The 66,135-nt window shown below is 39.6% G+C and overlaps 2 protein-coding genes and 2 pseudogenes across 2 annotated transcripts; 2 read left to right on the top strand and 2 right to left on the bottom strand.

The window, feature by feature from the left end:
* The first annotated feature begins 24,552 nt into the window (after nt 1-24,552).
* Nucleotides 24,553-24,891, top strand: LOC124975009 (uncharacterized protein C4orf46 homolog). The gene has a single exon (XM_047537917.1). The coding sequence runs from the start codon at nt 24,553-24,555 to the stop codon at nt 24,889-24,891; it is 339 nt and encodes a 112-aa protein (XP_047393873.1).
* A 1,713-nt stretch (nt 24,892-26,604) lies between these two features.
* On the bottom strand, nt 26,605-36,543 carry LOC124975005 (DNA-directed RNA polymerase II subunit RPB2-like; annotated as a pseudogene).
* Nucleotides 36,544-37,147: 604 nt separating this feature from the next.
* On the top strand, nt 37,148-37,582 carry LOC124975001 (transmembrane protein 18-like; annotated as a pseudogene).
* A 3,805-nt stretch (nt 37,583-41,387) lies between these two features.
* LOC124975004 (26S proteasome non-ATPase regulatory subunit 4-like) lies at nt 41,388-42,542 on the bottom strand. The gene is given in 1 exon segment (XM_047537916.1): nt 41,388-42,542. A coding segment is annotated over 1 exon segment (1,155 nt).
* Nucleotides 42,543-66,135: the final 23,593 nt, after the last annotated feature.

Raw genomic sequence — 66,135 nt, 5'->3', positions numbered from 1 at the left:
AAAAAATTCTAACAGACTCAAAAGTTTTTTCTTGGAAACAAATCTTTTTGAATATATCCAGTAGATTAACTCTTTATTTTTGTAATTAAAGGAAAATTAAATATAATTTTATAAAATAGCTGACCTACTTAGGCCAGATGACCTTGTGGCATCACAATTTCACATTTGGAGAAATTGTATTAAATTAGTCAACAGTTGTTCAGTTTTTTTGTGTTTGTTTACCTTTATTCAGGTTACTCTCAAAATAAATTCTTACTCAAGTTGAGTAAACAATCCAATTTCTACTACTGATTTCTATGAAAACACTAAAGTAAGTTTACTAACAAAGTTTTAGTAGATCAGAAATGCAAATTTTTGATATCTGACTGAAGCATATTTATTTGCTTTGTATAGTCCCTATTTAAATGGAAATCTAGTACCTGGTATTTGTCACTTAAAGGAATAGATCAAAATGGAGTAAGTATTTATTGGGCTTTTTTATTATTATTATTTTGATTCATTGTACACAAAGGGGGTACAACTTTCATTTCTCTGGTTCTATGCAAAGTAGAGTCACACTGTTTGTGTAAACATACATGTACATAGGATAATGATGTCTCATTGTATTATCTTTCCTTCCCCCTGTCCCCTCCTCATTCCTTATTTTGTCTACACAATCCATCCTTCCTCCATTCTTCCCTTATCTCCTCCCACCCCCCCATTATGTATCATCATCCACTTATCAGAGAAATTCTTTGGTCTTTGGGTGTTTGGGATTGGTTTATTTCACCTAGCATGATATTCTCCAACTCCATCCATTTACCTGCAAATGCCACAATTTTATTCTTCTTTATGGCTGAATAATATTCCATTATGTATATATGGCACAGATTCTTTATCCATGCACCTGTTGAAGGACATCTAGGTTGGTTCCACAATCTAGCTATTGTGAATTGAGCTACTATAAACATTGATGTGTCTGCATCACTGTAGTATGCTGATTTTAAGTCCTTTGGGTATAGGCCAAGGAGTGGGATAGCTGGGTCAAATGGTGGTTCTTTTCCAAGTTTTCTAAGAAATCTCCAAACTGCTTTTCAGAGTGGTTGCACCAATTTGCAACCCCACCAGCAATGTATGAGTGTACCTTTTCCCCCACATCCTTGCCAACACCTATTGTTGCTTGTATTCTTGATAGAGTTTTAAGTGAGATAAAATCTTAGGGTGGTTTTGATCTCTTATTACTAGAGATGTTGAACAATTTTTTGTGTATTTGTTGATTGCTTGTAGACCTTCTGTGAAGTATCTTCTTATTTCCTTAGACCATTTATTGATTGGGTTTTTGTATTCTTCGTGTCAAGTTTTTTGAGTTCTTTAAAAATTCTGGAGATTAGTGCTCTATCTGAAGTGCATGTGGCAAAGATTTTCTCCCACTCTGTAAGCTCTCTCTTCACTTTGTTGATTGTTTCCTTTGCTGAGAAAAAGTTTTTTAGTTTGAATCTATTTCATTTATTGACTCCTGATTTTATTTCTTGTGCTTTGGGAGACTTGTTAAGGAAGTTTCATACTAAAACAACATGGTGAAGATTTGGACCTACTTTTTCTTCTATTTGGTGCAGGGTATCTGATCTAATTCCTAGGACCTTGATCCAATTTCAGTTGAGTTTTGTGCAGGGCAAGAGGTAGGGGTTTATTTTCAGTTTGCTGCCTATGAATTTTCAGTTGGACAATTGCTTTTTTCAATTTTGTTTTGTTTTTCTAGGTTTGGGATTGAAAACTGTTTTCACTTTGCATAATTTTCACATGCTATTTTAATTAAGATTATAGAGAAAGAAAAGTTGTGGGAAAAGAAATCTCAGTGGAATTTATTTGGAGATGAGTGATGTTGTCTAACTAGTGAGCAGTGGGTATCAGCTGTGAGTGTCATGTTGGCAGTGCTCCACCCCTGCACCCACCAGGAAGAGAAATCAGTGAACTGGAGCTGCAGTTTCTGCAGTACAGAAACTGAAGGTTTTGGGAAATGTGGAGTAATTTGAAAATAATTTCTCTCTCTATCATATCATAATAATTAAACATATAAGCTTGTGTTTTCTATTCCATTTTTTAATTTTCTAATAGTTTTTGAATGACATGTTGTGTAAATGTGATATCTGTGTTGAACTGGAAATGTAAAAAGACTGATCATTCACCACACTAGAAGAAGTAGGCTCTTTTTAATTGTTGATGGACATTTATTTTATTTATTTATCTGGTGCTGAGAATTGAACTCAGTGTCTCACACATGCTAGGCAAGTGCTCTGCCCAGCTCAGCAGAAGGCTTTGAGTTAATCTTATTAGTGGTCCTTCAGAGTGACATTTTTCTCTTCTCTTGTGTCCCTCTCCCAGATGCATCTATTTAGTTATGAGAAATGTCATCAACTGTATAATTTTTGATTTTCAAAAGGTGCTAAAAAACATTTTTGTGGAATATAAATTAAAATTTGCACCTTGATTTATCCAGCTATATATATTATGATCACTTTTTTTTTTTAAGGCTGAAGGCTTCTGATTTTGTCTACTTTTAGTATGGGTGTATAACTTGTAATAACTTTGTGGTGTTGCTTTTGAAAAATTACTTTGTTGTTTCTATTTATTGTCACTGTTTGAAAATTATTATTTACTTTCCTAGGTTTAGCTGTATAAGAATTTGAGTCATTTTGTTACAAATAATACTTTCCTTTTCTTCTCAGTCTTAGTTCAAACAAAGGGGTTTAATTTGTATTTAGTTTATTCTCTTCTGTGGCCTAGAAATTTCTTTGTCTAGATAACAATGCTACTCGTAAATGGTAACCACATATTTGAGTATATTTTGCAGGCTTTTTTAAAAAGTGAAGTTTATTTTTACTATAAAAGTAATAGAAATTTGGAAAACTGCAAATATGCAAAAAATATTCTTGGTGGGAATTAGGGAGATGTTGGTCAAAAGATACAAAATTTTAGTTAGGAATAAATTCATTTCTGTTGCATAATGTGATGAATATAGTACTTACATGTACTGTGTACTTGAAAATTGCTAAGATAGTAAATTTTATCTGCTCTCACCACACTGCCCAAAAATGTATGTGGCATATATGTTAGTGAGCTTGATTTATGCAGTCTGGGGATATAACTCAATGGTAAGAGTATATGTCTAGTTTGTGTGAGGTCCACACCATCTCCAGAGAGGGTCCTTGATTTAGCCATTCCATATTGTATATATATTCCAAAACATCATGTTGTACAACATAAATAATACAATTTTATTTGCTAAATTTTTAAAATTTCAGAAAAAAATACTCAAAAATATGCACATTTACTTCCTGTGAACTTTGACTTTCTATTATTTTCATATGAATGGTTTTTGTGATGTTGGTTACCCTTCTCTTTTCTTTTTCTTTCTTTTCATTTCTTTCTTTGTTTTTCACATGGTTGGATCCTAGGGTCTGTTACCAGAGATTTAGGCCATAGGGGTCCTAACTTTAAGGAATTCCAAAAAATTAGATCTGGTCACTCACTCCAGAAGTCAAATGGGAAACAGTAACAGAGAAAGACAATTTAATCAGTAGAGCTAAATCAGAAAGGCAAGGGGAATCAAAGACCAGCCTGCCTTTGAGGATATTGATGTGAGCTTTAGGTTCAAATAGAAGAAGAATTGGGGCAGAAAGCAGGAGGTATGCACAATTGGACAGTGTTGGTCATATTGGTGTGGTTGGTTATTATCTCAGAATTGGTTCTATGAAGCTCAAAAAGTAATCAGCCTCATCATTGGGTGATTTGTCTGCTTTTGGAACATTAAGGACAATGACTGGAGACTCTTCAGTACCATTCTGAGGGACTGGGACAGGATGGCACAGAAATTGGCAGTTAACAGGCTGTTCATGTTACCTTAGTTCTCTTATTGATCTCCCCAGTTTTGGAAGAGATGGGATAGGGTAGGTAAGCTGAGGGTTAATCAAAATTGTTTTACCAGTTTTCAAACACTCCTTAAGTGTATAGCATGCCTGTTTGCAAAGCTGATCCACAGTTTAAGATAATAAAAGAGACAATGGAGGCAGAGATGCCAAGATGTTTTATCCTGTTTTTAGTTACCTATTGTGCAAAAGCAGCCTGTTAAGTTCTTGTTTCCTACATACTGTTGTGTATTTGGACACATGTGTATTTCAGGCAACGTGTATTTGTTTAAAATATCAAAATGCAAGAAAATCTTTGGAGATGTTACAAAGAAATGTTTTTATTTCTTCTGTGTAAATTCTGTTTGGGAATATAGATAAAAAAAAGTAATAAATTTAAAATTGCCAAAGAATCATCAAATATTTTGAACTCTGAAGCTTGCATTAAATGTGTTCTGTAGATCAAGAATTTATTTCTAAAACATATCTTTATTTCTTAGTTGATGTAACTAACATTTTTCATTGACAGTTAATGTTCCTTGATTTGGGTAGCATTGTTTCTTCCCTTCTTGCCATTTTTAGTATACTCTCTTTCTGTGATCTTTTTATTAAGGAAATTGAAACAAGAATAATCTAATAAAATTATACATATGATATCTTCAAAAAAGCACCAATCTAATGCACATTCACCTGTTTCTAGTCATTACAGTTTCTAGTCCATGTAAATACATCATGTTTTCTCAGTATAAAGTTTTCATGTGGGGATATTCCCTTATAAGAAAACAGAGTAAGATTTATTTTTAATAAATAAAGAATATACTCTATTTTTTTAAAGTTTTAAAAAAGCTAAGAGGGCAGCATATTTGGGAACTATACATTTTAGCTTCCCTGTTGCTCAGAATTGAAGTAGCTGAAGAACAGCTACACAACCACACAAGTGTCTGAGGGAGTTCACTGCTAGACACAGAGACTTGAAGAGACCCAGATAGTCTGGTCTTTGTCATAGAGGGCAAGAAAGTATACATCAGCACTCTGCCTGATGGCAGTGACAGTACCAAAGCCTGGCAGGCAGGCATTGTGGGAAAAGAAAAAGAGAGAAACATAGTGGTCATATTTGGAAAAAAAAAAAAAAGCTATAGAGCAGAATGTCAATCTTCTCTTGTGAGTCAAGCTCACAAGTGATCCACATTTCTCAACTTGTGAGCAGAGGCCTGTGGCAGAGAGCCATCTTGTGGAGGTTGCAATTGAATTCACTGCTGTGAAAATTCTAGAGTGCCTACCATGTCGCCCAGGGTGACCCTGGTGGAATGTTATTGAAGTAGGCACAGAGAAGATAATACACAATGAGATACAGAAGGGTGTGCAGTCTGCTTTCCTTTTGAGTCTGGTAGTGAGGACAACCAGTTGAAGAGGTTGGGAGATTGAATGGGAACAAGTGATTGCTTGTGAGAACTGGAACTTGGAAGACCATACTTGTGTGAGTGGACTGTGCAGGTTCTGATGTACCCCCCACCCCCACCAACTGAGATGTTTGGTTACTCTATCCTATAAGTAGAAATCTTGGTAAGTTCCCAAGATCCAGACACACAGCAGTGACAGACATCTGCCAGGCCCTAGTGGTATATCTATCTGATCTGTCTAGAGTAGACTTCAGCCAAGGAAATACCCCATGCAGAGCTTGGTGTCTGATGCTCAAACTTTCCACTTAGAACTCCAAAAATCAGCAGCACTCTAGGGGTGCCTCAATCTAATCTGTCAAGAGCAAACTCAAGAGGATAGTACTTTTCTCATTCCATGCTACCAAGTACTGATGAGCTAGAAAGCTGAGAACCATTTAAGTCAGTTTCAGTCCCTGACCACTCCAGTTGATGGCTTGGCAACTGACCCAAAAGGAGAAGGGAGTTAATGAATCTCAGTCCATCGTCTTTCCATTGGGTGAATAACCCAAGAAGACAAGGTAAGAAGTGTAGATTGGCAGAGATAGTGAGTCTGCTTTTATGCACAGTTTTGATGGCCTTCATACTAACAACCTGAGCATATTCTAATTACCACATATGCCCGCCTTTTCCCTGACCCTGGCCTCCATGCTCACTGACATCATTTCCTGCTCACTGATCAGCTACAACTCTTTTCCTCCTTCAATAGATAGGGATAAACCTTTCCCCTCATGACACACCCCTAGATTGTGGGTAATGATGTGCACAAAATGTTTCTTGCAGGATTGCTGTGAAAAGGAAAATGAAGGATGCATTAGAAATTTGTCAGCTTTGTCTGGGACTGGTTTTTCACCATAGAATTTGAGAGGCTCAGCCCATAGAGGATCTAGAGGGTACCTAAAAGGTGTTCCTCTGGTGCTAAAGAAATAGGTAATTTTTTAGAGCATTCACCTAGCATGTGCAAGGACTAGGTTTTGAGTCCCCCATGGCTCAGGGAAAAAGAAATAAAAATAAAAAACTCTTTTGAATATACTAACCCTCCCTGGCCTCAACTATTTCTCCTTATTCATCAACAGAATCAGCACAGTTGAAAAAGTACCAGTTGGACACACAAGCCTTTTCCAATCAAACTTTCAGCATGGAGCTGTGCTGAAAGTTAGCAGTGCTTCACCACTCACCTGTGTTTCTTAAGAGGAGGTGTTCCTTGAGATAAGTCAACTCCCAGGAACTGAGAGGTCAGATCATTCTCACAAGTATGCTCTTGGGGTTACATCATCAGCAAGTTCTTGACAAAGATGATGTTCACCAGGTTGCAATGGCAGGAATGAACTACTCAGTTGCTAAGATCCAGTACATCTGTGCTATAGTGTTTTTGTTTTGGTCATACCCAAAAGCTTTATACAAGTGTTTGTTTTGGCAGCACATATACTAAAATTGGAATGCTACAGAGATTACCGTAGCCCTGTGCAAGAATGAATACATGAATACACAAATTCATGAAGCATTCCATATTTTTAATCAGTTAATAAAAAGATGAAAATGCATGCTTTTTATCTTCACTTCCCAAAGCATTAAAACAAAGATATTTCTCAAAAGCAAATCCACCCCTAAAAATCTATACAATTCTGGGATTTCATAAACATACACCACATATATTACTTTAACCACTGAACCAAATTACTACTTATCCCAAAATATTAAGATCCATTATTTTTCTGTGTGCATGTGCATGTGCATGTTGCATGTACTGGGGGCCACACCTCAGTCCTTGCGCCTGCTAAGCAACCACTCTACCACTGAGCTATACCCTCAGCCCCAAGACCATTTTTAAGTAAGTAATTCAAAAGCTACTAACATACACCATTTCTGCCAGTTACTTGGAGAACTAAAAGAAAAACACAGCAGTTATCCATTTTGTCTTCATAAGCATTCATATGAGAAAAATTGCTAATGGTAGCAATGTGAGAAAATTCCATTTAAAAAAATTAACAATGACTTTGGCATAGAAGAAAATGGAAATTGTAAAATTTACAATTTCTCTGAAATTGTAAATCCTTCCTAATTACAAAGATACTAACAATAAGCACTCACTTGGTTCTTAAAAGACACCTAGGATAGAATGAACAAATATCACTTTCTGTATCTTTTTTTAAACCTTAAAATTTTGTACTCTGTAACTAAGTTGCTAAGGAGTACAGGTGGAGGGACTACAATTTCTTCTGTTTTCAAAAGCTTATATAGTAAACTTTAAGATGAAGGGGAAAGTAAGGATGGTATTCATTTTGGCCTTAAACTAACTGAATTTTCTCTTAACCCATCTTCTGAATCTCCTCATGACATGCACAGAAATGGGCAGCAAGTTTTATCATAAAAGAGCAAGGAGAGCAGCATGTACTTAATAGGACTTTTTCATCTCAGGTCTTCAGTAAATTATTTGATGAATACTTAGCCCTCAGAAAAATGTAATAGAACTACTTTGGACTTGAGCTATATTTATCCATTTCTTAGGTTGTTATAGGAAGAGCCCCAAGCTCACCAAGAATAAAACTAGCACTGGGTTACAGTTTGTCAATCTAACATGTCCTGTTGGGCAGGAAAGGCCAAGCACTGAGGAGAATTTCTAAGGGCCTGGGTGAATGATGGAGCCAGTGGCAGAAAAGGCTGACCTTGTTCATTTCCCAAGCTTGTAGAGAAGTACACTAGTTTTGGTTGAAACATGCTGCTTAGAGGAAAACAGAGGAAATATAAGAGGACCTCTGTTTTGTAAATATTTGGGGAAAAAGAACAAGTAGGTAAAGTGCTGGTTTTAACCCAATGACAATGTCTGATGACCACCATGTGCAATTCTGGCAATGTAGCCATTTTCAAGTTGATGTTTTGATGCAGAGAACTGACTTTCCTTGTGTTTTTGCATGTACAAAGGGATCAGTATGGAGTTCAAAGGACAGAACTCTTGCCTGGGGACTGGGAAAACCTGGCCATTCAGACCCAGTGTAGCCCAGAAAAGCATGAAGTAACTACCTGTGTGTTCGTGAATACCAAGAGCTGGCAAGAATTTTGTTCTTAGGATTAGACACACACAGACCTGTCAAAGGTACCCAATGTCCTGACAGTCTGAAAGTACTTCCTCTTCCACATCTCTTTGGAATGGTCTGACCAAAAATTCACTGGTCCCATTCAAAGGGAACTAAAGGAAGTGTTGAAGTTGGATGTTTCAGAAACAACCAGTGAATTAATGAGAACTCAATTTTTTTCTGAAAAGTTCAAAGCAAAATTCTCATAGGAAACTAAATGACCCAAGTATTATTTTGAGTAGTGATCAATAAATATTTAATTTGACCTTTGATAATCAGATATTACTCAGAAAATATCACCTATCAAGGTTTCCCTCAAACTGGCATGTGCACCTATCCAGTTTTTAATCTCAGCACTATTTCAAAAGTTGACCATAAGAACTGGGGTTGTAGCTTAGTGGTAGAGCACTTGCCTAGCATGTCGTCAGACAATGGGTTTTGATCCTCAGCCGCACATAAAATAAGTAAATAAATAAAATAAAGATATTGTGTCCATTCTAAAATTTAAAAAAAATTGCCAGTGACATTTACTCAGAGTACGAATCCTCTCAGCAGACAGTAAGTCTTCCAGCACAGGATTTGCACTAATTCTATCAGTATCTTTGCTACAAATCCCTTGTTCATCTTAGGAAATTATGATGTCATGGAAAGTACTAGGGGAAAAAAAAGAGTACCAGAGGAAACAAAGATGCTTCTTTGCTCCACAGGTATCTCCCCTAAATAAGAAGATGCTGGAGAATATTGAGTGTCATGCATCCAATTCCCAAGGAAAGTTTCCACTTCAGCAGAAATTACAGTGGTTGATGTTTTTCATAAAATACCAGTGAAAAACTTATGTAATCAATCTCACAGCCACTCAAAAGAATGACTAGTGCTTTTGCTTAATAAACAGAACCAAGAATCAAAGCATCAAACACAACTATTAATAAAAATTCAGTTAGGTCAGGAATCCCCAGAGTATTTAGTATGCTATTAAAATGTAGATTACATGGTTCCAAAAGAGTATTTGGATGACTGACAAAGGCCAATATTATGACTTAGAGGCTTTCAACTTGCATTTCAAGTAGAGTCAAAACTCAAAACTGACTGGAATGGCTTCTATTTCCCATAAGTTCTCCTACACATGTGGAATTTTTTAATGAAAGCTTAACCACAAAAGAAAATTTCTTAGCCTTGCTGGACCTCATCTTGGTGTTTGTGAAATGTCCTCTTCCAGGCCTATAATAAGGTCCACTTTTTTACATAGACCAATACAGCAGAACTACCTTCCATATCTAACATTTTATAGCTAAAATTCCTCAGAGGACTTCAGCATGCCATTTATACTATTTCCCATTTATCCTTTATCCAAATGTTTTTGTTTTGTGTTTCTAAAGAGATGGTGTCTTGCTATGTTTTCCAGGCTGGACTTGAACTCCAGGATTAAAGAGACCCTCCTGTTGCAGCCTCCAAAGTATCTGAGACTGTGTGTGAGTGCACATCACCATGTCCTACCCTTTATTTCTGCATTTTAGCATCTTTATTTGTCTGTAACACTGAACTAATTACTAATCAGAAAGTCAACCATAATCATATATGTAACTGATTTTTATCTTTTAACAGGTGAAGGTGCTGAACTATAAGCCTAAAAAATACATTACTCAACAATAGCTAAAAGTAGTCCCAGATAACTACAATCCTGTTCTTGCCTAGTAACAAGTTTTTGTAATCCAATACACTAATGTTTGTTATATTCACTTGTTTTAACACAGAGAAATACCAATTAAAGACAATACATTAAGACTCTCTAGAAAACTTTATTGTCTATTTACAGAAGAAAAGCATTCATATCATTAAACAAAACAAATAAATTGTTTTCTATTGCAACAGAATACATTGTCATTCTTCTAAAGCTATGTCATAGAAATAAGACACTTTTTTTTGTTATTTTTCCTGGTACTGTGGATAAAACCCAGGGGTGCTCCACCATTGAGCTATATTCCCAGTTCTATTCATTTACTTATCTACAGGAAGAGTCTTGCTAAATTATTGAGGCTGACCTTGAGCTTGCCATCCTCCTGCCTCAGCCTCCCACATGCTGGGATTATGGTCCTGTACCACTGTGCCCAGCAAGACATGGACATTTACAAGAATCTGGTTGAGAATCCTTTAAAGATCTAAAAATTCATCATTCAAGGTGCAGTGTTCAAAGATTTAAGTTCCTGGAACAACAGCTTGCATGCATAAGGCATTCACACCAAAGAAATCTGAAGAGAAAAAATAAGTAGTAATTAGCAGGATTGTATGCAGTGACCCCACTTCTCTAGCCCCAGAAAAAGGAAAGGATTTGATATTATAGCTGACAAGTGAGCAAGCATCACAAAAGTGTTCACCCATCCTGCCACCTTGCTTCAGGGTACTTTTTTCTCCTAGCCAGATTCTGTGATATTTTCTAGCTTTTTTTTTCCAGACACAATTTGCATTCACCCTCCTCAAAACATTTTAGAAAAACTTGCTGTTTAAAATTCCTGTGCAAAGAAGGCCTTATTATTTCAAAACAATGAAAGACCTGGATAAATTATCAAACTTCCACTGACTTGGAAAAATAAGGCTTTTTCCTTGTATAAAACTAGGCATCTCACAGAGGCTATGTTACCAAAATTGGGAAAAGGCCAACCTGTTCCACCACACTCAGTCTGCCTGGATCAATATCCCAACATGATTATACCTTAAAAAATGATCAAGTCTTTACATGCCTGAGTTTTATTGTGACAACCCCTGCAATCATATGTATGGGTCCTGGTGTTAGCAATTGCCATTATTACACAAAGATTGCAAACATGAACCTGATATGGATCTGATGCCTGAAACAAAATTTGTCTTAAAAACTGGGCTGCTCCATGGGCAATCTGACAATCTTGTTCCATTTCTCCAAAATGCAGGCCACCATCACTATTGAGGGGAAAACATGAGATTATTTTGTATTTTTTTAAATTATAAACACCACCTTGACTAACAGCAAAGGTTAAGGATGATATTAGTAAAGAAAGAGAATCCAACCTCAATTTATACATAGTGTTATGGTTATATGTGGTGTCCCCCAAAAGCCCATATGTGAAAAAATACAAGAAGGTTCAGAGGATAAACAATTAGGTTGTAAGAATCTTAACAAAATCAGTGAATTAATCCCCTAATAGCAGTTATCTGAGTGGTAACTGAAGTCGTGGGGTGTGGCTGGAGGAGGTGGGAACTGAGAGCACGGATTTTGGGTATGTATGTGTATTTGACAAGTGGAGTCTCTCTGCTCCCTGCTCACCAAGTAAGCTGCTTCCCCTTCCACTACACTTTTCTGCCATGATATTCTACCTCACCTTGAGCCACCAAGGAATGGAGATGGCCTTGGTGTATAGGCTCATTGTGTTATCATTTAACTTTCTAGAGTTCAGCTCTACAATCAAAAGTAAATTACAAAAGTAAATCTAAACAAAGCAGCTTCTCAATGAATGAGTCTCCCAGGAAGGAATACCTGAAAACATAAATGTAATGTTGGCAAATGCAATAGAAAAACAGGTGAGTTATTATAGGTTTCCTAAAACAGAAATTAAATACATTGTGCCAGAGGATGATAACAATTTTCTTAACATAAAATACATAAAACAAAACAAATGGGTTTACATAGTTACAAAGAAAAAAAAGTTCCCATAATGGGCCTCTGGAATAGAAGTCACCTATGTGTTTCTGAAAAAGAAAAATCATTATTCAGTTTTGAAGAATACTGAACAACAAATTCATTATTTTGAAAACTGGCAAATGAAGGAAAAGAATAAAGCATTTATCCTGGCTTTACCACAGGAACTGCATACCAGGTAACTATTTAAAGAAACAAGAAGCAAAGTTTGAGTAGTTCAGCTAATGAAGGAATGATAAGAATTAGAATCTCATGAGTTTGAAATCCCTTTTTCATCAAGGACTTAAGGCAATGATCATCAGTAACTACTAAAATCATAAAAAAGAAAGGGGACAAGATACTGTAAGTAGATAATACCACCTAAGAGGTATTAGTGTCAAACCTCAAGCCTGAGGTCAGGCATGGTGGCACATGCCTGTAATTCCAGAAATTTGATACCCTGAGACAGAAGATTGAAAGTTCAAGGCCAGTCTCAGCAATTTAGTGAGACCCTGTCTCAATATAAAAAGAGATGCAGGTGTAGCTCAGTGCTACTTCACACTGAGTTCAAAGTCTGATACATTAAAAAAGAAACCTCAAACCCTAAGTATCATCAAATCTTTTGATCAAATTAGCTCTTTATAGAACAACATAGCCATGAGATGTAATTAACAAAACCCAGACTATTTGAAACCTTCCAAAATAAATAGTCCTATTTCTTCCACTATCTACAAGAAGAAAAAGATGGAGGTCAACCTCTGGATTACATTTAGAAAGGACTTAAGAAACATATCAATTGCAAAACATTATTTGCATCCTGATTAAAAACCAAAAATCTTCCAAGTGACATTCCTCATAGAAATAAAAAAAGTAATCATGAAATTCTTTTGGAAAAAATTAGAGACCCAGAGTAGCCAAAGCAATCTTTAGCAAGAAGAGTGAAGCAGGAGGCATCACAGTACTAGAACTTAAACTATACTGCAGAGCTATAGTAACAAAAATGTCATGATACTGGTACCAAAATAGACAGGTAAACAAAGGTACAAAATAGAAGACACAGAGACAATCCCACATAAATACAGTTATCTCATACTAGACAAAGTCACCAAAAGCATACATTGAAGAAAAGATAGCCTCTTCAACAAATGGTGCTTGGAAAACTGGAAACCATATGCAGCAAAATGAAATGAAACCTCTATAACCCTGCACAAAACACAAGTCAAAGTGGATTAAGGACCTAGGAATTAGACCAGAGACTCTGCATATAATAGAAGAAAAGAAGGTCCAAATCTCCCTTATGTTGGCTTAGGATCTGACTTCCATAACAAGACTCCTAAAGCACAAGAAGTAAAATCAAGGATTTATAAATGGGATGGATTCAAACTTAAAAGCTTATTCTCAGTAACGTGAAGAACAAACCTACCAAATGGGAGAAAATCTTTACCACACACCCATCAGATAGAGCACTAATCTCCAGGATATATAAAGAACTCACAAAACTTAACACCAAAAGAAAAAGTCAAATAACCCAAACAATAAATGGACTAAGAAATTGGACAGACACTTCACAGAGAAATGCAATTGATCAACAAACTTGAAAAAATGTACTTCATATCTTGCAATTAGAGAACTGCAAATCAAACTTGCTCTAAGACTTCAACTCACTCCAGTCAGAATGGCAATTATCAAGAATATTAGCAACAATAAGTGTTGTCAAGGATGTGGGAGAAAAGGAACACTCATACATTGCTGGTATGACAGCAAATTCATGCCAGGACTCTGGAAAGCACTATGGAGATTCCTTATAAAACCTGGAATGGATCCACCATTTGACCCAGTCATCCCACTCCATGGTTTAGGTCTATACCCAAAGGACCTAAAATCAGCATATTGCAGGGACACAGTAACATTGATATTTATAGCACCTCAATTCACAATAGCTCTTCAATAGTTGATGAATGATAAAGAAACCATGGCATATATTTATTGCAATGGAATATTGCTCATTATTAAAAAAGATGAAATTATGGCGCTTTCAGGTAAATGGATGGAGCCAGAGAATATCATGCTAAGCAAAATAAGCCAATCCAAAAACACAAAAAGCCAAATGTTTTCTTGTGATATGCGAATAGTGATCAACAATAGGAGTGATAGAACTTTAGATTTGGCAGAGGGGAGTGATGGGAGGAAGGAGGTATGGGAATGGGAAAGATGGTGGAATAATACAGTCATTATTACCCTATGTACATGTATGATTGCATGAGTAGTGTGACTGTGCATTGTGTATAACCAGAGAAATGAAAAGTGCTCAAAAAAAACCTGCTTAAATAATTATGTAATAATTGCAAATCTGAACTAGTGTTTAGTAATACTAAGAAGGTTAAGGTCTTCTTAAAATGTACTAATCATTTAGAATAGAGTCTCTCAAAGTGTGCTCTGTAGATCTCCTGAGAGTCAAAAATGTTTTTATACTAATAAAATGAAGTATTTGCCTATTTCACTGTGTTGACATTTGTACTGATAATGCAAAAGTGAATAAAACTAGTGACACCATAGCATAAATCAAGGCAGTGGAATCAAACTTTACCAGCAGTTCTATTTGTATTCAAGTAAAGGTAAGTTTTACTTAAGAATGTCTTTGTGTGTGTATGTGTGTGTGTGGGGGGGTGCTGAGGATTCAAACAAGGGCATCATGCATGTTAGGCAAGCAATCTACCAACTGAACTACATTTCCAGCACAAGAATGTCTCTAATAAAACAGTAAAAATGATTATCAAACCCTGTTGGGGAATACCCATCTCTTCAATTTTCCAAACAAAAAGAAAGTCCTCAAAAAACGTACCAACTATATGATGAAGATAACTGTCCTGCAGAAAAGCACTTGGACGATTCTGAACAAGTCACTTTTCTCATAAGAACAGAACATCTTTTCTACCTGAAAGTCAGCTGATACCAACCATGTTATCAATAATATTCACAACAATGTTAATTCAAACTTAGATGTCTAACAAAGAAATCAAAGAAAAGTAACAAAGTGAAACTTTCACTCCATGAACAACAATTTTAGCTCTCTCTTCCTCACTCTCACTTACTTTCTCTCCTCACTCTCTCTCACTCACCTTCACTCACTCTTACTCTTACTCTCACTCTCACTCTCTCTCTTATTTCTCTCTCTTTTACTCTGTGGGCAGACACTCTGCTGTTCATTAATAAAATCTCCTGCAAGAAAAAAAGAATAACAATTTTAAGTATCTGCTGAAAATCATTAAAATCATTAAGATCATTAAGAATTGACCTAAAAAGGCTGGTGTAGTGGCTTAGTGGTAAAGTGCTTACCTGGCATGTGTGAGTCACTGTGTTCAATCCTCAGCCCCACATAAAAATAAATAAACAAAATAAAAGTATTGTACACATCTACAACCAAAAAATTTTTTTTTAAATTTTGACTGAAGGAAAAAAATCAGAATTTTAGAAAACCACCCACAACCAAGGGCTTGATACTTCTCCATAAAAGCTTTTATAAATGACATCAGTGGTGATTTTAACAAATACAATTTTTAACACACACACACACATGTGTAATGAAATGTGTCAACATGTGAAATTATGTATACCTCAGTGAATCATTATTTTCCAAATGACCAATTATGATGCTTTGAAACTATGCATTTGAGAAAAAAAAAACTATATTTTTAAAAGATGCATTCGAAGCACACAACAAATCAATGGAGTTTAGATTCTGTGTCATGACTAACTTTTAAGTTACTACAATTTGTAGTGTTGGTGTCACATCAAAAAATAAATGCAATTACCTGAAAAAATCAAAATATCCCTCCCCTTTCTAACCAGGTATCTTCATGAGATCAGATATTCTTCGTGTACTTAAATATTTTTTTCTAAATTACAATACTGTAATGGAATTAATAGAAAAGGACCCAGAAAATTCCAGGTTTTATTTGTGATGCTGGGGATGGCATATCTTTTTATACAGTTGTACTTTTTTGTTTTGTTTTTAAACCAGGTATCTTTTGTTTGTTTGTTTTTTGGTGGTCCTGGGAATTGAGCTCAGGGCCTTGTGCATGCTAGGCAAGCACTCTACCAACTGAGCTATATTCCCAGCCCTAAACCAGGTATCTTTTAAAAAGCCATCTCATTAAAAAATGTATTCAAGATGTTAAGAAATTTTCTGCAGTTTTTCTGTGAGTTGCTGTTTCTACCCTCCTCTCCACCTTGTGCTGTTTCCCAGCTATGCTTCAAGATTCAGCTCAGATGTTACCATCTAAAGACATTTTTCACCCTCTAAAGCTGTGATAAAACCTTTCTCCAGCATTCCAACAGAGCATTTGTGGGGGTCTCTTAGTATGCTTCTGTACCATGTTGTAATTACCTGCTCACATCCATCTACAAGTGTAGGTAGTAAACTACCAAAGATTAGGGATCTTGTTTTATTCATCTTTCCAGCTCTACAATGTAGGAGAGCACCTGACATATCACGAGATCCAATAATAATTCACTGAACTGACTTTGCATTATGGCATCATTTATCATATCAAACCTCAGGGTACAGGAGCTTCATATAAATGAATGTTACTCTGCTAGATGCTGATGAACTCCTTGAGGGTTGGTACAGAGACTTATTCAAGTTGTGAACCCAGCATCAAAACATCAACTATATCACTGAAATTTTTAATGAATTAAAAGGAACTAGAAATTTAACTTTGCTATGTGCAATATCCTAGAATTTCATAGAGCATCTAGAATTTAGGAATATGAATTTGCTGTCTGAATGCCAAATCAATCAGGTAAAGCCAATATACCCCAAAAGGGAGTATATACCCCATAAGCCCATAAAGATAGATAAGTACATTATAGCTTTAAAAATCACACAGGAAAAGAAAATATATATGATATGATGGTGCAGTCTTGTAATTGTGGCAACTTGGGAGGCTGAGACAAGAGGTTCTAAAATTTGATTCCAGTCTTGACAATTTAGCAAGACCCTGTATCAAATTAAAGTAAAAAATGACAATTGGTGTACTGGCACATGCCTGTAATCCCAGGGACTTGGGAGGCTGAGGCGGGAGACCCCAATTTCAAGACCAGCCTATGCAACATAGTAAGGTCCTATATTAAAATAAAAAATACAAATGGACTTGAATATAGTTCGACATCCTGGATTCAATCTACAATTAACAAAAATGAAAAAAGTAAAGCAAATATAAAAATGTATTTAAAAAATGCCTAATGAGCATTTTAAAAACTTTTTCTTAATATTCCAGGTGAGATTAGCAACTGCATTCACTACATTAAAAACTTTGAAGTCACACGCATTTTCCAACAAATGAAGGGGATACCTATTTATTCTTTGGATCAGCTTCTAATATGTAATTTTTAATATTATTCTTTTTGAATTTTTTAAATACACAAAGCTTTACTCCCACAAATTATCTCACCTCCCATGTAGTTACTCTTATTAACTATCTTGAATTTCTAAACTGTAAGTCAAAAACTTGGTTCCTCTTTGTTATGCAAATAGCTAAAGAAAAAATATCAGTTTCATAATTTAAATCCTCTAGTGATTTCATATTGAGAACAAAATAAAAACCAAAATGACTTAGAGTAAATAAATTTAAAAATTACTAGTCCTATAACCTTTTTTCTATGAATCCTATAGTCATAGTTAACACCCTTACCTGAGATACTCCAGCTCTGGCTTGATGAACTTTCTTTTGGCCACCCCAGTTTCCAGTAGCTGAAGACTATTTTAAGCCATCAGATATTATTCTTGTTTTGATTGCCAATTCCAAGTTAAAGTCCTTTCCTCGATCAATAAATTTCCGTGCATAGATTCCCACTTCTTTCAGCAAATGCTTAAACATATTGACAAAATGGTATTGCTTTAAACGTGTTAATATCTACAAAATTCATTTTTTTAATTATAAACAAATGGAACACATTTTGTTTCTCTGTTCATGGAGTAAAGGCATACCATTCGTGTAATCATAAATTTACACAGGGCAATGTTGTTTGATTCATTCTGCCATTTTTCCCATTCCCCCACCCCTCCCACCCCTCTTCTCCCTCTATACAGTCCTTCCTTCATCCATTCTGGCCCCCCTCCCCAACCCAAACCCTAAACCTAATCCTAATCCTAACACTAACTCCTCCCACACCCCATTAATGTCATCATCTGCTTATCAGTAAGATCAATCATTCTTTGGCTTTTTGAGATTGGCTTATCTCACTTAGCATGATATTCTCCAATTTCATCTGTTTGCCTGCAAATGCCATAATTTTATCATTCTTTATGGCTGAATAATATTCCATTGTATATATATGCCATAGTTTCTTTATCCATTCATCAATTGAAGGACATCTAGGTTGGTTCCAATCTGGCTATGGTGAATTGAGCAACAATGAACATTGATGTGGCTGTATCTCTGTAGTATGCTGATTTCAAGTCCTTTGGGTATAGGCCAAGGAGTGGGATAGCTGGGTCAAATGGTGGTTCCATTCCAAGCTTTCTGAGGAATCTCCTTATTGCTTTCAAGAGTGACTGCACTAATTTGCAACCCCACCAAAAATGTATGAGTGTACCTTTTTCCCCACATCCTCACCAACGCCTATTGTTGCTTGTGTTCTTGATAATCACCATTCTAATTGGGGTGAGATGGAATCTTAGGGTAGTTTTGATTTTCAATTCTATTATTACTAGAGATGTTGAACATTTTTCATATACCTGTTGATTGCTTATACATCTTCTTCTGTGAAGTGTCTGTTCATTTCCTTAGCCCATTTGTTGATTGGATTATTTGTATTCTTGGTGTAGAGTTTTTTGAGTTCTTTATACATTCTGGAAGTTAGCTCTCTATCTGTAGTATGAGTGGCAAATATTTTCTCCCACTCTGTAGGCTCTCTCTTCACATTACTTATACTTTCCTTTGTTGAGAGAAAGCTTTTTAGTTTGAATCTATCCCAGGTGTTGTTTCTTTTTTTTATTTCTTGTGCTACGGGAGTCCTGTTAAGGAAGTCTGATCCTAAGCATACATGTTGAAGATTTGGACCTACTTTTGCTTCTATAATATGCAAGGTCTCTGGTCTGATTCTGAGGTCCTTGAATCATTTTGAGCTGAGTTTTGTGCAGGGTGAGATGTAGGGGTTTAATTTTATTTTGTTGCATATGGTTTTCCAGTTTTCCCTGCACCATTTGTTGAAGAGGCTATCTTTTCTTCATTGCATATTTTTGACCCCTTTGACTAGTAAGAGAAAATTGTATTTATTTGGGTTTGTGTCCATGTCCTCTATTCTGTACTATTGATCTACCTGTCTATTTTGGTACCAATACCAGGCCATTTTTGTTACTATTGCTTTGTAATAGAGTTGAAGATCTGGTATTGCAATACCCCCTGCTTCACTCTTTCTACTGAGGATTGCTTTAGCTATTCTGGGTTTTTTATTCTTCCAGATGAATTTCATAATTGCTTGCTCTATTTCTGTAAGGTACATCATTGGGATTTTAATTGGAATTGCCTTGAATCTATATAGCACTTTTCATAGTATGGACATTTTGACAATATTAATTCTTCCTGTCCAAGAACATGGGAGATCTTTCCATCTTCTAAGGCTTTCTTTAATTTCTTCCTTTAGTGTTTTATAGTTCTCATTGTAGAGGTCTTTCACCTCTTTTGTGAGATTGATTTCCAAGTATTTTATTTTTTTTTTGATGCTATTGTGAATGGGGTAGTTTTCCTAACTTCTCTTTCTGAAGATTCATCACTTATCTCTAAAAATCCATTGGATTTATGAGCATTGACCTTGTAACCTGCTACTTTACTGAATTCACTTATGAGTTCTAAAAGTTTTCTGGTGGAATTTCCCGGTTCCTCTAAATATATAATCATGTCATCAGTGAACAGGGATAATTTGAATTCTTTTTTCATATTAATATCCCTTTAATTTCTTTGGTTTGTCTAATTGCTCTGGCTAGATTTCAAAGACAATGTTGAATAAAAGTGGTGAAAGAGGGCATCCCTGCCTTGTTCCAGTTTTAAGGGGCAATACTTTCAGTTTTTCACCATTTAGAATGATATTGGCCATGTGCTTAGCGTAGATGGTCTTTACAATATTAAGGAATGTTCCCACTATCCCTATTTTACCTAGTGTTTTTGACATGAAGGGATGTTGTATTTTATCAAATGCTTTTTCTGCATCTATCAAAATAATCATGTGATTCTTAACTTTAAGTCTGTTGATATGGTGAATGACATTTATTGATTTCTGGATGTTGAACCAACCTTGCATCGCTGGGATAAAATCCACTTGATCATGGTGCACTGTCTTTATAATATATTTTTGTATGTGATTTGCTAAAACGTTGAGAATTTTTGTTTCAATGTTCATTAAGAATATTGGTCTGAAATTTTCTTTCCTCAATGTGTCTCTGTCTGGTTTAGGTATCAGGGTGATATTGGCTTCATAGAATGAGTTTGGGAGTGTTCCCTCCTCTTGTATTTCATGGAATACTTTGAGGAGTATTGGAATGAGCTCTTCTTTAGAGGTGTTGTAGAACTTTGCTGAGAACCCATCTGGTCCCGGACTTTTCTTTGTTGGTAGCCTCTTGATGACTTCTTCTATTTCATTGCTTGAAATTGATTTATTTAAGTTATATATGTCCTCCTCTTCAATTTGGGTAATTCATATGTCTCTAGAAACTTGATGTCTTCAAGGTTTTCTGTTTTGTTGTAATATATAATTTCAAAGTAGCTTATAATTATGTTTTGTATTTTACTCGTGTCTGTTGTACTATTTCTTTGTTCATTCCGAATTTTAGTAATTTGGATTTTCTCCCTCTTTCTTTTTGTTAGTGTGGCTAAGCAATTATCAATTTTGTTCATTTTTTCAAAGAACCAACTATTTATTTTGATAATTTTTCCGATTGTTTCTTTTGTTTCAATTTTGTTGATTTCGGCTTTGATTTTATCTATTTCTTGTCTTCTACTACTTTTGGTGTTGCTGTGCTCTTCTTTTTCTAGGACTTTGAGCTGTAGTGCTAAGTCATTTATTTGTTGATTTTTACTTCTTTTATTGAATGCCCCTCATGATATAAATCTTCCTCTAAGTACTGATTTCATAGTGTCTCAGAGATTTTGTTATGATGTGTCTTTGTTCTTGTTTACTTCTACAATTTTTTTTATTTTTCTCCTGATGTCTTTTGCTATCCATTCATCATATAATAGTGTATTATTTAATCTCCAGGTATTGGTGAAATTTCTGTTTTTTATTCTGTCATTTATTTGTAATTTTAATCCATTATAATCTGATAGAGTGCAAGGTAGTATCTCTATCTTCTTGTATTTGCTAACAGTAGCTTTGTAGCATAAAATATGGTCTATTTTGAGAAGGATCATGTGCTGCTGAGAAGAAAGTGTATTCATTCTTTGTTGGATGGCATATTCTATATATGTTCACTAAGTCTAAATTGTTGATTGTGTTATTGAGATCTATGGTTTCTTTATTCAAGTTTTGTTTGCAAGATCCATCCAGTGGTGAGAGAGGTGTGCTAAAATCACCTAGTATTATGGTTTTGTGGTCACTTTGATTTCTGGATTTGAGAAGGATTTGTTTGATGTACATGGATGAGCCAATGCTCAGGGCAAAGATATTTATGATTGGTATCCCTTAAGCAGTATGTAATGTCCTTCTTTATCCTTTCTGACTAGTTTGTTCTTGAAGTCCACATTATCTGAAATGAGAACGGATACTCCAGCTTCTTTGCTGTGTCCATATGCATTGTATGTTTTCTGCCATTCTTTTACCTTTAGTCTATGGGTATCTCTTTCTATGAGATGAGTCTCTTGCAGGCAGCACCTTGTTGGATTTTTCTTTTTAATCCAATCTACCAGTCTATGTCTTTTGATTGATGAGTTCAGGCCATTAACATTCAGGGTTATTATTGTGATATGATTTGTATTTCCAGTCATTTGACTCATCTTTGTTTTTTGACATGATTTGATTTTTCCTTTATTTGGGTATTCCTTTAGGCTAGTTCCTTCCATTGCTGATTTGCATCATTGTTTTACATCTCTTGCTCATGGAATATTTTGCTGAGAATGTTCTGTAATGCCAGCTTTCTTTTTGTAAGTTCTTTTAGTTTTTGTTTATCATGGAAGGATTTTATTTCATCATCAAACCTGAAAGTAAGTTTTGCTGCATGTAAGATTCTTGGTTGGCATCCATTTTCTTTCAGGGCTTGGTAAATGTTGTTCCAGACCCTTCTAGCTTTTAGGGTCTGGATTGAAAAATCTGCTGATATTCTTATTGGTTTTCCCCTGAATGTAATTTGATTCTTTTCTCTCATGGCTTTAAAAATTCTGTGTTTATTTTTTATGTTAGGTATTTTCATAATAATGTGCCTTGTTGTGGGTCTCTTGTAATTTTGTATATTTGGAGTCCTATAAGCCTCTTGTACTAGGTTTTCCATTTCATTCTTCAGATTTTGGAAATTTTCTGATATTATTTCATTGAGAAGATTGTTCATTCCTTTGGTGTGTTTCTCTAAATCTTCCTCGATCCCAATAATTCTTAAATTTGGCCTTTTCATGATATCCCATAATTCTTGTAGATTCTGTTCATGATTTCTTACCATCTTCTTTGTTTGGTCAACTTTGTTTTCAAGATTAAATATTTTGTCTTCAATGTCTGAGGTTCTGTCTTCCAGGTGTTCTATTCTATTGGTTATTGTTTCTATGGTGTTTTTAACTTGATTTAGTGTTTTCTTCATTTCAAGGATTTTTGTTTGCTTTTTTCAGTATCTCTAACTCTTTATTTAAATGATCTCTTGCTTCCATATTTTGTCTTTTAACTGTTGATTGGTGTGATCATTTAATGCCTGCATTTGCTCTTTCATCTCCTCCTTCAATGCCTGCATTTGCTCTTTCATCTCCTCATTTGCTTCCCTGATTATTTTAATTATATACATTCTGAACTCCCTTTCTGACATTTCCTTTGCTGTGCTGTCTTTGGGTTTTATTGGTATAGTATCTAGGTTTGTTTGGGACATTTTATTCCCTTTTTTTCTCCTATTGGTCAGATATCAATGGGACTCTGAGATATAGCAGATTTCCTCTTTGGCTTATAGTGTCCTTGTTGATTTCCAGTAAATCACCTCCCAGACTTCAGTATCCTTAAGTCGTGGAGGAACTTGATAATTCAGTGCTTCTGAAGAAAGCTGCCCCTACCCTGCTACTAGTTCAAGGGCTGGTTCTGTGTGGAAAAGCTCTCACTGGGTCGCCTGCTCCAAGAAGCTGGCTGTAAGTTGAGCCTGCCACTGGAGGGAGCAGAGCCACTTGGGGAAGTCTCTGGCTGCCCTGCCCTGGTCCCAGAACCTGTCTGCAGGCCAGAGCTCACCACTGTGTCCGGGGCTTGGAGCTGGCTCTGTGCAGAAAAGTTCTCACTGAGTGGCCTGCTTCAAGAAGCTGGCTGTGGAAGGAGCCTGCCACTGGAGGGAGCAGAGACGCTTGTAGAAGTCTCTGGTTGCCCTGCTCTGGTCCCAGAAGCCACCTGTAGGCCAGAGCCAGCCTCTGGCTCCAGGGCTTGGAGCTGGCTCTGTGCAAAAAGCTCTCACTGGGCAGCCTGCTCTGAGAAGCTGACTGTGGAAGGAGCCTGCCACCGGAGGGAGCAGGGCTGCTTGCGGAAGACTCTAGCTGCCCTGCCCTGCTCCAAGAACCTGCCCCTCTCTGGGCCTGATGCCCAGACCAAGCTTCACCTGGTGGGAGAGACTCACCCCATGGCTCTGTTTTAGTCCAAGTCTCTCAATGCCTCCCCTTCTTGAATCCTGGGCTCTGGAGCAACAGGAAATGCAGTCACCCTCAAGTCTGCCATCTTGGATCAAAATTCATTCTTAACAAGGACAATATTACCTACAAGGGAGTGAAAATGGTTGTGGCAGGGCACAAAACCAAACCAAAACAAAACAGAAAAACCACACAGATGTATACTATGTACACCTGTGTGGAAATTAAGAAAATGTGTCAAATGGGTCTCAGTAGAACAATAACATAAAAGGCTGAAAAATACTAATTTATAACAAACCCACAAAACCTGTACAAAATACTAATGTTAATAATTTTTTGTAATGCCTACGTGTTTTGCTGTTAAAAATATTTTTTTCTGAAAGTTCACTATAGAAAATATGGAAAATATAGAAACATCAAGAATAAAACTTAAGGCCAAATTACATTGTTATATTGTGTTCATAAAGAAATATGTAACAACAAATATCATTATGTACAACTGTAATGCACCAACAAAAAATATAGGAATGGCTGGGGTTGTGGCTCAGTGGTAGAGTGCTTGCATAGCTCATGTGAGGCATTGGGTTGTATGCTCAGAATCACATAAGAAAATAAATAAGTTATTTTGTTCATCCACAACTAAAAATATTTTTTTAAATGTGGGGGAAATGTTGTCAGTTCTGCTGTTTAGGTCCAGCTCTGTAGTACCAGCCCTTCCCCATGGTTGACCATGAGGAATTTCATGTATCTTCGCCTCCCCCACCACCTCCCTCCTCTTCTTCTTCAAATGTCTCATCAGAATACTCCCCCAGTGTCCCAGTGAGTTTGGGCTGCCCAATTTCAAGCAGAAGCAGTGACTGGACTGTGGACCCACTGGGGAAAGTGGAGCTGCAGATTGAAGATGCAGCATTTTCTCTAACCAAACTTCTTGAAGCCACATCTGCAGGATCATCTCAAGTGAAAGAATTTGCCCTCAAATGTACAGAAAATTCATGTTTCCTTAAAAATTTGCAGGACCTCTTGAAAGAAGGCTATGATTCTTTAAAACCTAACAACTGATTTGGCCTGATTTGGACAGTGTAACATCCTTTTTAACATAGATTTTTTGCACATGTATTGCAAAATAGGATGATCTCTCCAGCAGTTCTGTATACTCAGAATGAATTTTTTCTGGATTTTATGAAAGAAGAATACTGATATTTTTGATGCAGACCAGAATTCATTTATTCTTAAATACTTTCTGACCTCTAAACTTCTGTAGAATTATTTATGGAAGTTAATTCCATCAGTAGATAATGTTACTAGTGCTACAAGTAGCATACTATACAGATCAAGATGCAAGAATGGTAGAATTTGAAGTTGAGCTTCATTTTATGGTCCAAAGGGGTTAACTAAAGTTGTCATGCTAGATCCAACTCCATTAGGGTAAATTCTCCAAAACCTATGATTGAGTCTTACTTTTATATCCTTAGCACCTGAAACAGTGTCACACAACACTTGCTAAATCCTTGTTGAATAAAAGACTTGACAAACATAATTAAAAACTTTTTTCCTTCATAATTTTAGCATGAAGACTGTAATTGTTTCTCTAAAAATGTATGAATCTGAACTTCATTGACTTGAAGGTAAACATTCTCTTTTTTAATGGGGATTTGAACTTTGTTAGTAGTTTTTAAAAATACAATTTTTTTAACCTATGAAGGTTCTTTTTTTAAAAAGCAAGTCAGAAAATGAAAGCATGTCAAGAGAGAATGCATGTTTTTGCCCTGTTTATTTCTATGGTTAATTGCTCTCATTGTTAATATTTCTTGTATTTTACATTTTTGTATGTTTGACTGCTTGCTTTAAAATACCTTATCAGGGGCTGGGGAGATCGCTCAGTTGGTAGAGTGCTTGCCTTGCATGCACAGGGCCGTGGGTTTGATCCCCAGAGCCACAAAATAAATAAATAAATAAAAAACCTTATCAAATTTTTGACTCAGTACTAAGTTGCAAGTTATTTACATAATAATTCTAAAGAAATTGCTTTGTTTCCAGTGTATCAAATTTAAATGACACATTAATGATTTCAGTGACAGTGTTCTATTTTATGTGTCCTGTATCTTATATTGCTTTTTGGTGGTTTGTGTCATGTGTCAACTATTAAGCCAACTTTGATTATATTGTAATTTTTAAACATATTTAATGTTGCATCTTTATTCTTTGTAGATATGAAGATGTGTCCAGAAGTATATTCCTAAGCTCCAGAGTGGGGACAATTCAAGGGGACATATGAATGGGCAAAGAATAATTTTTTTCAGCATAGTAGGTCATAGATATTCATTATTTTTTTTAGTTCAAGATCACACATATGTTGTGATTTTTATACCAAAGAAATGTACATTTCAGTATCATAAAATATTTTTCTTTTAAATTTATGAAAGTTGCAGTTTTAAAATAGATAAAAATATACTTTTTAAAAAACAAATAATAATAATAATAATAATGAATAAATAAATAACTGTAGGGGAAAATGAAAAGCCAGGTGTGGTGGTGCATACGTATAATCTCAACAAATTTTGAGGCTAAGACAGGAGGATCACAAGTTTGAGGCCAGCCTTAGCCAATTTACCAAAGCTCTGGGCAACTTAGTGAGACTCTGTCTCAAAGAATTAAAAGGGTTGGGGATATAGCTCAGTGGTAAATGTCCCGTCTTAAATTTCCAGTACCAAAAGGAAAAAGAAAAAATATGTAAAATCCCAATGCTCAAAGAAATGATCACTGCTAACATTTTCATGCATTTTCCTCTAGCTCATGTGTGTATACTTTAAGAGAAGATACAAAACAAGACTAATAAAAATTTCTGCATGAGCACTTAGAAAATGAATGCATGGCTGGGAATAAAGCTCAGTGCTACAGTGCATGCCTTGCATGCCAAGGCCCCAGGTTCAATCCTCAGCACTGCAAAGAAGAAAAAAAAAGAAGAAGAAGAAAGAAAATCAAGGCAATGTATTATTTTCTCCAACATTCCTCAAGGTTACCAGAGGAATAAAGAAAATATGCAATTCTGGGCACAGTGTCACATGCCTATAATGCCTGCTCCTTGTAGGCTGAAGGAACAGGATCACAAGATCAAGGCCAGCCTCAGCAGCTAGCAAGATAAACATAAAAAGATCTGGGAATGTAGTTCAGTGGTAAAATGCTCCAGGGTCCAATCCTAGAATTAAAAAATATTAATAAACAAACATAAACAAGAAATATACTGTGCTTACAAACATCATTCCCAGATATGAACACAAACTAAATCTGAGCAAGTAGCAAAGAGAACATATCAAGATTCAGAGGTACGTAATATGGTACCAAGATGGTTTAGCAACTCCACGTGTAATGAAACAATCTATAATCAATCTCCTTATTTCAACAATTTCCTTCTGTAACATCTTACCCTCTAAAAAAGAACTCAAGTAGTGGCCCAGCAAGATCCAATCTTTTGTTTCCATAGTGATCTCTGTTATCTAGTTCTCTTGCACCCAAAGTGACTAGAAGTAACCTATGAACCATACATCTTAAAAAAAAAGAAAAAAAGAAGTGAAAAAAATTTTGTTTTTGTTATCTCCCCCAATAATATTTATCATAAAACATCATTTTTTACTTTTAGCTTTAAGAAAAACACTCTATCTCAGCTATATCTTAGTAGAGAACTTAAAACAATAAAATTTAAAATATCCCAAGAAATATACTTTTTTTGTGTGTGTGTGTGGTGCTGGGGATTGAACCCAGGGCTTTGTGCTTGCAAGGCAAGCACTCTACTGACTGAGCTCTCTCCGCAGCTCAAAATACACTTTTTTGGTCTCAAAAAATCACTAACACCAACATGAGGAAACATTTCTTTTTGTAAGACTTCTTTTGCATATTTAATTCTTTTCTCCTTAGTAATGCCAGGCATTGCCCCTCTTGAACCAATGAAATTTAATGCAACATTCTGTTCTTTAAAGACTAAATCTTCATCAAGAGAAGGTTTTATCTATCAAATAATTTATATTGAATTTTCAAATTCATATTTTCACTTCAAAATGAGTCAGCTCTCATTTAACTTAATAGCATACCAAATATTCCTATAAACCTAATCAAATATGTAAGTGTTTTTAGAAAATCAAGGAATTATAAAAACCTTAGAACCACCTCAATGGGCTGGGGATGTAGATTAGTGGTAAAACACTCCCAGGTTAAATCCCTGGTACCAAAACAAATAAACAAATAAACAAAAAAATGCAATGAATGATTCTGAGTTGGATTCTGAACTAAGAAAAAAATACTATTAAAGATATTGTTGGAGCTGGGTGTGGTGGGGCACTCAGGAGGCTGAGGCAGGAAGATTCCAAGTTCCAGGTCAGCCTAGACAACTTTGCAAGGCTGTCTCAAAATATACAAAAAGATATGGGAGTTGGGGATGTTATTTAGCGGTAGAACACTTGCCTACCATGCTCAAGGCCCTGAGCTTGATCCCCAGCACTGGGCACACTCACTCATTCACTCACACACACACACACAAATGAGAATGTGGCTCAATAGTATAATGCCCCTGAATTCAATCCCCCACACAAGGATGGGAAGAACTAGCAAATACAACTAGCAAATACATGAGTAAGATCTGCATATTCATACTATCACATCTACATTAAATTTCTTGATTTTAGTAATTATACCATGATTATGTAAGTGAATATCTTGGATCTTAGGAAACAAACTAAAGTATTAGCAGTAAAGAGACATAATACCTGAACTTACTCTCAAATGGCCCAGAAAAAAAGTCATGTGTATGTATAGATAGAATAATAAAGCAAATGTAGCCAAGTTAACAACTAAATATGAGTGAAGAATACAGAGTTCTCAACACTACTCTAGCAACTGTTCTCTAAGTTTGAAATTCCTACAAAACAAAAAGGTTTTTCTTTTCCTCAAAATAAAAAGAATTATAGGCATCAATTACTCATTTTCCCTTTTTACTAAATTACACTAGTGTACTTTTATAATTTTTCTTACTGCTTTCTTCATGAGGCTACCATTGAACTTTTGGCTGTCTCTACTTTTCATGTCTATTTTGTATGGAACTGTCAGTAGAGAGGCCTATACAGGGAAGACTTTCACTACACATGAAATTTGTGACAGTCAAATTGCTCTTCTCAGATTTATGCTGTTTTAGGGTTTGTTTGTTTTGGGACCAGGGATTGAACCCAGGAGCACTTAAACACTGAGACACACCTCCAGTCATTTGTTATACTTTGTATAAAGACAGGATCTTGCTGAGTTACTTGGGGTCTCACTGAGTTGTCAAGGCTGGCTTTGAACTTTCCATCCTCTTGCCGCAGTCTCTGGAGCTGCTGGGATTACAGACATGCACCACCACATCCAGCTATTCTATGTTTTAAGGTTAGCAACAATTAGTACCTCTAAATTTCTTTTCAGACACTATGAATATATTGTTTTCATATTACCATTTTCATCTTCCTCTGGATCTTCAAAATCATAAGTAATATGTTCTAGGATATCTCTATCAGACACAAAACCTAATGCTCTGAATACAATAATGATGGAAACTTCTTGTTTGATATATGTGCTGACCAATAGCACTGTTTTTGCACCCTAGAAAAATAAAATACCATGAAAACACAAATATACAAGTGCTCAGAGAAATATAAAAGCACCAAGAAAACCACTTAAATTCCAGCTACTCAGATGAATGAGGCAGGATGTTTATAAGTTTGAGGTCAGCCTTGGCAATGTTCAAACCAGTCTCCACAACTTAGCAAAACCCTGTCTCAAAATAAAAAGTAAAAAGGGAGAGGGGTATAGTTCAGTGGTAAAGTACCTCTAAGTTCAATCCCTAATACACCAAACAAAAAAAATTTCCCCAAAAATGGGAGACAGCAAGCAAACCATTTAAGTTTAAATATTTCATAAAATCATGTCTCCCCATACTCTGAAGAACGTTTTACAACTGCTTTTCAAAACTTTTTAAGCAAGTTAACTAATTTTATAGACAACCTGGTCATTTAAACCATATAGAATTTCCATTCTCATCCATCTGCCTGTCAAGATCCTCTAAGAATTAAACAAATACCACACCTGGAAATGACTTTTCGCTGGCAAAGAATACAAATACAATTGATACCTTTCTATCCCCTCCCCTCTTGGGGTTGAGTGGTCTTGGGAAGAAAAAAATAGATGAGCAGTAAAAGAGCAAGGACATGAATAGACAAATATAGAAAAAGCTAAGTACAGAATAAAAACTAAATATTAAATCAGAGTCAATCTGTGAGTGCTATGGTTTAGATGGGATGTCCCCCAAAATTTCACATGTGAGACAATGCAACGTTTGGAGAAAAAATGATTGAGTTATATCCTTAACCTAATCAGTAAATTAATCCAGATAGGGATTAACTGAGTGGTAACTGAAATGGCAGGGTATGGCTGGAGGAGGCAGAAATTGGGAGCGAGGCCTTGGGTATCTGTGAGTGGAGTCTCTCTCTCTGCTTTCTGATCACCATGTAGGCTGTTTCCCTGGGTCCCACTCTTCTGCCATAAAGTTCTGCCTCACATCAATCCCCAAGGAATGGAGCCAGAATTCTACAGACTAAGATCTCTGAAATCATAAGCCCCCAACCTTTTCCTCCTCTACAATTGTGCTGGTCAGTCCTTTAGTCACAGCAGGAAAAAGCTGACTAAAATAGTGAAGTACTTTCTTGTTTCAAGACCGTTTCAAAACTAACAAAAGCCTCTAACATACAAATTTCTCTTTTCCAATTTCTTCCAAAGGACTGGGGATGCAGTTAGTAGTAGAGCACTCCTGGTTCCATTCCCGAGTACCACAAAGAAAAATAAAAGCTTATGATGGAATCCCTGAGTAAGCTATAAAAGAGTGGTTCCATCTTGCTTATACTCTCTTGCTTTTCTGCCAGCCCCTCTCCCCATACCAGGGATTATGTGGGCCTTTGTGGGCATTCTACCACATCCTTAGCACCAACCTCCCCCCTTTATTATTTTTGAGACAAGGACTTGCTAAGTTTCTCGGCTTACCTCACATTTAAGATCATCCTGCCTCAGTCTCCCAGGTTTCTGGAATTATACATTTGTGTCACTGTGCCTGGCTCTATGGTTCTTTGTGCTTGCTCTCTGTGTAAGCTGAATGGAGAAGAACACATGGCAAGAAACAGAGAGGCTTCCAACCAACAGCCAGTAAAGACCTGAAACAGTCCAATGACCAGTAAGGAACTGAATCCTGTCAACAACCATGTGAATATGCTTTGGATGACTGCAGCCTAGGCAAACACCTTGACTATCACCTTATGGGAGACACTCAGTCAGAGGACCCAGGTAAGCTGCACCCAAAGTCCTGACCCACAGAAACTACAAGATGATAAATGTTGCTGTTGGAGTAATATGTTACATGGTAATAATAATAAAACCTAACTCATAATACCAATTACATGCTCCAGAGAACCTTTTTTTGACTAAGAATACTAAACAAGACACAAAGGAATGAAAAAAAAAAACAACATATCATAACTCAGACCATACCTGCCCTCCTCTTGCCAGCATGCTAACCCATATACTACTGGTAGGTCGGGAAGACTTCTCCAGACATGACCTACACTTTCCTGTGGAGGCATATTTAGAATCCTTTTTGGCAAACACATACTGTTTTTGTTGCCATTTTCTCTTGGGCAATCAGAACCTATATGTGCAATAAGAAAGTTATAGCCATGAAACCAAAATGTCATTGAAGTACAAAGAGTGAAATGTGCACCTTAATTTAACTTGATTATAAAGGTTCACAGAGAAACAGCAATTTTTGAACTTTGAAAAGTCCATTTTGCATTAAATGCTTTGTAAAAATATATAACTCTAATAAATGATGAAATGCAAGTTTATATTATATTCATCTAAATAAAGCTTAAGTTTAGCTGTCACACCATGAATAATTTTAAATCCACTTTCTGGCTACCCTGTATGAAAGTCTACTTTTTCATTTCAAATTTAATAATTTAAATTTTAACTTTCATTTTGTAATGTTTTAAAATAATGTTACTATACCTTTTCAGATCCATTAATGAAAAAATAGCCACCAGGATCCAAGGGACATTCATTTAACTCACAAAGATCATGATCTGTTAAATCATTCAACAGGCAGTAAGCTTAATGCAACATAATTGAAATTTTTCCTGTAAAAGTTTTCTGATCTGAGTCTGAAGTTGTTCTTCACCTTCTTTAATGACTGTTTTTGTTATGTAAACATAAAGTGGAGCAGAATACCTTTGAAAATAGAAGTAGGTCACAGTTGAGCAATAGTAGGGTATTTGCTAAAACATAAATCCTCACCTGGTTAACACATATTTTCTGAATTCTATTTCAGTAACAGCTGATGATAAAAAATATATATTTATTACATGAGATTTCTTAATCTGGTCTCATTTGGCATCATTGGTGAAGGAACGCCATCTCTTTTCCAATGGGTAGATTTGGAGAAGTAAATTGCTCAAGTTTCAACGAATACATTGGCTAAAATTAAACAACAAACAGGAAAAGGGCAAATAAATTTTTCTATAAAAACTTTATTGATTCTGACTTAATAAATGACATTAATATTTTAAGTAAAATTAGTTCTTCAAACTGGCAAAATTAATCTATTATTGATATGAGGACTCTTTAAAGTCAATATACACACTACATATATGTATAGTTTTACACCTAATTGCTTTTTTAGGGCAGAAATAAAATGACTTAATATTCCATAGGTAAATAAAAACTGCATACAGGTTTATATCAGTCAAAACAAATTTTATTAATAATCTGTACAATGTCATACCCCTCTCTCTGGTTAAGGTCAAAAGCACAAAATGACCAGAGAAAAAAAAATAAATTGACATTTAGAAGTTCTCAAATCTAATCAATAGAATATTAGGAAAAATAAACCTAACTCTTCCATTAAACAACCAAAAAATAAAAATAAAAAATAAAAGGGCAGACACAGTGGCACATGCCTATAGCCCCAGTGACTCAGGAAGCTGAGACAAGAGGATGGTAAGTTCAAGTACAGCCTCAGTAACTTAGCAAACTCCTTAGCAACTTAGTGAGACCCTGTCTCAAAATTGTACAAAAAAATTTAAAGGGCTTGGGATACAGCTCAGTGGAAAAGCACCCTTGGGTTAAATTCCCAGTACCAAACACACACACACACACACACACACACACACACACACACACAAACACACCAAAAGAGAAATCCTAATCATTCTCATTCTGTAAAAGGACTAAGCATTTCCAATCCTGGCTGACTATAGTTCAGCCCACAGCAAAATACAAACAAATAAAAGTTCTCAATTAAACATCTGCTGCCTAACTAAACAAGATTCATGAATATAACTCTTCAGAGAGAAACAGATACAGGATTTCTCTCTACATCAAATCTCATAGAAGATGGAACTAAGCAGACCCTTTCCTAAGAGAAAATTATTGATATCCAAGGCTCCCAAGTTGGAATAGATAAAGGGAAAAGACAATTGGTAGGAGTATTGAACCAAGGGGAAGGAAGCCTCCATTCCTTATTTCCATTGTCACTTTAGTTAAGGAAACTATCTTAGACTATTCTAAGATTTTCAACTACTTCCAGCCTCTTTTCCCTTCAAGTAAATACCATTTCCAAACTGACCTTTCTTAAATAATGCTTTATGCATATTCTCTGATAATATTTCAACAATTCCTCACATCATCCAAAATCTCTGACAGTCTGGCTCCATCTTATCATCCAGTAAGACCAAAAACAGAAACTGAGCTGGGTGCAGTGGCACACACCTATGATCCCAGCAACATGAGTGACTGAGACAAAGACTCCTGGGCAACTCATTAAGGCCCTATGTCAAAATGAAATAAAGAGGACTGGGAATAAAACTCAGTGGTAGAGAACTTGCCTCACCACAGGTGAGACCCTGGGCTAAATACCAAATATTATGGGGTGGGATGTGGGGAGAAGATAAACTAAAATTTAGAGGTTGATGCAGTGGTTCCCATCCCATTCTCAAACCGAATACATCAAATACTTTCTTGTGGAAATACCTAAGCCTTTTTCTCCTCTGCTCTTCTTTTCTATTAAGCTCAGATAAGTAAGCTTTACAGATCACTTCTACTAGAACTTTGAATATGCTGTTTACTATTATCTCTCTACTTATACATAAACCATGAAGAAAAAAATGAGAAAAAAAGAAAGCTCATGTTCCTTTTTCCATCATAGCCCTGAAAATTCAATTACTTTTGCTGTTAAGAGCAAAATTCTGTGTAAGATGTCCAATTAGAATGAAAACAAACCAGGCCTCTTAATATAAGCTATGGAGAAATAAGAGTGAAATGGCAAGAAATAACCACTTTTCCCACTATCTACCTCTACCTCATTTTGCTTTACAGTTTTCCCTGTTAATAAAAGTCCAACATTATCCCACATTTGCCTCTCTACATCTCTAAAACTGGGGACAGTCAATGCATTATTTTGGACTTTACAATCATTATATAAAATTAAAATCCTACATTTAACAATGTTACAATTTTAACTTATAATTTTAACAAACTTAAAAAATGCACATATGTGAATAAAACTTTAAAGTACTGAAAAAATAAAAAGGGCTAATAAGTTTTGATGATTTTCCTTTTTGTCTTTTATTTGTACTTTGAGAACAGTCTCCCCTTGTTACACAGGCTGGACTAAAACTGGAGATCCTCCAGCCTCAGCCTCAGAAGTAGCTAGGATTACAGACAGGCTCCCCCACATTGAGCCTGTGGTTTTCTTTTTTTTCAGTCTCATATTGTTATGATAATGTATCCCATGTAATAAACAAAAATCAGGAGAAAATGTCCTCCTAACACTTTTTCTTATCCAGGCATGATGGCACTGCCTGTAATCCTAGCTACTTGGAAGTCTAAGTCAGAATGGTTTTTAGGTTTGAGGACAGCCTTTTCAATGAGAAAGAATGTCTCAATATAAAATAAAAAGGGGTTGGAAAATAGCTCAGAGGGAGAGAGCCTTCCTAGAATATACAAGGTCCTGGGTTCAATCCCCAGAACTGGAAAGGGGGAAAAGAGACAAAAAATAAAATTATCTAAAGTAATTATTTTTGGCTTGCTTCTCCTAGTTGTTCATCTTTGAGTTCCTTCTTCCCAAATATTAAATATCCCCATCTACATAAGGATTAGGGTTTTGACTTACTTACAAAAACACATCTCTAGTAACAATAAATCAGAAGTTGACTAAAAATGCTGTATGTACACTGCTGAAAACTCTTACTGACTTTTAACTTTTAATCCAAGTGCAAGCAGGGCTGAAATTTCAAACTATCTTCTATCCAATTAACTTATTAGAATAACCATCTTACCAGTTCTTCAACTTCTCCACTAGTATGTTGATCTTTAGCTTGTAGGTCGATAGGTGGAGCATCTTCCACAATTCCTTGAAGACACATCTGAATAAACAACTGTTGTCTGATCAAGACACATCTGAATTACAACTGTTGTCTGATCAAGACTTTTTTATCAAAATAAGAACTGGGAAAATAATGAAGTCCAAAAATCAGTTTCAGCTTGATTTGTTTTCTAGCATATTTCTTCATTCTTATTATAATTCAATTCAAATACTCTTAAGAAACAATCACTATGGACCAACCACTAAACAAGATATTATGAGGTTCCTAAAAAAAGAATAATGTCAGCACTAGGTATTTTGTAGACAAGTTTTATTCAACCTCTTAAAACATTTCTTGAAAAAAGGGTCAAAGAAAATGGAGAGCAAAATATATTATTAAAAATTTTAATTTGAATAAAAGCAGGATTCTGATATTAACATCTAAAATAGGGGCCAGGAACAGTGGTACATGCCTGCAATCCTAGTGGCTTGGGAAGTAAGGCAGGAGGATTGGAAGCTCAAAACCAGCCTCAGCAACTTAGGCCATAAAAATTCAGTAGGTCCCTGTTTCTAAATAAAATACATTGCCCCTGAGTTCAATGCCCAGTTCAAAAAAAAAAAGAACAAGAAAAAATTAAACTAAAATAGGAAATGCATATGAATTTTAGGTAAAAACCATTAGTTCTGGGCTTTGTGATATTGCTCATTAGCACACACAAGGTTCTGGGTTAGAACCCCAGCACCAAAACAATAAAAAAACAAGATAATTAGTTCTCTTTAGAATATGTTAAAGGAGAGATGAGAGTAAGTCATTTCAGTGAAAATACTCAGCAAATGACTGGTGATAAAAGTGAAGCATGTGTGAGAAATGAGTTAGTAGTGTAGATACAGAAATTAGAAGATCCAAGAGGAGGATGAACCTTATTAGTCACAAGGAACAGGCCCTTGTTCAGGAAAGGGACAGGAAAAGAAACACATAAGACAGAGATAAAAATGCAAGTGAAATCTCAGCACATGACTCCCCAGCACCACCCAGGAAAGCTACAGTTGGGCATCAGAGGCTGGAGAGTTCTAAGATCTAGAACAACCCTAAAAACTGGATTGCCTCATCAGCCCTCAGCAGTAGGAAGTATCCCATCAGATCTGTCTCAATTCCTCCACCTTGTGACACCAACATTTAATACCTGAGTCTTTCTTAGCTTCTACTCCCCTCTTCCAAGTAATTACTGACTGACTCTCTTGGATCCTTACATCAATTTTCTGAGATATGATAACCAGCCTCCCATTTTGGCATCATCAAATCCCCTAGATCATTGGCAGGACTACAAAATGGCTGACACTTTAACAAGGCTTTAACCTGATCAAATCAATTATGACCACCAATAAAAAGTTCAATACTACATTAGGGAGCAAAGCATACAACCATCCTTGTATAAAGCATGACCTAAGAATGGGTCATTTCTTTTCTTTTTACTTTTATTCTTTATTTGTTTATTTTTATATGGTAATGAGGATTGAATCTAGTGCCTCAAACATGTGAGACAAAGGCTTTACCACTGAGCTACAGCCCCAGCCTCTTTCTTTTTCTTTTTTTCTTTTAGTGACTGGGGCATTTTCTTTCAGTAGAGTGTGGGATAGCAGGAAAAATTTCTCAACTATGTGGGACATCTACTGATATATAAAAATCACATGGAAGGCATGGCCTAATATAAGTAAAAATGGTTGTTATGAAAAATTTAAGATGAAACATCTTCACAAAACTATACAAATATTCCATTACTTCAGGACACTGAATCATAACTATTTTCATTAAAAACTGAAGAATAGTACTTTATTAAAATGTCCTGGAATGGCTTGGCAGCGGTGGTGAGGCCGGGCCTCGCGGGCGCTATGACGTTGGGCTTCTCAGTCAGCTCCTTCCCTGTCAGCATCCCTGCAGTGATCACAGCTGGCTATGTTCTCTGGCTTCCTGAGAAAGCAGCATCCAGACTTCAGCCTGCCCTGCATTGCTAACCATGTGTCCTTACAGCAGACAGACTGGAGTGAACCATGGCTGGTGGGGCTGGCCATCTTCCATGTGCTGTGCCTGCTCCTCACCTGCTTCTCATCCCAGAGGTACAGACTACAGATTAGCCATTTCCTGTGCCTTGGTTGTTTTCAAAATACCAGTATTTTGACTCCAGGGGGATGTCCATTTCTGTCATGTTCTCAGCTCCACTGCTGCTCATTGTGATTATGTGGGTATGCAAGACTTTGAATGTGATGACTGACCTGAAGAAATTACAAGAAAAAAGAAAAGAGAAGAAGAGGAGAAAGGAAGAGTAGACTTGTGGCAGTGCTGGGCTCTGTTGGTCTTCCTGGCCGCAGTGGCTTCTGTGCAGTGATGCCCAGGCATCCTCAGTTGGCGTGGTGGGAAACCATGCTCCTCTCTGGGGCTCCAGCACTGGAGCACACACTAAAGTTGTTTCTCAAACCAACACAAATTGTACCCTCACGTGTTTGTTGAGCCTGGTCTGCCAGGCTGGTTAGCTGACCTAGTCTCTCAGGCTAAGCCACAGGAGTGCTCTGTGCATCCTTCCAGGACTCTATGGTCAGTTGTAGAGTGTCCACTTGGCATGGAACCCCAGCAATAGTGCCGTCCTGCACACAGGCCAATCACCTGGCCATTGACCTGCATCTTGTGCTCTACAGGATAGCTCTTAACTGAGGGCAGGTTTACCCCAAGGGACTTGGGACAGTTTGGTGACACTTTTGCTTGTCACTGGGGGAGGAGTGCTGCTTGCAACTAGTGAGTGGAACCTGAGTGCTGCTGAAATCCTGCAGAGATGGACTGTGTCCCCATCCTGGAGGATTGCACAGAGTGCTGGCCCCACATTTACTCTGCCTGAGGCCTTTGAAGCAAGTCTAGAAAAGATGGCACATATCTCATATACTGACCAGTCCCCTGGGTTTGGGTTTTCTGAAACCACCAAATGGGCATATCATGTAATGGCCCATCTCCTGAGTCTTGGCCCTCTGAAATCATCAGCTGGGCATATCTCAAGTAGTGACCAGTCCCCTGAGCCTGGGCCTTCTGAAACCAGGAGCTTGGCATATATCTCAGCTTAACAGCTGGGTCCCATGAGGTTAGGCCTTCTGAGCCAACAGTGGGGCTACTTCACTGATCAAATTTTGCTAATGTGAGGAGAAGCATTAAGTTGGACTGTGTGGACAAGACTGTGTTAAATGCACCCTTTATTTTGCTCTGAGTGCAGCATTACGAATAGAGAAACATTCCCTTAAGGACCCAGTGGTCTCCACTCCACCTGGACAGTGCAGGTCCCTTCTGCCCTCCTGAGTTCCATCCTGCAGGGGTGCCCTCGGGCTGCCTGTCTGGGGCACTCATGTGATGTAGTGAAACATTTTTCAAATTTCTAAAAGAAAAAACTGTCCAAGTGAAAGCTCCTAATATATTAAGAATGTTAACAATTGACAGTTTGATTGCAACATTGTCTTGAAATTCAGATGTGTATGTTTTAAGTTTTTAGGTGGTGTTAAACTCTTAGTGGAGAAGCTGGCAGGTGGTAGATGTGAGTGGATAGAATCCTCTCAGCCAGGCCACTGAAGTTTTGTGCCTGCAGCTCTTTCCAGTCCCTCTGCAATTTGTTTAGCTTTTACAATGAATGCAGAGGTGACTTGGGAGTAGCAGCCTGATCTTAAGCAAGACCAATCTCAAGTTGACATCACCTGTGGGATCATGTGGCAAGTATGATTGTGCACATCTCAGTGGATGTCTCAGGGTGTTTGATGATGCATGGCTTGACAAGGGCTTCCCTCACCCCCCACAAGGTGGTTTCACAGAAAATGAAGAGCCGCTGATGTGTGACTGCAGGAGCCCAGAGCAGGCATTGTGTGAGTGTGGAGGTGGCCCTCAAGGGCTGTTGCCTGCCAGGCTGTCCCAGGCCAGCATTGGGAAGCAGGTCAGGAAATTGCTGGAGAGAACACACCTGAGGCAGCTGTGGGACCTCTCATGCAGCTGATATAAGCCAGTGAGACCACATCTGTACATTGGACCATGCAGATCTGGGCCTGTCCACCTGAGTCTAGCTTCCCTGTGATAAAGTGGTGTAATAGTACTGTTAGCTCAGTACCTAGGTGTTAGCCCATGTGTGACCCTGATGTGGGCTCTGGGTTTCACATGTGTGCTGTTTTCACAAAAATGAAGTTTGCATCATTTTAGTGAGGCTCCTATCTCAGTGGCTGGAATTGCATTTTTGGGAACTGTCTTTATATCTCCTCCTCTTATTAGGGAAAATCCTGCAAGCCAAAATCATCAGCTCTTGAGTAATTCATAAAACTTGTGTGGGTACATGCAGGGTGTGGGCTGGGACTGTGGTTTGTGATAGGTACTTGCCCATATGCCTGAGGTGCTGATTTTTATCACCAGCACTACAGAAAAGTAAATTTAAAATAAGGTCTGGGGTATGAGCCCCACCACATTCATGCTCTGAGAAGTGGAAGGCTCATAGGTAATCTGCTCCTCTGCTTTAGTTAGCAGATGCTTTTACCATGTGTTTATGAACAAAAAAGAACAAAGAATATTGTGCATTCTACAAGCCTGTGACACTGTCAGTTTATTGATTGATGTGTAATAAAACATCTTTGATATAAAAAAAGTCCTGTTTGTGAACATAGACCAGTGGTAGAGCAAACATCTGTCTAGCACACATATGGCTCTGGATTTGATCTCTAGTACCCTTATTACCAGCAACACAACAATCTACATAGCCAGGTGCAGTGACATGCACCTGTAAGTCCCAACTACATGAGAGGCTGAGATAGAGCATCATTTGAACCTTGGAGTTTAGGGACAGACTGGGCAACAGAAAGACACCATCTCTCCATTTTTGGGGGAAAGACGGAAGAGTACCACGGATGAACTCAGGGGCTCCCAACCACTAAGTCAAATTACCAGCCCTATTTTCTACTATATTTAGAGACAGGGTCTCCTTGGCACCTTGTCATAATTGAGACAGGCTTTAAACTAGACATCCTCCTGCCTCAGCCTCCCAAGCCACTGGGATTACAGGCATGCATAACCAAGTCCAGCAAAAACCCATCTCTTTAAAGAAAAAAAAAAAAACTCTTTTGAATATGACAACCCTCCCTGGTCTCAACTTTTTCTCATCTTTTCATCAACTCAATCGGCAAAGTTGAACAAGTACCAGTTGGATAAGCAAGTTGGACTTTCTGCATGGAACTGCGGTTAAAGTTAGCAGTGCTTCAATGGTCACCTGCATTTCTTAAGATGAGGTGATCTTTGATATGAGTCAACTCTCAGGAACTCATAGATTAGATCATTCTCACAAGTACGCTCATGGGGGTATATCATCAGCAAGTTCTTCAAAAAGATGATGCTCACCAGGTTGCAAATGACAGGAACTTCCAAATGACAACTGCACTAGTCTTTGGAAATTACCAGGCTTGTTGGGCACACTCCAAATGCTGTGCAACTGAAGTGGACTTGTACAGCTCAGCACTTTCCATGTCAACCTCAATGTCATGTGGAAAAGCAAGAGGTGGCTCTGGCTCTTCTCACTCAGATTTCCTCGGCATCAGGTTGCAAATGACTTGAAGTCGAATTGTATGATTTGGGGATAAATACGTGTTAGCTCCTGCTGATACCATTCAGGAGGAAATGGGGAAATGTTCAACCTAGTCTCCCAGTATCATTGGAGGTCCAGTGTCAAGAAGAATGAAGCCCTTTTCTACACTGTTGTTAATTTGGATGAAGGTTCTAAAGAGATGCAGTGTAGAATTAGGTGAAGAATATGGTGTTCTCATGTGCACCATGGTTCTAGGAATGAGTGGCTTGTGCTTTGCAGGGTCAAGAATGGCATAAGAAGTTATCTTTGAAAGAAAGAGGGAAAGCAGAGACACTAGGCATGTGGCATGTTGGTGGTGGATATAGTCAGTCTAAGAAATAAAAAGGATGCTAAAACTTGCAAATACTTGAGGATACACTCTTTTTTTTTTTTAATTGCCAAACTTTATTTAGGTCGTATTGGTTACAGATAACATATCTAAACCAATATTCCACCCCACACTATGCAGTCCCCTGGGCAGGCCCTGCCACCTTTTTCCTCCAGTCTCACTTCTTATCCTCTTCCTTCTTGTCCTTCTTGCCATCCTTTGTGGTCTGTGAGTCAAGAGAGCCTATGGCATTTTGAATGTCTTCATTATCAGTATCCACACCCAGAAGGTTCTCTAGGACACTCTGAAAAAACTCAGGGTCCTGCATCATGTCATAATTATCCTCTTCCTTGGTTGGTTCAGATTTGTCCATGGCTGAGTTGGCATCAAGGTTGGCTGATTCTGTCTGGCCAAACTCTGCTCCCTGCAGGGACATCTGCATGGCATAAGCAATCTTCTCTTTCTCAATCTTACTACTTAGATCAGGGAGCCCTGTGCAGCCAAACTCTTGCTGGCTGATGGTCATATTAAGCAGGGCATCATCTGAGTCTTCAGTCCCACCTGTAGCAATCCCAGTCTCAGTTGCAGAAGCTGCTGCTACCCACCATGCCTCCTCATCCTGCCTTTGCTACTGCTCTTCCATAGAAACATGAAGAACCAGGGAACGCTCAGGATCAGCACTGGGATCCACTTCAAATTCAAAGTCACTGGCACCAAGACCCAACATGGCACCACCTTCACCAGCAAGAATTGGAGAACTGATGAGAGCATCAACCAAGTGGGGCCCAGGAGGCATTGTCACCAAATGAGAACAAGTTCCATCTTTGCCATTCAGTGTGTTTACAAAGGTGATCACATTTTCTGTGTTCACCTCCTCTTCCCCAAAATTGATACTGTTAACATTTACTTTTTCTTTCTTGAGGTGCTCAGCCAGTTTAAACAGATCCTTCTTGTTGTCTTCTTTGGGGCTTCCCACAAAAGCAATGATGCACAGCTTGTGATTCTTGCCTTGTCGGTGCTTCAGAGTCAGATGGGCTATGCAAATGATAGTGCAGAAAGTGATCTTGCACTTGGGTTGAATGGTATGGAGCATGGACAGGATGCTGCCAGTGTCAGGGGTTAGAATGATTAGCACTTCACAGTCATTGGCCAGTGTGACGAGGCCAACTTTGTACTCATGGATGCTTCCAGTCTTTGAGTGACATACTTTGTTGACAGCATACTGTTGGGTCTGTGGCCAAGGGGGTAAGAGGTCTCCATTCCACATATACTCACTGCTGTACACACAAAGCACAGTATTCTCCAAAAAAATATTGCAACCTTCCTCCCTCATGACCAGTTCTTGGGGACTGCCTCCAGGATACACTCTTCCTGAACAATAAGGCCTATCACACATTTGCATGTTCTTTAATGTGTCCTCTTTTGATATTCAGGTTTTGCCCATTTTGGGTATGCACTTTTAATTTTGAGCAAGATGGTTTGGACTAAATGTCTGATATTGAGGTGCATTCTTGAATTTGAGAGCCATGCTTCAGTGCTATATATCATACCATAAAGTCATTTACATTGAAGGTAAATTGAGTCATGTGTGTGGAGTAAGGAAAGCCTTTCCTCAGAGGTCTTGTGCTGAAAAAAAATAAAATAAGCATATCATGATGCTGGCACTTGCAATCAAAAGGAAAGAGCCAGGAACTGGTAAGGGCATTGAAGTCCTTGCTGGGAGGATTAAGGTCAGTCATGATGGTTGTTCACAGAATGATCTGGCACTGACTACATCCTGTATCTGTACAGGATGTTGAAGCAAAAGAAATGTCCTGGAATTTGGACATAGACCTTAAGCAAAGCCCATTTTGTTAGTGTCCATTCACTGAAGTTGGTTTTCAACACCAACACCCTTGTGCTATTCATGCCCCTCAAAGGTCCTTACCCTTCGGTTTGGAATACTCATCCTTGAAACTTTGTGCTATTTCTCATTCAGCACGATGCCTGTTCACCTTTGGTATTCTGCCCTGTAAAAATGTGTTCTTCATTCCAAAGGAAGGCTCTTGTTTCATGCACTGGCTTGTACTTTGCATCATACATGGACTGATAATAGGCCATTTCTCAGAGGGCCTTGTGCCACAGAGGCAGCAGCCTGGTCAAGGGAATGAACCCTTGGGTGAACAGAGAAGGGCTATATATTACTGCCTCTGAAAGTGGGTTTCAGGACATCTGGAAAAATTATGGCAGGACAAATTCTGAGTGTAGCCCACTTGTAAGGCAGCAGCCAAGTTGGTTGGCCCTGGCTGGTGGAGTGAGCACAGAACATCTCTCCTTGCCTGGCAGTGACCCCCTGTCCTCCTTCCAACATGCTGACTGAATGACTCTCTGGTCTCCTCATGAGTTATCACAGCAGCCACACACCTACATTTGGAAGACCAACTCCCCAGGTTCCAGCTGTCTCCTGTTAGGGCTATCTTGGAAAGGAGAGGCAACTGACCAGACTGGGTGTGATGTTTCCCAATTCAAGGAGCACCTAAGCCAGGTAGCAGTGCTGCAAGCTCCCCTGCCCTGAGCTCTTAGCAGCCATAATGCCCTATGGCTGCTAGGACACTAGGTGAGTTGCCTGACTCGGACAAATCCCGGGTGTGCAGACCTGGAGGAGTGGTTTTGGAGGGCAATGCCAATGTGGCAGTGCTACAGTGAGTGACCAGAACTCATGCAGCCTTCCATCCCTGCCTGGTCCCCCACACCTCATGGGGGATCCCTGCCCACAGCAGTAGCTTGGTGAGCATGCTGTCATGATGTCCGGTGCAGCCAAACCAAAACAGCACCACCTAGGAGGCCTAAAATGTAGTGCAAGTTGTCAGGCTTCAGCTGGGTCCCCTGACCTGCCTGGACTGGGAGCAATTCCTGGTTCGCTCGGCTGCACCCCACAAACCTGATATCTCCACTTCAACTGGGTCAACAGGTTAGGATCCCATTTCTTGAAAGATCAGGTCCCTGGCCCTGAATCTGCTTCTCTTTCCTCTTACCATCACCCCACAGCTGGCATTTCTTTTCATTTTCCATCTGAAATCCCCAGGATCTGAAGCATCTCTGATTGCTATGGAAACCGTGATGCCACTGAGCTGTCCAGCTGCTCCTCTGTGACCTCAGTCGCTGTCTGATGTGCAGGCATGAAGTCAAAGACACCACTCCTCAGTATTCAGGTGGCCCAAGGCCCAGAGAAAGCCTCTGGGGAGAGAGAGAAACAGTGTGCTCCTACTAGAGCCTGGAACCTCTGCGCCCTTCACACCTGCCATGCCTGAAGCCTTCCCCTTCCACTGAGAATAGAGACGCTCTCCCATCTTTCCCTCTCAGGGAATAAGAACACGGAAAACCCAAATTCAGGCCATTTTCAGAGGGGAATGGATTGAGTTGAAGGATTGAGATATTCAGGATATGACTTTCAGTCACTTATCTCACTCCATTGAATCTTGAGAGAAAGAGGTACAAAGCTAACTAGTGGCAGGTGGACATTGCATGAAAATGTTTTTTTCTTCCTGCCAGTAAATATCGATCATGGGACCCCAGATCCCATAAGCCATAATTACTTCCCTTTTCTTCTTTAAATTTACTGACAGGGTCTGGCTGTGTTTTTGAGGCATTCCCTCATTTAGGGAAACAGGCTTTGTCCATGAGAAACACCTTCCACTTCCTCATCCGTAAATAAGATGTGAGGCAAGATTCAGCACCTCCCCTGAGTTGTGCCTTTTGCCCAGATATCTCCTGGTTAGAAATTTTCCAAGGAAATGCCAGAAGGAAAAAGAGGAGTGAGGAAGGATTCAGTGGTTTGTGATTGGAATGACTAGGGCTCCAGGTGTGAATGATCCCCGATATCTCCCTTCATACTGACAACCTGAGCATATTCTGTTTCTCACATATGCCTGCCTCTCTTTCTGCCTGCCCCCACCCAAACTCCATGCTCACTGACATTATTTTCTTCTCAGTGCTCAGCTGCAAACCTTTTCCTCCTTCAATAAATAGGGATAAAAATTTCCCCTCATGACGCACTGCTTGACTGTGGGTCTTGATGTGCAGGAAAGGTTCCTTGCAGGATTGCTGTGGAAAGGAAGATGAAGATTTTCTAAGGAATCTGTTGGCTTTGTTTGGGCTGAGTTTTCTGCAGAGAATTTGATAGAGTCACAGCAGTAGGGGATCTAGAGGGTACCTAAAAGCAGGTACTGCAAAGCTAAAAGGTAGCTCCTCTTTGAGAGCACTCACCTAGCATGCGCAAGGACCATGGTTTGAGTTTCCAGACCCTCAGACAGGAAGGGGGGAGAAAGGCTTTTTGAATATGCCATCCCTCTCTCCTCTCATCTGTTTCTCCTCTCTTCATCAACTCAATCGGCACAGTTGAAAACAAGACAGTTGGACACGCAAGCCTTTTCCAATCAGACTTTCAGCATGGAGCTGCGATCAAAGTTAGCAGTCCTTTCTGGGTCACCTGTGTTTCTTAGCAGGAGATGTTCCCTGACATGAGTCAACTCACAACAAATCATAGGTGAGCTCCTTCTCATGACAATGCTTGTAGTGTTATATCATCAGCAAGTTCTTCAAGAAGACAATGCTCACCAGGTTGCAAATGACAACTGCACTAGTCTTTGGAAATTACCAGGCTTCATGGGCACACTCCAGATGTGTGCAACTGAAGTGGACTTGCACAGCTCAGCACTTTCCATGTCATCCTCAAAGTCATCTGGAAATGTAAGAGGTGAGGACCAGAGACAGCCGCCCTTGGCCCTGGCTCTTCTCACTCAGTTTTTTTCGGGATCAGGTTGCAAATGACTTGAAGTCCAATTGTGTGATTTGGGGATGCATACATGTTAGCTCCTGATGATAACATTCAGGAGGAAATGCGGGAGTGTGCAACCTAATCTCCCTGTATCATTGGAGGTCCAGTGTCAAGAGGAATGAAGCCCTTTTCTAGACTATTGTTAATTTAGATGGAGGTTCTGAGTAGATTCAGTGCAGAATTAGCTGAAGGATATGGTGTCTCATATTTACCATGATTCTGGTAATGAGTGGCTCATGCTTTGCAGGGTCAAGAATGATACAAGAAGACCTGTTTGAAAGAAATCACACTGAAAGAGGGAAAGCAGAGACTCTAGGTACCTGGTGGGGTGGCAGTGGATACAACCAGTCCAGGAAATAATAAGGATGCTACAATTTGAAAATGCTTGAGGATACATGTTGTCAAATGTGGGTTGGCTTCTCAGGAAGGGAGTGAGTGTGACGGTGCCCCTTAATTCAGACACCAGGATCCAGGTTCTGGGACACAGTCTTTATTTATTCAGGAAGTGCAATAGTTTATATATGGAGTGAGAACCAATCATATGAATGAGACAGCCAGGCCAGTGCTCAGTTTACATGTTTATAATACTGTACTACAGGGAAGAGCAGACTTCTACTGGGGACCAGGAAGTCTCAAGATGCAGTAGGTCATCACAGAGTGTACTGATGTGACATGAAGAGAGTCCAGTGTTCTGTTCTCAAGCCTAGTCCATACCTTGTATCCATGCCTGGTACACCACAGGATTCTGCTCATCTCCCCCCCCCTTTTTTTTTGACATCATAACCTGAGTTAACATGACCTGTCTAGTTTCAATTTTTGATGTTCTGTTACAAAAGCAGCAAATACATAGAAATGATATTACAATGCCAGCAAGGAAGAGCCCAAATAATGCAATATTTACTGGATCAAATATGGAGGTGATTTTTTTCCATAATCATGTAAAGAAAGAAGCATTCAGTACAAGGTGGGCTCAGGTTTCATTGATTGACATGATTGCATGACCTAATTTGAGTGTTAAGTTCTGAAACTGGGCATTCCAAGGACCCCTTAAATATGTACTTAATTCTTGCACCATTTAGTCACATTATCAAGTGTTACCATAGTTTCACAAACAAAGGGTAATGAGGGATTACATTGTAAACACATTGTCATTGTCATGATATCCATTCTTTCATTTGTGAGATCTATTTGTTGCTGCAAATTTAGGATACCCCCTTGTATTAGTGTATTAGTTTGGTTTTGAAGAGCGAAGTCTTCACTGACTCTAGTAGTCTGTGCATTTAGCAATGTGGCATTAGCACCAGTTTGTACTAAGGCTATTGTGGCAGCAGTTGAAGCAGCTAGAGCAGCAATGATGATACTTGCAAGCAATGCAATAAGTCCAAAATCTCTTTTAGCAAGTATTAACTGTACTTCTTCAGTAAGAGCTATTGGTTGAATAGTATGAGTGTCATTTGATATAGCCCAAATGTAAGGAGGTATCTAGCTAATAATGCAGTTGAAAATCCAGGAGACCAATAATTGGTCAGGAAGCACTGTGTAGAATCATGATGATATATAGACATATTGGTGGTTTAATTAGAGACAATGTAATAAAATGGATGCTGAACACAGAGAGGCACATTAAACATTTGTGAAGATGTTCCATTAAAATGAGTCCCATTGAGGAAAAGCATAGGTCCTATATCTAAACATCTTTGCTGATTATATAATAGAGTACCTAACAGTGAGGCACTTCCAGAAGAATTATAATACATTTTCAGTGAGCTTGGGGCGGGTTCTGAGGCATTTATTACTAAAGGTCTGGGAAAGGATGAAAGCTGCTGGGTAACTCTAAAAGGAGTGTGACTCTGCACACACTGGTGGGGATGGATGTCTGCCAATGGTCTAATTCTGTTTTCATTTTTAGTTGTATTGGCAAGAATCCATGGGCAGACATGCAAACCAGGGAAGACATCTGTAGAACTATTCTTAGATACAGAAGTTAATTTAACCTATCTAAGAACTGTGATGTTTCCAATAGTATGATCTAGGAGAATATCAGGGCATAAGAAGATCACGTGATTACATAATGAGAGCTCAGGAGTGGAGAAACAATTGGACAATTTCACGAATAGTCAACTGCCAGTAGCGTTAGCAGTAGTATTAAATTGAGCTTGACAAGGAGGTGCTGAAGTGGCAGGAATGTCCATGGAAGTATTAGAAGTTAAGATAGAAGGCAGGACACCTGCATCTAAACCTAATGGCATCACCATGGATGGATTAGGGATCCCAATAATTGTTGCACCAGTGTGGTGAGAGTTGGCAGTGATAATAGCACACCTTATTAAAAACAAAGTGGATGGGGAAGTATCACCATCAGGAGCCATTTGTTGAGCCTCCTGAGTTACCCTTTTTAATCACCCCCCAAGTTACTGGAGGTGCATGTTGACCTCTTTTCTTCATTTTTCTTTTTGTGTTTTGATGATTATCCTTGCATAGTTGAGGAGACCTCTGTGTCCTCAAGATCGAATCTCTTCAGTTTCTCCATCAAGGTTTGCCAACATTTTTCTTGTTGCCCTACATATGATGTAGTGGGTTTGATCGATCTGGCTGGTGTCCCAATTGGTGTAGATTCACTTTCTGGGAAAACACAAGCAAAACCTTGCCCCTGAGTTGGTAAAGGGTGTGGTCCACGAAGGTGATTTGATAGGGGGTGTTTCAAGTACACCAATGGCAGAAGAGTATTACCGGGAAAGGAATCCCAATTCTTTCCTTAGTGAACGGAATGTGATAGAGTGTGTATGATGGGGGCCTATGTGTTCTTCTTTTCCCCCTTTTTTTCTTTTTGTAACTGAGTTTTTATGGTATGGTGTGTTCTTTCTACAATTCCTTGCCCTTGTGGATTGTATGGGATTCCAGTAATTACTTTGATGTTCTGAGTAGATGCCCAATTTTTGAACTTGTTTGAGGTGTGTGCAGGTCCATTGTCTGTTTTGATGACCCAATTTGGGGGCAATTGTTTGTATTCCTAGGTGGTCAGAGTGGAATGCTCCCCTCTCCAAGTTTACATACTTGAGACATTAACTGCTGCAAACCAAGAACTAGGACAAGAGATTCCTTCAGGAGGACCTCATAAACCAGAACCCTCATGAGTCTCTTGTTGAAAATGGACCACACACATTTAAGGACTGCAATTATTATAAGTAAGAGTATACAGGCTAATCCTAACACTGTAGTAGGATTCAGTATGTTAAACCTGTTCTCTTTAAAGTTGATAACACAGGCCTCTCCTGAGAGGGAGAAGGGGACCACAGCTAATGTTCTAAAGTTCCAAGAAGTGAGTGCACCTTACATCCTTTATAGGTTAAGGTCTCTTTTTTCTCCAGGTTTTTCCCCTTATCTCTCCTTCTCACCTGTGTGTTTAGGCCTAGTTTTGCAGGTGAGATGCATAAAGTGAGAAGTAAATGGGCAGGAGAAGGACCAATGTGATTCAGCCAGGTAGATCTGATAGCCAATGTACTCTGCAAATGCTTGACATTATATTCTCCCAGGGATAGTCTCCAACTTCCAGAGGCACATGGTTTTCATGACCTCCATTTCCTCAATTTGACTGATCCCCTACTTCTACACTAACTGCCTGGCCCCAATTCTGGTTTCCTTTTCCCCTTTTGCTTTAGGAATTCCTTACTGCTGTAAGGACAGGGAGTGAGTGATGACCACTCTGGCTGCTATGAGCTGGAAGCGGGTAGCATGGGGCAAGCAGTTTGGAGTTCCCTTTTAAAAATCAGGTCAATCAAGGGGTCCAAGGTAGACATTTGGTTGGGGAAGAGCAGGTTGTAAAGGCATCTGGGGGTGGGTGCTTCTATGTGAGAAGAACAAAAGACATGAGTATTGAAATGAGATTAATACAAAATAAATGTTGCAAAATCCGGAACATGTCCATGAATATCATGAAGATGACAGAAGTCAATAATCCCTCACCAGGAGGTAGAAGAACTGACAAATTGTTCCCATAATAAGGCCTAGCAAAGGCTGGAAAGGAACCTTGTGTGGGAACCTTGACACTGTCCAAGTTATCAGGAATGTAAATACAACATGTAACCTTTAATGTCATAGATGTCCCAAGAAAATATAGCTAAGCTACTTGATGTCATCTAATTTTTGTAAAATATTATTTTATTGGTATAATCTGTGTTTAGTAGAGATCTGTATATTTCTGTTATTTAGGGCTAGATAATCATACTAGCAAGCATAGATTAAGCCTACCTGTGTAGCTTAGGAAGGTCTGTAGGCCTTAAATTGACTAAAAGTTTCTGACTCTGGCTGTTTCTCTTGATAATTATTAGGCACATTTGTCTAAGAATCTCTCTTTTGTAGCTTCCAGTCTTTACTTATTCTAGCATGTTAACACAAGTGTATTATTTAATTTGCATTTAACTATTGCTTCTTTTAGACTCTGTAACGTAGTACAATACTCTAACAGTTGTTGTTTAACCATAATTGTTTAAACCCTAATTTTCAAGAGTAATTATTCTAAAGAAGAAAACAGACATGATGTTAAGATTAAATTAGTGTTCCTAAGAAATCCTTGTCACTTTAACATATAGATTGAACTTTGGTTTATATCAGTACATTAGTATTTGACCTTAGGAAAAATTTTAAGTAGCTTTAACTGATTGTTTCACATACATATGACCAACTTAGTTACACACTTGTTGCAATTTGCCCTTTATTACACATAGATTCTCTTAGTACTTTCTTAGATCCTCATGTTTACCACATAAGCATTTTATTGCCCAGGAACACTTTGTTGTTTGTAGTACTCTAATGGAAACACAATTAAAACTTTTGGAGCTCTTTGTATATTGAATTGTACCTATAAGGACTTAACTCTTAGTTACATTGTGTTTAGTGATAACACAAAACAATCTTTAAACCCTTTGTATCCACCAATCTTTGAAAACATCAATAACGTTTAAGTATGTTACCCCCTGGAATTTAAGGAGTTAAGAGTACTGGATGTTATTTAATAATTAGCATTTTAACTTTGCAAATTAATCAGATGTCTCTAACAAACCTATTTGAGTGATCTTATGTATGTTAAGTCTAATTTACTTATTTTACTGTAAATCCAAGATATCAGACAAGTGTATTGAACAGTATTTGCCGGCTTTTTACTGTTGAAGAAAAGTCCTAGAATCAATTGATATTAGACATTTATAAACATTAACATTTTATTAGTTTGACCACCTATAGACTTGCAAGTTAATTTCAAAGACATTTTACTCTTATTAGTTTACCCAATTGAAATTGAACTTTTTTTTTTTTTTTTTTTTTTTTGCATTGCAGGGGATCAAACCCAGGGTCTCATGTTTGCAAGGCAAGCACTCGACCAACAGAGCTATCTCCACAGCCCAAATTGAACCTTTTTAAATCACGTGAATTTAAAATATGTGGATCCATTTTTTATATTTTAATTTTATGTGCACTTATTATTGATACCGCTCTTTACCAGTGACGAGTCCTGTTTCCTCAGGTGTTGAAGTATAATGCCGGAGAAGCACGCTGAGGCAAATGTAGAGTGGAAAATGCAGTTTTATTAAAGAAAAGTAAAAGTGGACTTCTCCCGGGTGGAAGAAGGGGACCCAAAGGCAGAATCCATGGGATGAGCAAATCTTGTCCTTTTTATGGGTTTTATTCTCCCATTCTTTCTCCCTTATCTCTTCCCTTCCTGCCTATGGGATTAGGCCTGGTTTTGCAGGTGAGATGTAAAAAGTGAAAAGTGGATGGGGCAGGGGGAGGGTCAAAGTGATTCAGACAGGCAAGGGCCCAGGGGGCATTAATCTGCACCTTCCTGCCTGTAGTCTCTGACAAGGCCAGGTAAATTTGGTTATCAATGGGTTCTGCAGGTCCATGACATTCCATTCTTCCATGACAGTCTCCAACTTCCAGAGGCAGATGGCTTTATGGCCTCCATTTTCTTGATCTGACCCAATTTCCTATTTCTACACTAACTGCCTGTCCCCAATTTTGGCTTCATTATTCATGTCAATTTTGTCTGGAACATACATAGACAATATGACATTAGACAAAAACATGTACACATAACACAAAAGGCCTTGTATCATTTATCTCTATTGCAATGTAACAGATGTTCAAAAATAACACAAGTTGAATAAAAATAGAACTGATTAGAAAATCATTAACCTAGGTATGTAGGATCAAAATTGTGAGCTCAAAAAATATTGCATTTCAGAAAAACAAAATAAAAAAGAATTGTAGAAGAAAAATGATAATAACCATTAATTATAGCATAAAAGACAGAGGAAGAGGAAGGCAGAGAGAAAGGGTGAGGAGAAGGAGTGGGAGAGAGAAAATGATTTATTTCCTTCTTTGCTACGGATTTGTTTTAAAGTTCACAGGACTCATAAGCCACTTGATCTAAATACTGAGGTGGGCCCTGTGCCTGAACATCTGATGAAGCATAGATTTCTTCTCCCTATAAACATTCAGCATTTACCTGTACTTCCACCCTATTATTCCTTTCAGCTTGTTGTTCACATTTATCATAGAACCCTGCTCTCCATAGGAGGCACTCACCAGAGCCCAATATCATATGACACAAATCTTTCTAGTCCTTGGGAGTGTTAAGATCTAGACTAAAATTCTCTATTAACTGTGTAGCAAAAGGGGAATGAACACCATCTTCTTGAACTGCCTTCCTAATAGTAGTGATACCGCTGTTTACCGGTGACGAGTCCTGCTTCCTCAGTTGTTGAAGTATAACGCCGGAGAAGCACGCCGAGGCAAATGTAGAGTGGAAAATGCAGCTTTATTAAAGAAAAGGAAAAGCAGACTTCTCCCGGGTGGAAGAAGGGGACCCAAAGGCGGAATCCATGGGATGAGCAAATCTTGTCCTTTTTATGGGTTTCATTCTCCCATCTCTTTTCCCCCTTATCTCCTCACTTCCTGCCCACCGGATTAGGCCTGGTTTTGAAATGTAAAAAGTGAAAAGCGGATGGGGCAGAGGGAGGGTCAAGGTGTCTCAGACAGGCAAGGGCCCAGGGGGCATTGATTAGCACCTTCTTGCCTGCAGTCTCTGGCAAGGGCAGGTAAATCTGGTTATCAATGGGTTCTGCATGTCCTTGATATTCCATTCTCCCATGGCAGTCTCCAACTTCCAGAGGCGGATGGCTTGATGGCCTCTATTTTCTTGATATGACCCGATTTCCTATTTCTACACTAACTGCCTGTCCCCAATTCTGGCTTCATTCCCCCCTCTAATCTTAGGAACTCCATGCTGCTGGGGAAGGGGGTCGATGACCGCTCTGACTTCTTCAAGCTGAAAGTGGACGGTGAGGGGCAAGCAGCTTGGAGTTCCTTTTTAGAAATCGGGTCGATCAAGGGGTCCACGGTAAAAGTCTGGTTGAAGAGTAATAGGCTGGAGGGTCATTTGAGAGATGGGTGGTCTATAAGAGAAACAAGAAGTTATGAGTACCGGGATAAGATTAATGCAACAGTAAATGCCACAACATAGGAACACACCAATGAGTATGATGATGATTATAGAGACTAATAATGTTTTCCACCAGGAGGTACCAGAGAACCAGGAACTAAGAATTTGTTCCCATGATGAGTCTGGAGAGGACATGGCCTCTATCTGAGAATGCAAATCTTTAAGGATGTCATTAGTTTTTTCTACCTTTCCTGAGGACTGGGGCCTCCATGCACAGTGGAGATGGTACTTTATGCCTAAGGCTTTGGATATTCCCTGAGTGACAGCAGCCTTGAAAGCAGCTCCATTGTCACTTTGGAGGCTGCGGGGCAGACCAAATCGAGGAATTATTTCCTGTAATAAGGCTTTGACTACTTCTCCTGCCTGTTCAGTTCTGGAGGGATAGGCCTCAGTCCACCCTGTAAATGTATCTACCATAACCAATAAATATTGAAATCCATTACTTTTTGGCATGTGAGTAAAATCAAGTTGCCAGTCTTCTCCAGGGAATTGTCCTGTTCTTTGTAGCCTTGGGGGCTTTTTGGTAGAGTTAAGGGGGTTATTCCTTTGGCACGTTTTACAGGCTTTGACTATTTGTTGGATTGTTTTTGAAATATTCTTCCCTTCAAATATCTCTTGAGTTAATTTGAGAGTGTTTTCTTCTCCCAGATGGAAGGATTGATGTAGGGTGTGTAAAATCTTCCACTGGGAGTTAGCAGGTAAGTAGAGTTTGTTATCTTCCATTTGAATCCACCCAGAGGGCAAGAGGTTACCTCCTCTAGATAAAGCCTGCTGTGTTTCCTCCTGGGTGTATTGGGGCCTTATCTCTGGGGGAGGGCCTGTCCATATCAAAGGGGCTAAAGTCGCTATTTGTTGCAAAGTTCCCTTAGCAGCCTCTTTGGCTTGCTGATCTGCTCGTCTATTGCCTTCTGCTATTTCATCTATTCCTTTTTGATGTCCAGGGCAGTGGATTACTGCTACCTCTTTGGGTAAATGGACAGCTTCTAATAGTTTTAAGATCTGTTTATAGTTTTTTATAGCTGTTCCTTCAGTTGTTTGAAATCCTCTTTCTTTCCAAATTGCTGCATGTGCATGCAGGATTAGGTAGGCATATTTAGAGTCAGTATAAATATTAATTCTCTGTTGTTTCCCTAGTTCCAGGGCTCTTGTTAGGGCTATTAATTCCGCAAGTTGTGCGCTTGTGCCTGGGGGCAAAGATTGCGCTTCTAAAGTGTCATGTAAAGTCACCACAGCATATCCAGCTTTGCGTTCTCCTTGTTCCACAAAGGAACTTCCATCAGTGAACATGGTGAGGTCTGGATTAGACAGGGGAAGGTTTTGAAGGTCTTCTCGGGCTGAGTAATTCATGGCTAGGACCTGTTGGCAGTCATGTTCAGGACTTTCCTCTAATGTTTCTGGTAGGAAAGTAGCTGGATTTAAAGTCGAACAAGTCCTTATTTGAGTTATGGGTCCTTCCAGAAGTAAAGCCTGATATTTTAGAAGGCGACTATCTGAAAGCCATAGTCCTCCTTTTGAGTTTAAAATTCCTGAGAGATCATGGGAAGTGTAGACAGTAAGGTCTCTTCCCAGGTTGATTTTGATTGCCTCAGGGACTAGTAGAGCTACAGATGCAATTACTCGTAAACAGTGGGGCCATCCCCGAGATACCATATCAAGTTCCTTGCTGAGATAGGCTACTGGTTGTTGAATAGGCCCATTCTTTTGGGTTACCACTCCTAGGGCTATTCCTCCTCTTTCAGTGACAAACAGGTTAAATTTCTCTTCAGTAGGTAAACTAAGAGCAGGGGCTTGGAGTAAGGCCCTTTTTAATGTCTCAAAGGCTTTAATATGTTCTGGTTCCCATATTAGATTGGTTGTTCCTTGTTGCAAAGTTTCTTTTATAAGACTGTAAAGAGGCTTAGCTAATTCTCCATACCCAGGAATCCAAAGTCTGCAGTATCCAGTTATTCCTAAGGCCTCTGAGTTGCCTTAGGGTCTGAGGCAGAGGATATTGTCCTATGGGAGCTATTCTTTCCTGTCCTAATTTGCGGACTCCTTGGGATAGTTGTAATCCTAAATATTGGACCTGTTGCTGACATAATTGAGCTTTCTTTTTTGAGACTTTATAACCCTGATTGGCTAAGAAGTTTAAGAGTTCTGTAGTAGCTTTTTGACATTCCTCCTGGGTGGAGGCGCATAACAGGATGTCATCCACATATTGGAGAACAATTGCAGTTGTCTTATCTTTGAATTCTGCTAAGTCCTTAGCTAGAGTTTGTCCAAATAGGTGGGGGCTATCTCTAAATCCTTGGGGGAGTACTGACCAGGTTAGTTGAGATCCACTATCTGGTTCCTCAAAGGCAAACAGATACTGAGACTGAGAATCCAGAGGTATGCAAAAGAAGGCATCTTTTAAATCTAACACAGTAAACCAAGCGGCAGTTGCTGGAATCTCAGATAGCAGAGTATATGGATTAGGAACTACTGGGTGGAGGGGAACAACTGCTTCATTAATTATTCTGAGGTCTTGGACTAAACACCATTCCCCATTTGATTTTTGAAATCCCAAAATTGGTGTATTGCATGGGCTGTTACAAGGTACTAAAAGTTTCTGCTGTTTGAGGTTCTGGATGATTTTTAATAAGCCCTTTTTTGCTTCTGGGCGTAGCGGGTATTGTCTCTGATGTGGAAAGACAGAGGGATCCTTTAAGACTATTTTAACTGGGATTGCTCTTTTTGCCCGTCCAATCTTGCCTTCAGTGGCCCATACCTCAGGGTTTATATCACATTCTAGTAGAGGTAAACATAATGATCCTTGTGGTCCCAAATTCATTGTAATGGAAGTCTGAAGTTTTGAAAGTAAATCCCTTCCCAATAGAGGGGTAGGGCATTCTGGCACTATCAGGAATGCATGAGAAAACATCATCCCATCCCACTCACAACTCAGTGGGGGAGTAAACTTTCTGGTAATAGGCCGTCCAGACACCCCTTGCACCGTTATAGTATTAGAGGAGAGAGGTCCAGGATAAGAGGTGAGCACTGAAAAACTAGCGCCAGTATCTAAGAGGAAGTTGACCTCTTGGCTCCCTACGGAGAAGCATACCTGGGGCTCATGCGTAGTGATAGGAGTTACGGGAGCCATTAGAATTGGCCCCGGGCCCCGTCAGGCCTGTGTGGAAGAGTCTGGCCTCAAGGACCTACGCCCCTGAGGACAGTCATTTTTCCAATGGTTGCCTTGACACTTGGGGCAGGGCTTTGGTGGTGGCCGTTTGGCTTGGGGACATCCCTGTCTGAAATGTCCCTCCTTTCCACAACGGAAACAAATCCCTTTTGTGGCCTGAGGTACATTCCGTTTTCTTTCTTCATCACCCGGGAAGCTAACTCCTCTTAGGGCTAAGACCAGCGCTTCAGTTTTTCTTCTGTCTCTACACTCTTTTTCCTTCTTTTCCTCTACATCTCGATTATAAAAAACGGAAGTTGCAAGTCGGAGGATATCATCTAAGGATTGATCAGGGCCATATGCCAATTTTTGTAATTTCCTCCGAATGTCTGGGGCCGACTGAATGATAAATTTGTCCTTTAAAAGTAAATGGCCCTCTGTGGATTCAGGATCCACGGTGGTGTGTTTTCTCATTGCCTCCCTGAGTTTCTCCATGAAAATAGCCGGGCTTTCTTCGGGACCTTGTGTAATTTCAGAAACCTTAGAATAGTTAATAGGCTTCTGTTTGATTCTCCTAAGGGCCTCAAGGACTAACATCTGGAAGTGTCTGATTTTCCAAGCATCCTGTTCATCGTTTGGGTCCCAGTCGGGGTCATTTCTTGGAACTGCCTGTGCTCCCGATGGATAGTTGGGTTTAGATCTAGTTTGGGCTCCTGGGGCATGAGCAAGGTGTAGGTCATCCCCAAATTGTTCAGCTGCTTTCAGGGTGGCTTCCTTCTCATTGGAGGTTAAAGTCTGGTTAAGTAACAGGATAATATCTTTCCAGGTGAGGTCAAACACCTGGCATAGGTTTTGAAACTCCTCAATATATTTATCTGGATCTTCTGAAAATTTCCCTAGGTCTGTTTTTATCTGTCTTAGGTCTTGGAGGGAGAAGGGGTTGTATACTTTAATTGGTCCAAATTCTCCTCCCGGCATCTCCTGGAGAGGTAGTACATTTGATCTGTCCATTGGGGCAGATGAGAAGGACCAGGGTATGGAGGACAGGAGGCCTGCTGATGGACTTTAGCAGAAAATTCCTTTCCCTCAGTAGGTGACTCTTTAAGGCTTTCTTCCTTTAGAGTAGTGGTTCTGGCTGAATCTATTTTACATTGTTGGCATAATTTGGGGTCTTCCCTTAGAATAAAGAAGATCTGAACATAAGGTACCTCACACCATTTTCCTTCCCTTTTGCAAAATCTATCAAGCTGTAAAATGGTATTAAAATTTGTACTTCCCTCTGGCGGCCAAGATTCTCCATCAGAGAGTTTGTTTTGAGGCCAGACCTGGTGGCAGAAGAAAATGAGGCGCTTTTTCTTGAGTGTCTGTGGGTCAAATTTGTCCCAGTTTTTCAGTATGCAGGCTAGTGGTGAACCTGGCAATACTGTTGAGAGTGAAGCTCCCATCTAAGTGGAAGAAAAGAAAAATAGACCTCAGGCGCCCACGCCGGAGACTATGTGCAGGGACGTCTCCCTAAGTTTGAGCTTCAATCCGGTCCAGAAAACCCGTCTCTCACTACCTGGCTTTGCCAAAGTATTTCTGGCCTCCTTTGGCAAAGTGCTGGGGCTCTAGTTTGCCCTGTGCTAGAGACCCTTGGAGGATTCAGACTTAAGGGCATTACTGCTTTCCTCCCTGCCACTATAAATTCCTACAACAAAAGAAGAATTGTACATCTTCTTGCCTATTTTGTAGACTAAAGGGATCTCCAAAGGGTGAGGGGGACACCTATTGATTGTTAGACATATAATACCCTGTTCTCTGAGGGATTCAAGGGAGGGGTTGAATTAAAGTATACATCCTCCTTGCAGCTTAGAACACACTGAGCACCTTTAAGCACAGGAAAACTTTAAACAAACTAACAAAGGCTAAATATGCAAACAAAGATAACCTGAGTACTTTCCTATTGATTTTCCTATGATCCTACTATCTGAATGTTTAATGTCTGATCGACGAGCGAAGGGAAAACATCCAGGAGGGAATGGATGTGTGCGGTGTGCTGCGTGGCCCATACGGAGGCAAATGTAATTGGCGCTTTCCCTCGGTGCCATTTGTCTACTGATCACCTTGGATACCCCTTAGGGCAGTCGGGAGGGGGAGTCCAGAGAAGGAACCTTTGGGATCCACCGAGAGTAGCCCGGGCCAAGAACCCCGCAGTTGCTCCAACCTTTCCTCCGCCTCCACGCATCCTGGGCAGATCAGGACTAGGGACACTGTTTACTCACGGCAATTGCACTCCGGGCCTGGACAGAAAAGTAGGAAATGGCTTCAGCAGAGCCCCAACGTGCCTGCAGAGCAGGGGATTGGAAACTTGCCTGAGCCGAGAAACCTCTCACCCGAGTCTTAAGAATGGCGGCTGCACTAGTTGCATTTAAGTAGCCGACGGGTGCCCATCTTGCCCTCCAGAAAGAAAGAGACAGAAAGATGCACCTCGGACAGATTGGGGTGCGTGAAGAGAAAAGCTCACTTACCTCGGCATAGATCTCGCTGGGGCCTCCAAATCTGATACCGCTGTTTACCGGTGACGAGTCCTGCTTCCTCAGGTGTTGAAGTATAACGCCGGAGAAGCACGCCGAGGCAAATGTAGAGTGGAAAATGCAGCTTTATTAAAGAAAAGGAAAAGCAGACTTCTCCCAGGTGGAAGAAGGGGACCCAAAGGCGGAATCCATGGGATGAGCAAATCTTGTCCTTTTTATGGGTTTCATTCTCCCATCTCTTTTCCCCCTTATCTCCTCCCTTCCTGCCCACTGGATTAGGCCTGGTTTTGAAATGTAAAAAGCGAAAAGCAGATGGGGCAGAGGGAGGGTCAAGGTGTCTCAGACAGGCAAGGGCCCAGGGGGCATTGATTAGCACCTTCTTGCCTGCAGTCTCTGGCAAGGGCAGGTAAATCTGGTTATCAATGGGTTCTGCATGTCCTTGATATTCCATTCTCCCATGGCAGTCTCCAACTTCGAGAGGCGGATGGCTTGATGGCCTCTATTTTCTTGATCTGACCCGATTTCCTATTTCTACACTAACTGCCTGTCCCCAATTCTGGCTTCAGTAGTAACTGTCTTTTGTTCAGGAGGATACGAATGCAAAAGTCACTGTGCTGTTCTATTGAGATTTACTGGAATTGCTTGTAAGGGAGTTCCCAATTATGATCCCTAGTTTGACATAAATCATTAAAATGTGAATCACCCAAGGATTATTATTTGAATATGCTGGAGGAGCAGAAACAAATTCTTCAGCTATCCACGTGGTTCCTTACTGTCATTTGATGGGAATGTAAAACTCTGGCCACAAGATGGCAATACAGGATAAAACTGACTAGACATTGGCTGTGGATGATCATTGTCCTCCTTATCTCTAAATTCCTGGGTTTTTCTAACTCTTATTTTTCACTTTTTTTGTACTGGTGCCTGTTGATCGACATTTATAGTTTCATCTTTCTTTTAACCATTCCCACGCTCTACTTGAGCAGCCAGAATATCTTCTAAGCCTAAGTGTGTTTCCACAGGAATCCCCATAAGACATGCTAAAAGAGCATTAACAATTGGATGAAAGGTGAGAGAGTAGGTTTTACCATCCTATATCTCCTTCCTATGGGGTAAATGTATTACTCTCTCCCATGACCCAGTATCCCATATTCTTTCTAATGCCACCAATGGGGTGATTTTATAACACTGTCCCATATATTTATAGCCTCCTTTTCTGAGGCTTTTACTTGCCTACTCCTTAACAGCACTTGAAAATATCACGCCTGGGGAACTCTAACCAAAGGCAGTAGACTCCCCATAAGAAGGTCACTCACTGAGTGGCTCTGTGGGTATCATCTTCCTCTGAGGCCCCACGTTGGGCACCAAAATGTTGTCAAATGTGAGTTGGCCTCTCAGTAAGGGAGTGAGTGTGACTGTGCCCCTTAATTCAGATGCCAGGAGCCAGATTGTGGGACACAAACTCAATTTATTCAGGAAGTGCAATAGTTTTTATAAGGAGTGAGAACCAATTATATTAATGAGACACCCAGGCAACTGTTCAGGTTACATGTTTAAAATACTGCACTACAGGGAAGAGTGAACTTCTACTGGGGACAAGGAAGGCTCAAGAGGCATTGGGTCATCACACAGTGTACTCATGTAACAGGAAGATAGCCCAGTGTTCTGTGCTCAAGACAAGTCCATATCATGGATCCATGAAGGGTACACCACAGGATTCTCCTCAGATACACTCTTTCTGATCACTAAGGTCTATCATACTTTTGCATATTCTTTAACATGCCCTCTTTTGATATTCAGGTTTTCCCATTCCATTGGGTATTAAATTTTCCTTTTGAGCAGGAGGATTTGCAATAAATGTCTGATACTGACATGCACTCTTGATTTCCAGAACAAAGTTTCTGTGCTGCATATCACAAAATGAAGTCATTTACATTGAAGATCAATGGAGAAGAGGGTTCAGTGTAAGGAAAGCTGATAAAAATAAAAAATTAGCACATACATCATCAGCTGTCCCTTACAAACAACAGGAAAAAGCCAGGATTTGGCAAGGGTCATTGAAGTCCTTGCAAGGGGAATTAGGGTCAGTCATGATGCTTGCTCACAGAATGACCTGGAACTGATTACCTCCTGTACCTGACAAATGTACTGAAGCTAAATGAATGGCCTGAAATATGGATACAGACCTTAAGCAATGCCCATTTAGTTAGTGTACCTTCACTGAAGTTGGTTTTCAACACCAACACTGTTGTGCTCTTCATGCCCCTAAGAGGTCCTTACTCCGTTGTTTAAATATTCCGCCTGGAAGCTCTATGCCATTCCCCTTTCAGCATGATGCCTGTTCACCTTTGGCATTGTGCTCTGTGAAAATATGTTCTTCATGCCAAGAGCAGGCTCTTGTTTCATCCATGGGCTTGTGCTCTGCATCTTACAAGGGCTGATAATAGGAATCTTGGCCATTTCTCAGAGGGTCTTGTGCCACAGAGGCACCAGTCTGATCAAGGGAATGAACCCTTGGGTGAACAGAGAAGGACTAGATATTTCTCCCTCTAAAGTTGTGTTGCAGGACATCTGGAAAAATCACGGCAGGACAAATTCTGAGTGCAGCCCAGGTGTAAATCTGAAGCCAATGTGGTTGATCCTGGCAGGTGGAGTGAGCACAGAACATCTGTCCTTGCCTGGCAGCTCATGCCTGCCCTCCTTCCAACATGATGAATGAATGACTCCCTGGCCTCCTCATGAGGAATCACAGCAGTCACACACCTGAACTTGGAAGACAAGCACCCAAGGTTCCAGCTGCCTCCTGTTAGGGCTACCTCGGAAAGGAGGGGCAACTGACCAGACAGGGTGTGATGTTTCCCAATTCAAGAGCACCTAAGCCAGGGAACTGCACTGCCACTCCACTGCACTGAGGTGTCAGCAGCCATGATGCCATGTGACTGCTAAAACCCTAGGTGATTTGCAGGCTTGGCCAAATCCCGGGTGTATCCAGACTTGGAGGAGTGGTTTCGAAGGGTGATGCAGATGGGGCCGGGGCTTAGCTGGGTGAACAGGTGACCTCATGACAGACCTCTGTCTCTCCCTGGTCCTCCACACCTCATGGGGGATCCCTGACCACAGCAGGAGCTAGGTGACCATGGTGTCATGACACCCAGGGCGGCCAAAGTAGCACAGTGCCACCTAGCATGCCTGGAGTGTAGTGAGAGCTGTCAGTCATCAGCAGGGTACCCTGTCCTACCTGGAACTGCAGTGATTCCCGGCCCACTCATCTGCACCAAAAAAACCACATAGCTCCACTTCAACTTGGTCCACAGATTAGGATACCATTTCTTGAAAGATCAGACCCCTGGCCATGGTTTCCAACAACTTTCCACTTACTAGCACCGCACAGCTGGCGTTCTTTTCAATCTCAGTCTGAAGCCACCAGGATCAGAAGTGTCTCTGGTTGCCAAGGGAACTGAGATGCCATCCAGCTGGCATGAACCCCTCTGTGACCTCAGGCACTGTCTGAGGTGCAGGCATGAGGTCACAGAAGCCACTCCTCAACATCCAGGTAGCCCAAGGCCCGAAGAAAGTCACTGGGGAGAGAAAGAAAGTGCGTGAGCCTGGAACCTGTGCACCCTTGACACCTGCCATGCCTGAAGCCCACCCCTTCCACTGAGAATAGAGTCCCTCTCCCATTTTATCCTCTCAGGGAATGGGAACACTGGAGACCAAAAGTGAGGCCATTTACAAAGGGGAATGGATTGAGGTTGAAGTATTGAGAGACAGATCCAGAATATGACTTTTAACCACTTATCTCACTCCATTGAATCTTGAGAGAAAGAGAGACAAACCTAACTAGGGGCAGGTGGACATTGCATGAGGAATTTGTGTTTTCTTCACCTGAGCATATATCGATCCTGGGACTGCAGACCCCATGAGCCATCAACACTTCCCTTTTCCTCTTTAGATTTACTGACAGGGTCTGGCTGTGTTCCTGAGGTATTCCCTCATTTAGGGAAAAAGGCTTTGCCCATGAGAAACACCTTCCTCTTCCTCATCCATAAATAAGATGTGAGGCAAGATCCAGCACCTCCACTGGGTTGTGCCTTTATCCAGATATCTCCTGGTAAAAAATTGTCCAAGGAAAATGCCAGAAAGGAAAAAGAGGAGTGAGGAAGGAGTCAGTGGTTTGTGATTAGAATGACTAGGACTCCAGTTGTGCATGATCCCCGATATCTCCCTTCATACTGACAACCTGAGCATATTCTGATTCTCACATATGCCTGCCTCTCCTTCTGACTTTCACCCACATGAAGTCCATGCTCACTGACATCATTTTCTTCTCAGTGCTCAGCTACAAACCTTTTCCTCCTTCAATACATAGAGATAAACATTTCTCCTCATGATGCATCACTTGATTGTGGGTCTTGATATGCACGAAGGAGTCCTGGCAGGATTGCTTTGGAAAGGAAATTGAAGATTTTCTAAGAAATTTGTTTGCTTTGTTTGGGGCTCAGTTTTCTACAGAGAATAATAGATGATCTATAGGGTATCTAAAAGCTGGTGCTGCCATGCTGAAGAGATAGCTCCTCTTGGAGGGCGTTCACCTACCAAGCGTGAGGACCTATGTTTGACTCCTTCCCCAGACCCTCAGACGGGGATGGAATGGAAGGACTCTTTCTAATATGGCAACACTCCCTCCTGTCATCTTTTTCTCCTCTTTTCACCAACTCAATCAGCACAGGTGGAAAAGATAGTGTTGGACACGCAAGACTTTTTCAACCAAACTTTCAGCATAGAGCTGCGGTCAAAGTTAGCAGTGATTTCCAGCTCACCTGCGTTTCTTAGCAGGAGATGTTCCTTGACAGGAGTCAACTCACAGCAACTCATAGGTGAGTTCCTTCTCACAACTATGCACATAGGGTTATATCATCAGCAAGTTCTTCAAGAAGATGATGCTCACCAGGTTGCAAGTGGCAGGAACTTCCAAATGACAACTGCACTAGTCTTTGGCAATTACCAATCTTCTTGGGCACACTCCAGATGCTGTGCAACTGGAGTGGACTTGAACAGTTCAGCTTGTTCCATGTCAACCTCAATGTCATACAGAAAAGCAAGAGGTGAGGACCAAAGAGAGCCACCCTTGGCCCTGGCTCTTCTCACTCAGATTTCCTTGGCATCAGGTTGCAAATGACTTGAAGTCCAATTGTGTGATTTGGGGATGCATAAGTGTTAGCTTCTGCTGATAGCATTCAGAAGGATTTGCGGGAATGTGCAACCTGGTCTCTCAGTATCATTGGAGGTCCAGTGTCAAGAGTAATGAGGCCCTCTTCTAGACTATTGTTAATTTGGATGGATGGTGTGAAGAGATGCAATGCAGAATTGCTTGAAGGATATGATGTTCTCATGTACACCATGGTTCTGGGCATGAGTGGCTTGTGCTTTGCAGGGTGAAGAGTGACACAAGAAACCCTATTGGAAAGAAGTCACACTTAAAGAGGGAAAGCAGAGACACTAGGCACCTGGCAGGTTGGCAGTGGATATAACCAGTTCAGGAAATAATAAGGATGCTACAATTTGAAAATGCTTAAGGATACACTCTTCCTACTCACTAAGGCCTTTCACACTTTTGCATGTTGTTTAATGTGTCCTCTTTTGATACTCAGGTTTTGCCCATTATCGCGTTCCCTCTGGCCGCAGAGAGAGACACGACAAACGTCTGAAGCTTTGGAAGTTTATTATGCACAGTCCCTCTCCTACACTTCACTCTACTGCTTAACTCTCACCTGCTTCGGCCACTCCGCTTCTCCCACTCGGCTCTCGCCCTCGCTCGCACTCTTCTTCCTTGCCTTTACTCCTACTCTCAGCTTCTTCTTCTCTCGGCTTCTTCTTACTCCCAGCTTCCACGCACTCCCAGCTTCTCCCGCGCTCTCCAAGCTTCCAGCTTCTCACTTCCTCTCTCACTCCCCCACCCACCAAGCTTATATACACTTCAACCAATCAGGGGGGAGCACACGAGGTAAATGTGCGGACAGCTGCAGGCATAGAATAGGTACACGAGGGGGGCATGCTCTAATCACATCGTTAACTAGCCAATCATTGGAATTTGCTGGTTGTTTACTGTATAACTGGCTGCTTTTGGCTCAGCGTCAGGCGCCATCTTGACAGTGCCCAAGGCTGGGGGTCCTGGAAACCCCGACAGATCCCCTTTCTTTATTATTAAACTAAGGCTCGGGACCGTGTCTGTCTTAGGTTGAGTGGTCAGCATATGTCCTTACCCGTCATCAGAGCCTGCAGAGCATGCTGCAGCTCCTATCTTAGGCTGGTACACAGCCACCTCCTTCATTACCCGTCTTTGACTACCGGTTCAGCATCAAGAGCCATACCAATGGGGGGCTGTCGGCCTTTAGGGCGGTCATGGCCTGATGAAAGATAATTTGATCTCTCTATTGGCTAGCTTGTAGATGCATGCCAAAACGAATAAAGAGAAGGAAGCCAAGGCAGAGGAGTACCACCATAGCTCCTAAGCCTGCTTGCTGTTTGACAAATCTATAAACAGAAGAAAAACCATATAGCCATATTAAATACAGAAACAATATATATCCCAGTAGAGTTACAATAGGGGCAACACAAACAGCTCTCAGGGAATAAACGCATCCCAGTCCCAAAAGTTCTTGCAAGGTATCCACTTATTCTTATAGTAAGTCCATTCTCTGATAGAGTCTCTATGGTCTGTAAGGCTGCAGCTGTATTTTCGGCCAAATGATGGTTGTTATGGTTGTGTCAATGCTGCTACTGCAAGGACTGTGATGGCAATGATCACGGCTGTTGCAATGTCAAGGCCTCCCCTGTTTCTTGATAATAGCACTGGCAATTCCATATCTGCAACAGAAACTAGGACTGGTAGGAAGAAAGAAATGTGCATCAAATTGCACGGGTGGCAAAAGAACCATTCCAGCATTGTGAGAGATAGCA

The sequence above is a fragment of the Sciurus carolinensis genome, unplaced genomic scaffold (assembly GCF_902686445.1).
Source record: "Sciurus carolinensis unplaced genomic scaffold, mSciCar1.2, whole genome shotgun sequence".
NCBI classification, from domain to species: domain Eukaryota; kingdom Metazoa; phylum Chordata; class Mammalia; order Rodentia; family Sciuridae; genus Sciurus; species Sciurus carolinensis.
This window is presented reverse-complemented; position numbering and strand designations above follow the sequence as displayed.

Bases quoted from the DNA above. Each gene is read 5' to 3' on its own strand.
- LOC124975009 (XM_047537917.1), top strand. From the start codon at position 24,553: ATGGTTGACCATGAGGAATTTCATGTATCTTCGCCTCCCCCACCACCT.